Raw genomic sequence first — 72,089 nt, forward strand, 5'->3', positions numbered from 1 at the left:
TTCTGCAGGAAATATGCTGGTAACGCCCCATCCAGCCCATAGAGATACATAGGGCTCTTAAAGGTGACCCAAGGGTCTTTGAATGTCCCAAGATTCTATATTTCATTTTGCATTTATGCTGACTTCCCCTCAGTCACTACATTGCTTGTCTCATCTTGTCCTGATGGGTAACAATACAGGATGAGAGTGGAAATTGAGTCATACCTATTTTTTCTATAAAAAATAAGTTAGATGGTTCAATAAGACCATAATATCTGTCACAACAACTTCTCCAGAATATATAGTACCTAATGCATGTAAAAACTGCTGGGTCTTATCCTAGTGTAAATCAGCATAGCCCTAATGTTGTGAAAGGAGCTACAGCAATTCACATCCACTAACGACCTGACTCTACTCTAGTTAAGATAAGCATAAACAGATCCCATGAAATAATATATATTAACCATAGAAATAACTAGCTCATTCAATGCACAAGCAGGCACCCCACGTCTCACTAGAACAATATCAAATGCTCAATATAATATAAGGTTTTCAGATAAATCACCTTACCAGGCACTGATTGCCCCCATATGTCCAATGGAGCCCCTTGACATAACACAGGATACAAATATATTACCATTCATACACCAGTGACCAGCATGGTGTAAGAATATAGATAGATGCTATGGCATTTAACTTGGGATTATTATTGTTCATTGATGTATTCTTTCATTGTATTCATTCTTTCATTGTATTCTTGATTATTATTTATTGCTCCTTTATCTTTGATTTCTAAATGATATCATTATTCTTTCCTTTATTGTTTCTTCTCCTTGTTTCTTTCATTTACTCAGTGAAATTGCCATTATTCTCTGACTGCCACTACCTATTAATTGACATTAACTTCAAATGATCCCAATGTTTGTCATACTAAAAATGTTCAGATGTTCAGGGATACCAAGGTGGAACGAGGCAAGTAGAGGCTACATTAATTTTCTTGGACTGATAGATGTAAGAAATCTTTATCTTGCATTGAAGGCATCCCCTGAATCTGTACATAGCATTATAGTGTCTGAAAACCACTATGGATGTGGGTATCAGATTAATTCAGTATCCACTTGTAATTATTTCTAAGTACTATATATAATAAAGTGATAGGAAATAATAAAAACGTGCAAATTACTCAAGATAGAAGCAGATAAAAAGGCAGGTATAGAATGGGAGAAACAGATGAATATGAGACAAAGATAAGCTTGTTTAGAGCAGAAAGAAGAGAGCATTAGGCCCCAATGAGGAAAGCACTTAAACATATATGTAAGTTTATCTATATTTAGGAGACCACTTAATCACTTGACTTGAATGAGACCTAAACACATGCTTCACTTTAAGCATGTGCTTTAGTGCCACTGTCAATAAGGAGGGAATTTAGGATAGAAAACAATCTCCATAAAATGTATCAATCTCAAACATCTTCACTAAATCCTTCCCAAGCAATAGACATGTAGAAATATATAATTAACTCCAGGGGCATATAATTAACTCCAGGGGTGCTGGAACAATTTGTATCGTGGGGGCACTGAGAGCCATTAAACCAAACTGTAATCCCTGTATGTGATGGAAACCACTTCAAGCCAGGGGGTGTGGCAGCACCCCCAGCTCCTATAGTTCCAGAATCTATGATTAACTACATAGGTTTAACTCTGTTGATTAGAATGAAGTCACAATGTGGATATAACCCACACACCTCCTGGGTGCGGTGCTTTGTCCCTTCTGATAGCTCTGAGACCACTTGGAGCGATATTAATGAGTCTGCTCTATAGCCTTAACTAACAGCCATATGACTTTTAGCTCATGCACTAAGCTCCAGAGGCCCCAGGTTCAATCCCACCCACTGACTACCGGGGTCTGTCAGCGTTACAGATGCATTTGGCCTATGTATCTTTAATTCTTACTATGTCTCATAGTTAGATAGAAGCCAGACATGAGAGCCACAATGTTTCAGATGGTGGGAAAACCCATGCAGTATAATCTTAAATGGAGGAAGGGAAGGCTAAAAGCCACACATTCTATGAGGGAAAAGAAGTACCCAATAAGAATAGAGAGCTTGGTTACCAAAGGAAGCCTGATGAACTCAGCTATGGTCCTTGAGAGACTGGGAGGCTATGCATCAAGGGCCAGATTGTAATCTGCTGTATTTGCCCACACACAAAGGAGTACGGGGCTGTAAACTTGAGGGCTCCTTGTAATGCATGTCAAAGGGTGTAGGACTAGTAGTCCCCATCCCATTCAGGATGGCAACAAGATGCAAGTGCAGCTGACTTGACACAGCGGGGGAAGTAATCTGCACCAGATATAGAGGTGGCACAGACTACTTTCCCCTATAGAGCACCCAAAATGGCAGCTGAATATAGTAGATGCTCTGGATGTGCAGCACTTCTGAAAATAACTCCAAAGGTGTTCCAAATGGCCACCGAAAACATGAAGCAATCAAAATTATTGGACATGTGAGCATATAGGCCCAAATGTACAGACCAGTATAATCAATGCATTGGTTTATGGACTTGAAGTCTTCCAAAGTGTGTCACACATCCATATGATGTGCAGGAATTTGTAATCTGAATCTCTGGTGCATCTGAAGACATGAAAGTGCATGTACCATACCATAACAAAGAATGCGACCCTTTTTCTAATTCTGTCAAGATTGTACCAAATCAGCATGCTGTTGGGTATCCATTATCACAGTTATAGATAGCATGCAGATATATATACCTTTGTTGTTTGGTGTATATCATGTTGCGATGTGTTGGGTCACAGAAACCCCATTGGGAGCTGCCAACTGATGTGCCAAGACTACTTCTATCCCTGTTTTCCCTGCCAGCTCAAGGTTCCAGCACCCTGTCTTGCTGAGCCAGACACTCCTGTCTGCTCCAACACAGACACAGGGTCTGAATTACTTGCCCCAAAGCTGCAGGTTTACCTGAAAATAGCTCACAGAAGTGTTCCTGTCTTTAGCACTCAGATGCCCAACTCCCAGTGGGGTCTAAACCCAAATAAATCTGTTTTACCCTGTATAAACCTTATGCAGGGTAAACTCATAAATTGTTCGCCCTCTTTAACACTGATAGAGAGATATGCACAGTTGTTTGCTCCCCCAGGTATTAATACATACTCTGAGTTAATTAATAAGTAAAACGTGATTTTATTAAATACAGAAAGTAGGATTTAAGTGGTTCCAAGTAGTAACAGACAGAACAAAGTAAGTCACCAAACAAAATAATATAAAATAAAATGTGCAAATCTATGTCTAATCAAACACTAAATACAGATAAGATCCTCGCCAGTTTCAGAATGCTCCCTTTTACAGACTAATCTCCTTTTAGCCTGGGTCCAGCAATCACTCACACCCCTTTGTTCCAGTTTCTTCCAAGTATTCTGGGCGGTGGATAGGCGCCTTCTTTAGCCAGTTGAAGACAAAATGAACGGGTCTCCCAGGGGTTTAAATAGACTTTCTCTTGTGGGTGGAGACCCCCTCCTCACCCTCTGTAGAATCCAGTCACAAAATGGAGATTTGGAATCACATGGGCAAGTCACATGCCCAGGCATGACTCAGGACTTGCAGGTAGCAGCCGTCATCCACATGCTACCTTGAACATCCTCAGGTAGAGTTCTTATGTGGATTGGAGTCTTCCAAGCTCTTTTGTCTGTTAAGTGCTTCCTGACTGAGCACTTAATTTGCACATTCCTTTCCCAAGAAGTGACCAAATGTTCTAACTAAGGCTACACAGAAATCAAGCAATTATACAGCCAAAGTTCATAACATTGAACACATAAATGGTGCCTGCATACAACTAGGATGAACATAACCAGTAGATCATAACCTTTACATAGGTATGTTACATGGCATATGTAGCAAAACCCTATTCCAGTTATATCATACATACATTTATGAGCACCCCCCCATAAAGCCTTATGGGGTACACTGTCACACACATTACTACTACTATTAGATAAATATTGAGATGGATCTCTAACATCTAGTTACCCTATGCTAGGAAAGAACATTCCAAAGACTTCCCTCCAACCAGGCTATGATATTGTAAGGAACATCACTTTGTTTCAGTAAAAACAATGATATTCATCAGTTTCATTAGCCAATGCTTTAATAACATTTGTACAAGACTCATGACACACTGGTCTCCATTCTGAACGTTTTTTTGTTGATTCTTTAGAAATTGTGAATGTTCTTCTCTCCTTAGATGTAGATAAACTGTTTTATTGTTGTAATCCAGCAATATTTGAAGAATTGCAATAATGATATTTATTAACATTTGAAATTATTTTGATTCTTAAATACTGTGTGATTAAAATGTCTGTGATATAGTCTTTCTTTTCACCTTTCACACATTGCCTGAGTTGCAAATTACATTTAAATGACTTTCCCCTTACTTTTTCCAATGCGTGAAAGAGGTTTTTTTTAACTACAATACTTAAAAATGCCGCAAGTTTCAACATACTTTTCACTGGCCTTGTGAAGATACTGAAGTAAGATCCATCAATCAGTTTCCAGTTGCTCACTTGCTAATCAGGTTTGAAAAAGCAGCATTCTAATAAACCAGGCAGCAGCGGTTAACTATTCTAGCAGTCACTGCCGTCTGTTGTTGAATGGAATGAAGATGCTATTAATCATGAGCTTGGCTCCACTTTCTAGGGGTACAGAAGATCACAACAACTTCAGTGATTTAAATGTATGTACTGTAAAGACATCAGGACCTTTGAGAAGTAAGATTATACTACTTCTGCGAACATAACCGTTTTCATAGCACTAGATTGCCCTTTTAATGTGCAGTCTTTATTAAGGAGCAGTGTGTAGATACCACCACCTCCTATGCCACCCCTTGCAAGACATTAACCAGGTTGCATTGTGCTTCAAAAGAGAGGACGGTAAGACATGACAGTATCTAATACTCTCTTTGAAAAGCCTTAGGAGATCTATAACTTTCACCTTGCCAGCCACCAGACACAGGAAGAAATGACCTTGGTTTGAATATGCTGTCCAAAGATCATGACTGGTAACAGTGTATCACCCCTCTCATTCCGTACAACTGTGCCAACACTAAACATAAGTCACAATCATGAAGGGAAACTCAAGACCAGAGCATCCTTGTCATATAAGCCAATTAAGCAATACAGACTATAAATATAAATCGGGAGGACAGGAAATGGCAATATTCAGAAACATCCTTGAAACATTTAGTTGACAGACAGTCAGGGAACTATACATACATCTTGTGGTCAGTAGTTAAATGATAACGTATAACATAAAGAATTTTAATTTTACTGGAATTACAGTTGTCAAAATAACTACACATGCTAATTTAAAATTCTTCAGTAGAGAACAGCTCGCACTATATCTCTGTTGCTGAAAGTGATGTATTGCGTAATCACTGCCTTTTTTGATGAGTAATTTCTGGCAATGTTATTCTCAAATGATATACATTCCATAACTGGGAATGATTTTTGGTTTTGTACTGTACTGTCTATGCACATAACGTGCATGATGGTGTCTCTCTCAGAGAGAGAAATAGAGATATAGAAGAGAACTGAGAGCCAGTATTGCTGAGTGTTATTGACTTGCTGTATGACCATGGTCAAGTCACTTAACTTTTCTGTGTCTCCGCTTACCTACCTATAAAGGAAATGTTTTACTACTTGCCTAGCAGGTAATTAGAGTTTGTAAATCACTTTGAGAACCTCAGCCGAAAGATGTTGGATAAGATTGCTGTGGTACATAGGAACCTCAACCATAGCACCTTTCCTTGAGCTATGCCCCTTTCCCCGGCTACACCGGCAGCAGGGAGGATAAGCAGCTACTAGAGGATTACCCTTGCACTGTAGTGGTCATTCCTGGGCTGTTAAGTTTACTTAATGGCACCAGTGCAACAGAAAGTGTCCATACTACACTGGAAGATCAGACTCATAATGTTTTAACAGAAAAGTAAGCTGGGGGTATTTCCTTGATTCTGGTACTATTGTATTATGGCTATCTGGGCAAATGTTTAAGTTTAAGGGGGGGAAACGACATCAAATAGCGCGTATGCTTTCAAAGAACTTCCTCTGAAGAGATATTCTTAGCCAACCTCTCCTCTGTAAGATGATACATTCAAACACTGGCATGGCCAAAATTGGGATTTCTGGCAGGTGATTCCAATGGGTCTGTCTCACAGTCAAGCATAAAGAAGCAGAGAAAAAAGCTGATTTGCCATTGGAAGGTGGTAATGGTGTACCACATAGTTGTCCATCTAAGGCACACACAGAGCTAGTACCAGCTCTGGGATGGTATAAAAGGTGATTGAGGTTTGCAGGAGTAAGGGAAGGTTCTATTTGGGTTCAGTTCAGAAAATGAGCCAAAATTTAGGATGAATATTTCCCCTTCCTCAAATACCAGGGCATCAGTGCCTATATATGGATTCATGCTGCATATATAGGGTAGACAGTATACACTACAATAAGAATGCAGTATGTAGAAGGTCAACAAAAGAAAAATATATAGAGTGGAGGAAAACAACAGAGCAAGAACATGCACTGAAATGACTTAAGTAATGGGCCGGATGCCGGAGTGAGTTCATTGGTGTTATGCTCATGTACACCAGCTCAGGATCTTGACCAATATCTATAAACTATGCAAGCTAAAATAACAATGTTAAAATTATACCTTTTGCAGTGCATGAAGAGTTACAAAATAAGCATTAACAAGCTAGTTCACTGAAGCACATAAAAGCAAGGTAGCAAAGCACTTCATTGCAGCACACAAAGTATAGTCTGAATATGACTGAAATGGTTAATTGATAAATAAAACTACTAAATATTTACTATGTACTTAGACAATGTGATGAAGGGTTTCTCATAGAGCAGACCACCCTGATTCACTCTTGGACATTTCATGACTATTTCTTATCACCCAGTTGAGCATAAATTCATAGATTTTACGGTTAAGGGAGCTTGAGATGGGATGCTGTATTTTCAGCACTTAGACCTGCCACTTCTTATTGGACCATCTGCTGTCACCTTAAAGAGACAAAGTGTATAGTATCAAGGTAAACATACAAAATCACTCCTGCATTTGTTTTTATTTTAAAAAACAACCCTCACCCCTGCAACAACTTTAAATGTATTGATTCGAAAGTGTCAGTAATGCTATGGAGGAGTATCCTTGAGACAGAAAATAGCATGGATGCTGTTCTTGTAGATTCATAGTAGATACTTTCTTCATGAAAATAGTTGCTGTTTATAGAGTTTACTGTTTAATTTCTTTCAATAAGAATAAAAATTAAATCTATGTCAAGTAAAGTCCCTTTTAGAAAGAAAGAAAAAATGACTCCATTATCCAGATCATTAGTAAAAATTGAATGACATTATATAACATTATATTTAAAAAAAAAATTTAGAGCTTGGGCAACATTTTTGGAAAGTGAATGCAGAGGTTGGTGTAAAAACTTCATGTGTATAAATGCATTCACATTTGTGCATGAAAAAGATATTTAGGACACACCTATAGGCATGCTTTCAGGTACACAAGCTGGCCTCAGCTCTCAAAAAGTATATGTATTTCATGTTTCATTACAGAGGGGGGATCATGTTTTGAGGGAAAGCTACATTTTCAGAATATACATGTTTTAAATCGAAATGGACAAAATAGAGTTAAAATATAATATCAGACAACTATAATTTTATTTAATACATATGACATGAATCATTATTTTTGATTAGCCCATTGAAAGCTGCAGAGAAATATATCTTTGTTTCCACTTATTCATTCGGCTGACTGCCTGGAAAATGCCAGCAATCAAAGGGTGAATACTGAGAGTGTCTTTCCTTTGCATAAACAATACACTCCAGAAGACATACAATACATAAAAATGGATTAAATTTACCCCATCTGATTCTGATTTTAGAAAATGCTGGCTAACCTGAACTGTGTGATGAATAAATGGTCATACAGCTACAGAAAATAAATGTAAATAACATATATTTGAAATATTTCTCCTTTGTAACTTAAACCAAAACTCACTCTTTTAGAATACAGCAGCAATTAAACTGAAAATTCTTAAAAATAAAAGGCACTAAAATTTCTCAAGTTAATTTCCCCATCTTCTAAATGTAACAAAAAAGTCTCAAAAGAGTTCAAGCATCTTGCTTCTTTTGACTCAGTATAATCATACATATTTTCATTTAGATCTGATACTACAAAAAATACAGAAAGATTCTATTGTTAGTATGTGCCACATTATTGATATCAACATAATCTAAATATGTGGAAATCTCATTCCAGGGGGGTTTTCTGTTTAATTTGTTCCCCTGTGATAATTACAGTTTTGGTCTGAGATGAGAGTTTTTATAGTTGTTGTTGTTGTTAAGCTCCAATGCTTCTGTGTAGTCCAACTGTTACACAGAGAAATATATGAAACAGCCTGCCCTCAAAAGCCGCCAGAAGTAGGCCTCAGTACTTTCTTTTTCAGGTCTCAACTCAATATAATTTTCAAACTTGGCATCCCATAAATATATCATTGGATAACAGTCAGAAATTATGGGAGATTAATATGTAAAGTTGGGGAGAGGGTTTTCAAGTAGTCAACTTTTAATTTTATGAATGTCTTTAACTGGATCTTACCTTAATTAATTCCTTTTTAAAATTATTTACATGTTGAACAAGTTCTGGAACTAATAGATATATATTGTTCTTTATCCTGCATTCCTGTCAGAATACCCAGTTGTCTTAAAGTGAGGTGTCAGAGGCAGTTGAGGCCAGCAGTACAGTCCAATTGGATCCAGGAATGTCTCCTCATTTATACGGTATTATAGCTACAGAAGACAATGGCGCAAAGCACCATTATCTTTCAGTCCTGGGACAGCTTTCTGTCATTTGTCTCCCATCTCTGAACACACACCCATTTTCAGATAGGGTGCACTCTTTCCAACCCCGCTCTTCCTTTCCGTTCACACACACACACTTTTTCTCACTCCTTCTGTTACAAAATCTCTGCATCGCCTTTCTCCCCATCTTTCTTAATTTACACCCTCTTTTCTCCTATCACATACATGACTCCTTTCACACACAGTCCCTGTCTTTATTTCCCTTTCTTTTCCTTCTTCTGATCTTTCACACTGTCTTCCTTTCTCTTTCATAATTCATCTGTTTCCCTTTGGGCTCTCTCAGTATCCACTTTCACACATCTTTCCTCTGTCTCCCTTCTGTTCCAGGCTCTCTATTCCTCTCTCTCTCTCTCTCTCTCTCTCTCTCTCTGTGCCTTCAGGGGAAAAAGGAAAGGCCAGAGATGGAGATTATAAAAGGTCAAAACTCCTTCATCGGGACTCAAGATTCTTCTCTCTCTGGATAAGAAAGGAGAGAAGATGGAGTCTGAAAGTTCTGCCTGGCACCTGTCCCCCTCATACTGGCTGGCAAGAGAGGGGAGTAGAGCTGAGGGGCAGCAGGACCTCTGGAGATGAGTCTAGAAGAGGAAAAATGCTCACAGAGTGCCAGCTGGTGCCCTGCATGCAGGCAGCAGTTTAATTATGGATTATTTATTTACTGGAGTACCCACAGTGTGCTTTCTCTCACTCTTACTGGGAGTCCTTGGCCCCCCATTGCCTTAGGCCTGGACTGGTATTCCTGGCTATGCCTTGCCACTGCCACTGGTGCTGTAAGAGATATCTTCATCTATGTTTAAGGACATTATTTTGAAAACTGGTGTTTTTTTCTTTGTGGTCTTTTCTTCTCTCCTTTTGCTTATTGATTGCTCTCTCCTTTGGCTTTTATTAATTTACAGTGACTCTGTGTGTAGATCTATAAACTCTGTAAAATATTTTGGGATATATTTTGTTCAAAAGATGTTTTATGCTGTAGAATACAGTTCTTTGTGTGGTTTAGGCAACAACATGTGGAGATTATACATGGCCCTTTCCTCAACTCAATACCTTCCTCAATACCTTTCCTCAACTCAACTCCCTTGTGTATAGTACACAGAGCCTGGGACAACTGCAGTTCCTGCATTCAGGAAAGAACAGGAACTTTTCCAACAATGTAAAAATCAGTGCAAAGGGGACTGTGAGGAAGCAGGGCCATGCCGGCAGGCACCATTCCGGAAGATAGTTCAGTCTATACCCTTTCCCCCAGTACCTCCACACCCTGGTGCTTCCCCTAGGACAAGGCGTGTGCCACAGCATAGAATACGGCCCCACATTAGCATGTTTTTAATTCTTTTTATCTTGTGACTGACATTAGTACTGCAATATTTTTTATTGAACCATCCAGATGTCTCTCACACACCTTTGTGCATGCAGAAGGCCACAGAATATGGTTCCAAATCCACAGTCTCTTCTTCATTATGTAGACAACCCTTAACTGGGGTAAGGAATCTTGTTCGGAATCATCTTTCCACTGGAACCCCACTAGAACCCCATGTCTTCACTCCATCCTCAACCCTTTTCACAGGGCTTCAAACTTGCCAAATGGCTATAGGAGTAGGTTTAGTTATTCCTGAGGGTTAATGCGCTCCAGAACTACATTAGCAATAGAACACTCCCTTTACCATAGGGTTACAAACTCAGCAAAGTAATTTGGACATTCTCAGTTGGGAATCCTGCCACCAGTAAAATCAGACACCATGCACATACATAGTCTCTTGGCTGCCTACCGTTTGGATGGTATGGTGCCCATTCACCAATTAGTCAGGCCCATTCAGTAGGGTATAGCTGCCAAGCAGTGAAGGATTTAGAAAGCTAGCTTACTAAACACTACAGCAAACACCAGCTCTTCTGTGGGAACGCCCTTCTCCATGTCTGTGCTGTCACGTCAGTGCCAGAGCTCTCAGTCCAAGCTGTGCCAAAGCAGTGCACAAAACAATTATGATGGCTGCATCAGACTTCACTTGTGCAGCAGAGAAACTAAGGAAAAAGCCCAGGGAAACTCTATGGCCAAATACATAGAAATTAGACTTGTAAGAACAAGTGAATAAAGACCGAACCAAGAAAAAAGTCCCAAGGGAATAAAAAGGGAGAATACTGAAGAGTTTAATAAGTATATTTTTTTAAAAAATAGTGCTATAACAGATTTCCCCCATCCCTCCTTGGATCAGAGTTTTAATGTAATAAAGATTTTATTCAGACTCTGATTATCTAAATTATTTTGTGGGTCCCCATAGAAAAAGCTACAGTTCTGAAGGAGCTGATCTCAGACTGGATATTGGCTTTAAGCCACATCTCCTGCAGTAAGGGAAATGTAGAGATGCACAACCTTGGCAGCAGCTCCCAGAGCCGCAGGCACTCACAGTTGATTTTATTTATTCATAGGATTTTCCATGGCACTCATCACCATAGTATCTGAGGATCTCACATGCATTAATGGACTTATCCTCACATCACCTCTTTGAGGTAGGAAGTGTTTTAATCCCCACTTTATAGATGGGGAACTGAGGCCCAGAGAAATTAAGGGAAAGCCCAAAGATATGGGAAGACTTTAGCAGAGGTAAGAAATGAATACAACCCTCCCCGCCCCCCTGCATTCCAGGATGCCAAACTAATGAAAGGCGCAGGCTACCAATCCAGGATCCTGGAATGGCATTGTTTGCTGGTTTTAACTCTACTGATTACCCTTGTTAAACAGTTATTTATAATAAGGCTAATCAGTAGATTTATTTAAACAAAGCCATTCCAAGACTTCTGGATATCTAGGTAGCCTCTGCCTAAACATTAGTTTGGCATCCCACTAACTCTAAATTTATTACTCTATATTTATTTTGCACATTACTGTGCAGTAAAATATTTTAATTTGAGGAGGACAGGCTGGCTCTGTTTTGAAATAAGGTACTTCTTTTTTCCGAGCCCTCTCAGTGAGCTACTTCAGTAATTAAACTGTCGGTCACGCAGTTATATCAGCATTCAAATCAGCGCTGGCTATAAAGATTTGTGCCTCCTATTCTGCAGCGATGCATAGCTACTGTATAGAAGTGTATGTCAAGCAACTGGGAGGGCTCCATGTTTCTGCAAATGAGCTATGCATTTCCAGGGTTCAAAGGACAATGAGAAAGACACAACTAGTCATGTGATTTTGGTTTTCACCCTGATAAATGGCAGGTCAAGGGGGGTTGTATTTAATAGTATATTCCTCAATGAAATGTCACTTTTTCCTCAATGTGTCCTCTGTGTGAGCTAATTAAAATCGTGTTTTACTGCAATGTCAGCACACTAAGTTGCTGACTTTCTTGTTGTCTTCTACATAGTACAAAATGAATGTTGTCATTTGATAAATTCAGGATCTTAGAGGTTCTGTCTGATGGGGTCTAATGTATGCTGCTTTATGTATCCTTTACTGCCTACATACTGCTGCTTTTCCCTTTTTTGAGATGTTCAGATTTATGCCCTGGACATATTATTCTCTTCTGCCCTTCTCAAGTCTTACCGCCCCAGAAATCAAAAGAAATTAAAACAAGCTGGAGCAAATGTTAGTGTTGTTTTGTTTCTAAAATGCTTACTCTTAATAAAGACATCTGAAAGCCCCAGTCACATGCATCCAATGAAAATTGTCTGTGTGGATGTTGTACAATTTTCTCACAGAATATTTCTATACTGGTGTCAGAGTATGTTTGTTATGTTCACTTTAAAAGAAACACTATCACTTTATATCTCTGCATAATAGGATGGAGATTACATTGGAAATATAGAAAGCACCTATATCATTTCACTAACCCATTTTGTAGCCGGAATTTGTCCAGGGAATTTTATTTATCAAAGTATTGGAAATTACCATTAATGATGCATTCTCCTCACATAAATGGTAAGGTCTATCAGAAAAATAAACTAACTGCTTCCTCATATTTACCCCATTTCTCTTTTCCGCCATCATTCATTCTGTATAAATCTATATCCCTTTTTTCCTGTAAGAAAATGCAGGCATGAGTGTTTACAGCAAATGACAAAGAACAAGGAGTTTTCGAGGTTCAGAGGGCCTGCAACCATATCACCTCATGCTGTGATCCAGCCAGATCTTACAAACTAAACAGGTTTGGTCTGGATCAGTTCTTCAGTGGGAAGTCTCTAATGAACAAATTATTGGGTGGTGCTGCAGAAATTAATACTGGTGTTTTAAAAAGTGGCAACATTTGTAGTAAATCTAGTGTAACAGGGTTCTGCTGGAAGTGCTGACTTTTAGATAAGATATAAAGCATGATCCTTGAAGAACTTACTATACTTTCTATGGGCCTGATCCAAAGCCCATTGAAGTCACTCAAATTGACTTCAATGGGCTTAGGATCAAGTTCTTTTAGAAAAGAGTGTTAATACTGGTGTGGGGCGTGCTAAATAAATTCTGAGGTAAGATTTAAAAGGTGACAAATCCATTTTACTGAAAAAGTAACATGGTTACAAGACAAAAGAAAAAAAAATGGGGGAAGGGAACCAGGCTTGCATTAAGACACCCTTATTCACAATGAACAGTTGGATCTAATCAGTGACCACAACATCTAGAAAGATTTATATTTAGTCATTCAATGGTTGCACTGACTCTGCCATTCTTTACAATCAGCCTGACTTTACACTGTATGTCCTACAATGAAGAGAATTATTTCCCAACTTCATTAAGTTCTTAATGCTGTAAAGTACTTAAGCACATGACTAATTTTAAGCAAGTTGGCAGTCTAATTGATTTCAGTGGGATTACTCACATGTTTTAAGCTAGTCACATGCTTAAGTACCTTGCTGGATCTGAGCCTAAAACTCCAGTTGCCACCAGTTATACAACTGTCTTTAAACACAGAGTTAAAGAGTCATTGGACCAGAGAGCAAGACTGACTCTGTAGCATGGTGTTTTGGTCACCCATCTGGGAGGTGCAAGACCCATAGTCCAGTCTCTCTACTCCATTGGCTCTTTAGTTATTTATATACAGTGGGATATCTTCAGCAAGAAGGATTGAGGGGCCCTTACATCAGAATATCTCCTATTTGGATATCCCAGTGAAGAAAGCACTCTTCTGAAAGGTGTGGGAGAGCCCTGTTCAAATTTTTTCTCCTCCTCAGGTAGAGGGAAGAATTGAATGTGGGTGTCCCACATGTCAAGGGAGTGCTCTAACCACTGGGCTAAAAGTTATAAGGTGGGTACCACCGACTCCTCCTCCTGCAGCCAGATTTAAAATGGGAACCAATCCGGTAGAGTGCCACTGAACATACCTATGAGATTGGACTCCACAGCGAGTTGGAAAAATGCATATCTGACCTTGTTTCATGGATTGTTCTGGGGCATAGGAGTCCATATGCCTAGAGAGAGGAAGCAACTGAGTGGGAGTTTTATGGATCACAGTGGAGCATAAAACTGGGATGTAAGCATTTAAGAATCTTTGTGAATCTGGGCCAAACTTTCTAACCTCTTAATCAATAATTAAATTATAGCAGTTAGAAAAAAACAGCAAAGGTTAGTCTGTTGGTGAAGCATCGCACAGTATGTAAAAGTATGTATTAAACCAATTATAATACTAAAATGCTGTGTACATTTTCAGTATTCCACCCACACTTTGTGTAAATACAGTGTCTTCCTCAAATTTAAAATTGCCACAGACATGGACTGCAGACTTCTCAAAAATATATATTCCCATAACACATCCTACAATGCAGGTATGAAAGAACAAAAGACGGGAGATTGATGTTGCTGCAGGGACAGAGTTAAGATTGTTTTGGTTTCTTAACTGTCCATTTTAATACTTTTAAATGTTTGGGTTACTTTTAAGTTTAACCTTTAACTCTGGATTTCCTGTATTTCTAATGGTTGTTTAATCACCATCAGATATAGGCTGAGCAACTCTCTTGCTGTGTGACCTGAGGCTAGTCTCTTGACCTGCTTTTTTACTCTTCTTTCCCAGCTGTAAAATCAAGTATAAAAGGGAGCTCACTAAATTCTAGAAGCTGTGTATGCGGTGAGCAGTTCTGTATAATTACACTTCTGGAAAACACATTAATTGTCTTTATAGAAAACTAAGCTTGATGAAACAAAGGGAAAGGATACAAATAATCATAAAACAACAGAAAATACGTGTCTATAATTAGAAACCTTGCATAGTTCTAGCATCATTAAAGAAGTTAAAACAAGTATATACTGCGTGTGTTTTAAGTATGTTTATTAAGATTTACTATAATAAGATTGCATACAATTATTACCAATGCTTTGTGTTGTGCTGTGTACATAATAGGAGCTGTTACTGTTAGATGGAAAGGAAGAACACATATTTAAGTTATCACAACATTGCCTTCCGTGGTTGCAGGATACAGAAAAGACAAGTACGAGTATGCAGAATGGTTCCCTCGTAGGAAAGGACAGGATGGTGATAACTACAAACTAGAAACTGCAGCACTCCACCATGTCTTCCTGGAGTGATGGCTCCTCTTGGGGGGTGGGATAAAAGAAGAGGGGTGTGTTGAAGGATTATTTTAGAATGCGTGTGCTTGTCTTGGGACTTTAGTTCCCACTGAAGTCAATGGAAAGACTACTATTGACTTCAACAGGAGTTGGACTGACCCTTTCAAAATAACTTTCAGTTATAGAAATGATTCTGCCTGTGGTAACTAGAAATTCTATGTAGATATTTTCATGTCTCCAGAAAATCCAGCATGCCAGATATGCCTTTTTATCTGACATACAAAAGAATGCAGTGTAGTTGTAGCCATGTCAGTCCCAGGAGATTAGAGAGACAAGGTGGGTGGGGTAATATCTTTTATTGGACCAACTTCTTTTGGTGAGAGAGAGAAGATTGGGTAGGCAGTTGGTGTGCAGTGACCAACGTTTATCATGCTGACCAGTATTGTCTCATTGTTTCCTGGTCCTCTCCCCATCTATCTGTTGTATCCACCTGCTGTCAATAGTTTTATATTTTGATTTTAAGCTCTTCATACAGGGGGCTGTCTCTTTGTTATTTGTTTGTACAATGCCTAGCACAAGGAGGCCCTAACTTCTAAGCACTGCCATAATACCAATAAATAACAGATAATTCTTTTCATCTAGCATAGTTCTCTACCAATATCCCTTAATGGTCTAAGGCAAAGCTGTCCCAGTGATTTCCTCTTCTCCTGTTTTCCATGGCAGCAGTGATCCACGAGGACATTGCATCTGATAGTCTCCTGGATGAAATTTGCAGGAGCTAAAGGTTGAAAAGTCTCTATGATTGGTGAAAGCTGTGGAGCTCTTTATCATCAGAGATCAAGATGAGCCTAAGGCCAGGTCTACACTACCACGGAAAATAAATGTTAAGCTATGCTACTCCAGTTATGTGAATAACGTAACTGAAGTCAATGTAGCTAGATCCACTTATTACGGTGTCTACACCATGCTGTGTTGATGTGAGATGCTCTCCCACTGACTTCCCTTATGCTTCTCAGGGAGATGGAGTACAAAAATCTACAGGAGAGTGCTCTCCCATCAATTTAGCATGTCTTCACCAGACCAGCTAAATTGATGCCGCTGCATCAATTGCAGCAGTGCCGATTTAGCTCCATAGTGAAGACGTGCCTGTCGCAGAGCTGATACACTCCATCACTCTGTGGGGGCCGGGGAGAAGAGTGTCACAGCCCTGCGGTCGAATCTGAAGGGCTGCCCCGCATCTCTGGGCTGCGTAGTTTAATGGCCTTAGTCCTTAATGCGACCCTTGCTAGCAGGGTGGTGTGGACCAATGGCCAGAGTCAATATTACAGCCTTTGCTATCAGGGCAGTGTTGCCTGATGGTCAGAGTCTGTAAGTACTACAGCCCTTACTACAGCCCTTACTGTCAGGGCAGTGCGGCCCACCGGCCAGGGTGAATAATGTTGGTGAGTTGGAACCCATACCCCGGGGTCCATGGTGGCCAGGATAGGGGGACTTGGGCCCACCCTCTCCACTGGGTCCAAACCCAGGGCCCCGTCTGTGGCAGGGTTACCTGCCACCTGCTCGGCGGAGGTCCTGCCGAAACACTCCGAGCATTTGTCTGGTTGTTAACCATATCTCCATAAAGCCTCCATGGGTAACTTCCTACCTGAGTCTCTGTAGTTGAATGTCTCTGGGACTCTCTGGTCTCTCCACCCTCCGCGACATACCGAGCCTGGCTGTTGGGGTCCGTCTCCATCTGGTTGGCCTCCGCGTCTCAGAGTGCAGGCGGTCCTCTCCCAGGAGCTATCGACACACCTCCTTCCCTGCTGGCGGTCAGTCCAGACTAAGCTGCTCTGATGCTTTTTTGTATCCTGGCTCCAGCTGGAGCATGCTCTGCAGAGCTGGGTGGGGGTGGGGGTGGGGGAGAAATGGCCTCCTCAACTGAGAGAGAAGGGTTAATCCCTGCTGTACCAGTGTGGGGCTGATACACCCTGTCACAGTGCCATTCACTGTTAGTACACAATGCAAGAGAACCACCTCTCTGAGTAACCTTCCAGAAAAGTGCTGCAGAATAATTAGTATTGACTTCTTGGAAGCAAATTAAGTTTTTTTCATGATAAAATATACAACAGGAAGCTGAGAAACCTTTGGTCTTTTTGATTGTATAACTGATGTGATTCTCATGGTTGTATATGATAACTATATTCTAGGGGTGTATTAGACGCATTATGCTATAGCCATCTTTGAAAGGTGTAAAATTAAAATGCATTGAAATGTGCACATATTTACAATATTTCCTTTTCCAAAGTTGCCTCTTTTTTAGAACTGTTTTTTCTCCACTTGTCTAATTAATTTGGGGATGTCAGTATCACATGTATGTGACTTTACCATTTGAAGCAATCATTGCACTGCTACCAACGCTGTAGCGTATCACTAACTCAAATGGTAAGAAGAGCAAACTGCTCATCAAAAACAGTGCTTAAACTTACATGCACTTTGGTAGTCAAGTCAGCCAGGATATGAAAAGAAACAAGGAAAAGACCCCCATAGATGACAGTTGTTTCAAATACTCATTTGCTAAATTATTCTGCCTAAATGTGAACTGGAGATTCTAGCTGTGTTCATCAGCTAGATAGTCTGAAAAGTTATTAGACGTGTGCAAAGAAGATTTTAATGACAACAATAGCTTGAAAAAAGTGTTTCTAAACAGTCTTTCCACAATGATAAGAAAACCAGATATTCGGCCTGTTATTTCATCAGTCAGACAATATGCAAGCACGCTTTGTAAACTGTCAAACAGGAAGAAAAAACCTGCTGTCTTGGTGTTTTTTAAAAGGGAAAAGTGCTTTGCTTGATTCCACAAGCAACATGCTGTTTTGTTGTCAGCCTTTTGCATTTCCTATATTATGGGGCTTGACAACATCATAGGCCAATGTCCCTTCTGATTGAAGTAAAGTATTAAATTTTAGTATCGAGAACAAGGTGATATTTCAAAGGGCAGACCATTATTGAGCTCTTGTGTGATAAGTCTCAAATTCTGAAATTCTGCATTTTATAGAGAAGCACAACTGCTGACTTCAAAAATAAGATTCCGAAAAACTGCAAAGTACAAATAAAGAAAGTTCTAAGTATTATGGGCTTGATTTACACTCTGGGCTCAGGGGGAGAGTGCAGTTTTCATTCCTCTATATCTGAAGTGCAACTACACCTGAAAGGGAGGATTCATACCCAGGGGAGACAGCTGTCACCCTCATCAATGGTGGTCCTAGGGAAGGGTAGCTTTAAACTCAGGCTGGGGCTCTTTGAAACCTATGAATGGAAAGAACTATATTAGATCTTGGTATAATTATTAGAACTCTGCTGGGAGATACCAGCAGATCTTCTGGGTTCTCTAGCACCACCCCATCTCTTGATAGACTTGCTGAATTTGCAGGCTGGGCCAGACAGCTCTGGGATTCCCAGCAGACTGAGGCATTTTGGTAATTGCAACTCAATGACCCAATTCTATGGGAACTATTTAACACCGGGGTCTGAGTTCAATTGGGCCCTACATTAAATAAGGATTCTTATTTCACTATTGCTCTCTGAGGAAACTGCACCTTGCTATCTTCTTTCTGAAGGATTTTGTGCCTCCGGGTATAGATGAGGTATCATTGTAAGACATGAAGTTGAATCCTCTCTCTTTCATTTTTTCATCATCATCCAGTCTGAAATGGTTTGTAAAATATAAACCTAATAACACTTCTGTTGGACTTCTCCAACATTGTTGATACTATTGACCTTTCCTCTTCTAGTCTCATCGTTTCTTGGAGACATTGATATCCATGTTGTGTCTTCTCCTTTGGTCACATTGCCTATAATTTTTCTCCTGAACAGGGCACTCTTGGGGCCTGATTCTTATCTTACACTGGTGTAGATCAGAAGTAACACTATTGAAGTTGATGGAATTATACTTGGGTAAATATAGTGTAAATGGAATCAAAATCAGACCCTTGTCTTCTCTTGGGTCATGTCTACACTTGGAGCCCTTTGCAGTATAGCTCTACCTATATACTGAACTAGCAACATGCTCTGAGTTTATACCAGCAAAACTGCACTTTTGCCGAACTAGCTTATTTCAGCCCTGCCTTCACTCAAGAGAAATAAACTATATTGATAAAAGTGCAGTTTTGCTGGCATAACTGCATTTACACTAGGGGCTTTTGTCAGCACAGCTGTCAGTCACAAACCATACCTCATCATATCTCTGACTGACAATAGATATGCTGCCAGAAGAAGGGAGGAGGGATAGCTCAGTGGTTTGAGCATTGGTTTGCTAAACCCAGGGTTGTGAGTTCAGCCCTTGAAGGGGCTACTTAGGGGTCTGGGGCAAAATCAGTACTTGGTCCTGCTAGTGAAGGCAGTCGGCTGGACTCAATAACCTTTCAGGGTCCCTTCCAGTTCTATGAGATAGGTATATTCCCCATATATTTTAAGTTTGTAGATCTGGCCATCCAGTTTATGAACTACATAATCCATTCAACTAATCATTTCAACTTATTTTTTTCATCATCTTCACTCTATCTTTACCATCATCAGTTCAGCTTTGCTTTCCCTAAATCAATACTCCTTTTTGTTTTAGGTCTTGTCTACAATAGAAAGGGTTTGTTAGTATATCTATACTGGTAGAACTAACTCAGGAAACACTCCTAGTGGAGAGGAGGAGCATCAAAAGAGTGCCAGTATAACTTATATCAGTTCCCCAAATGAAATATATTGGCAAAATGACTTTTTTGCTGGCATAACAACCTGGACACCAGGGTGTTTGCCAGCATAGCTAAGTTAACCAGTGTAGACCAGGTCTATCAGCCATTAAACACCTGGACTACTTTGACCTTCAGTCCTCTCCCAATGGTACAAATTCAGAGATTTTGTAAATGGCTGCATAAGTGTTATTTGTGGGTTAGTCTGTGTAAGTGAATGTAAACAAGTATAACTTACAAGTTAAGATGGCTGCTGGTGGAGCTGTCGCAGGAAAGCCCCCAACACAAATTTGTTTGAAGGTAGACAGTAAGCTAAACCAGGCTCCACTGTAGTTAGTTTACAGTCCCTTGTTAATTGCTTTTCTGAGTAGAACACTGATTTTCTGCTCCCTTTACCTGGAAGTTCCATGAGCTTAAACTCATTTCGATTTTCATTCACATACATACCATTACATCAACACCTAGTTTGGACCAGTGAATAATCTCTGTATTTTGAAACAGAAGGTCCTATGGCACCTTTAAGACTAACAGAAGTATTGGGAGCATAAGCTTTCGTGGGTAAGAACCTCACATCTTCAGATGAAGAAGTGAGGTTCTTACCCACGAAAGCTTATGCTCCCAATACTTCTGTTAGTCTTAAAGGTGCCACAGGACCCTCTGTTGCTTTTTACAGATTCAGACTAACACAGCTATCCCTCTGATACTCGGTATTTTGGTTTGCTGTGGGTTCCCCCATTCATCTCTGTACAGCTCAAGTCCTCTTTCTACGTGATCAGTCCCTGTGTTCACATTATTTACTTCCAAATTAATTTTCAGACATTGGAATATGCAAGCTGCCAACCAGAATTTAAGGATGTGCATGGTAAACCTCAATGAAAAAAAAAAACTATTATCATCATTTTAATTCTGGTTTCTAATCAATGTTTCTTCACTTCCTAAAACAAAAAACAAAAAAATGGATTCTGAGGTATTCATGACATGTGAGGTGTTAAAGTTTTAGCACACAAAATTAGACTTATAGTTTGACTTGTAGATATTGCCGGCAGCCCAGGTAGCATGGTGAGAAGAGGGGGAACCTCTCTGGTTTTAGATCAGTAAAGAAAATGAGCTGGGATTCTCTGGCACCATTGACCAATTGGGGAAGTGCGGTGCTGATTGGCCAGCATGCCACAGGTCCCAGGACTTAGCCCAGAGAAGGTATGGTGTGGACTCTCTTTTGGCTCCATTCATTTCAGATCCTAGATGACTGCTTTGGGGTCCCCCTTGCTACAGAAAAAACAGAAGGCTCTGCCCAAAGTTTAACATACTTGGGCATTGAACTGGCCTCAGTTTGTGGTTTCTAAATTATCTGCAGAGATATTAGAATTGGTCAGGGAATTGATATGAGCTCTCAGGGGCAAATAAATTTACTCTGAGGGAACTACAAATGGCTATAGGGCACCTAAAATTTGCATGCCAGGTGGTGGCTCCTGGTTAGGCATTTTGTGGTCATCTGGAATCTGCTCCTCTGGAATGCAAAACTCCTACCACTTTATCAGATTGACACAAGGGAAATGAAGGAAGACTTAGAAGTGTAAAAACATACTTGGATGAGTTAAATGGGGGCTTCAAAATGGATCCAAACTGGTTACTCATGACTGAGCTGCAGGTACAATCTGACCCTTGGGAAGGTATAGATTTGGGGGGTTACTTTCAAGGGTAGTGGTATGCACAGAAGGTGGCCAGAAAACTGGGTGGCTCAGCTTACTACAGGGGACATCAGTTTTCTTGAATTTTTTCCTATATTGGTGGCAGTCACTAGTTGGGGAGAAAACTTTCAGAACAAGAAAGTCCGTTTTTGGTGTGGCAACCAACCCATGGTCCATATTGTAAATAAGCAGTTGGCTTAGACAGCTCTGGTAACAAGGCTGGTAAGGACTTTGTTTTACACTGCCTGTGGTTTAACATCCTCTCATGCAGTGCATGTCCTGGTAGTGGATAACGGTATTGAAGATTCTCTTTCGATATCAGGACAACAGATTCTGGGTACTTGTCCTGCTGGCTAGCAAAGATCCACAGGTGATGTCCCAACAGCTCTGGGACCTTAGCTCATGACAGTGGTGGGACTAGTTGAGGACTTGGTTGCTCTGCAGACTCTGAGGACCTTTAAGGCCAGCCTTTCAGAATTCACAGAATTTAGGGCACAGGAAGGGCTTCTTTGGGGTTGCCCATACCTACACACCAGGTAGCGAAATATGTGGTGTCTTTGATCCACTGCAAATGGGCTCTCTTCACTATCTCTGGCCGGCTAGCGGGCCTGTCCTCCTGGAGTCACTTTGACTGGTTTCCCACACCCATGTGAGCCTTTCATAATAAGGAAATTCTGAGAAGGGTGGTGTAGGCAGGGTGGGCACCGAGGAATGACAGGTTACCCATAACATTGGAAATCCTGTTGGAGTTATCAAAGTCTATGCCTGGGGATCCACCTGTGGGAGGGAGACCATTTATTTAAGGCAGCATCTATTGTTCCCTTTGTTGGCTCTTTCAGACTGAATGAGCTATGGCAGCTGCGGACAGGTCCCACCATGCATTAAACATTGTAGATGTGCAATTATCTGCAGGAGTAGGGTACCTGTACTTATGATTCTCAAAACAGACCAGAAGGGAAGGGGGGGAGGAGATTTTGTGGTATTGAAGGAATGTGCAGATGAGTGCTTGTGCCCTGTAAAGGTGATAAGAGCCTCACTAAAAATCCAGGGCCTGCAGCCAAGCCTTCTGTTCACATATGGTGATGGGAGTTTCCTGACAAGGTACCAATTCAGTGCAGTACTGAGAAAAACCTTGCGCTACTGTGGTTGTGACCTGGGTAAATCTGATACTCATTCTTTCAGGAACAGGGCAGTGACATAAACAGCTGCAGAGGGTTTTGGCCAGAGGCAGGAGCAGGCAATAGGGCACTGGAAATCAAGTTGTTACAGGACTTATATCCTCACCAAGGAAAAGATGGCAAGGAATGGCAAAACATATCTAACCCAATGTGCTTGTTTGTTTCAGAAACTACCCAGATTGTACACAATGTTTGGATTTGTGTGCCCACAAGAGGGCAGCGAGGATGGCGGCGGGATCTCAGCTGGGCTTCAGGGCTGAAGCTGTTTTCATCCGGAAAAGAGGGACCAGCTCATGCCAGGTCTGCATTCACTGACAGGCAAGGCCTGGGAGCAGACCCAGCCCATGTGGACAAGACTAGAAAGAAAGTAAATAAGGGGGTTGCCAAGATAGTCTGGAGAAAGGGGGTTCAGTGATACAGCATAGGGACATCCATGACAATCAGCCAGAGGTTTTCAGGGATGATGGTATATATCTGTCAGATGGAGGTGCTGACATAAGCTACAGCATGTGCAGGCATGGATTGGGCAGCTGTTGTGATAACAGGGTGCGTGGTTGGGGCAGGAGTGACCAAGCTAGCAACTGGCACTCACTGTGGCCAGTTTCCAATGTGATTAAGAGAATAAAATCAACAGTTCCCAGAGGTAAAAGACCTGGAATTTTGTTGTTAGGCATTGGGCTTATGTGATAGGGTGAGACCTTGTGTCCTTCATGGGCCGATGTCAGACCTTGTAGCCCTTAGGGGTCGAGGTCCCCACCCTGGGACTCAGAGAGAGTTGAGTCCTGGAGGGTAGGCTGAGGAGACCCTACCCCGTGTTATGCATTATATGGTAAGGAGCCCTGTAACTCTGGCACTAGTTACAGGTCATATGGTAAGGAGCCCTGTAATCCACACACTGGAACCAATTAAGTGCAAGACATAGGAGAGTATGGCTGAAGGGTGCGTAGCACGCCTCCTCTGTGTTAAAGTTTAATAAAAGTTGCGGCCCCCACTTAATTCCATGCATGTGTCTGTCCTCATTTTGGGCTGTGTCCCCATCGAAGAACAGGGAGCAATCTCCCTGTCATGAACCTTTATATTTGCCAAGGTCATTCTCCCTTCCGTTCCAACTACCTCCATTGAAATCTCTGCTTATGTCAAGAGGGTTTTAAAGGGTTTAAAAAAAATTAACAAAGAAGAAGTTGGAAAAAAACTTTATATTTGAATCTAAGAATGGAAATAATTAAATAATGGATTAAAAAAAAAAAAAACTAGCAAAAGTCAGTAAACCACAGAGCAAAGCCAACCATTCTGTCTGATCTTGCTGCAACTAATGAAACATTAACAATAATACATAACCATTGGTGATCATATTTCATCTGATAATCCATTAGGGCCTCACATAGTTTCTGCTTTTTCATATAAAACATAACACTTTGGGGGAAAGAGGGAGGCAGAAAAAGAGAAAAGAATTTGTACTCACACTGTGTGCTGGCACAATAATGTTCTTCCCGCTGAACTAATGGCTGTTCATAGGGGTTTAGGTCAAAGAGTTTAATGGAGCTTAGCTCTGGATGTCTCAGTAACTTCTTAGATTCTCAAACTAAACTACTTAAGTTTTAAAATACAAATGATGATGGTCCTGATGAGGAGACACATTCCCAATGAGACTTGAGGGTGAAATATACCGTTAGAATGCTAAAATAGCCTATATCACTTTCCCAACTAGTTCTATGAGAGCAGCTCCATTTCTTACTACAGCTGGATTCTCTGTTTGCAGCAGTTCACCAAGGAAGAAAAGGAGGAAGAGAGACATGTTCAAAGTGCTTTTCACATTTGAGTTAGCCTCTGTTTTGTAAAAATGTAATTTTTAAAAAAGAAAAGAAAATTTGAACATGTGTAAAAGAGGAAGTGGGGGGGAACCCAACCCATATCTGCTCTCTTAGTATTGTGTGCTGAATCTCCCTTGATTAGGAGAATACAAAGTGGAAGTTCCCTCATTCTCATGTTTTGCATTGCAGGATGTGATATAAAACACCTTGCTCTTACGTGAGTAACATATGTCACTTGGGGAAAAAAGAGATCTCTATTAATTGGTGTTTTTTTTTCCAGACTCTCCACTGATGGTGTTAACTGTTTCTCTAAAAAGTTCCTCTCTTAACTTAGAATTGACATTACAGACCAATCTATTCAATTATCCTGATTTCTTCTGCCAACATAAATCTGTCACTTCTGGCTGTTTTTACTGAATATTGAAGTTCCTTTTTACATGTATTACAACTGCTCTTAGGTTTCCCAATATATATAGACTCACAATTAAATTAACTAGACATCTTTAGCTTTCTTTCAGAGGAAGGACTCTATACCTTTTACCTGGTTTGATATTCAAAAAATATCTTTCCGCTCACTTTCATAAAATTGTTTCCCTGGGCTGGGAACCTGTATCTTAACAGAGCAGCAGTAAATGTTCTCATCCGAGTTACAGAAGCATAGAAACTATAGATGTAGAGAACAAGAGTGTTTGTTTCAGAGTAAGGAAAAGCCTGTATAATACATCCAACCAATTTTGGGATGCAAGTTTGTTTGACAACACTGTGCAAGGGGAAGAAAACAAACAAAAAACCCATCTCAGATTATTCTAGATTCTTTTAATGTTTTCAGATATAGGGGGCTCTGTTTTCCACTGTGCTGCACTTGGTGTAGGCGGCTAAGCCTGGGTAACGTTGGTGTAAAGTAGGTGCCAAAGCTTTTTACACCCCTGCAGCCAGTATTCACTTTGCCTCTTTGTAAGAGTAGCTGCACTTATGTTATCTGGCTATGTTAACGGAAGTGCAAACTCCAAATGGCGGTGGCTGAGCCAAAACAATGCACAGTTAGCAAATACCTACACAGCACTTATTCTCCAGCTGGGTGACTCAGTACACCTGGTATAAAATGGAAGCAGGCATGAAGCTGCTCCAATCTGAAGAAGAAAGTTGTTGTGCAGACTTCACTCAGTAAGAAACTTTAACAATTCCATGTTCCATATCTGTAACTCTGTTGATATCCTGGGTGAAGTGTGGTGTCTCTTCCTGCTCACCTCTCTCTATTGCCTCTTATGTACAGAGTTGCTGTGTTGTCTGGCCTGTAGACAATGTCCTTCTGCATTGCATTCTGCAAGGGCACAGCATATGAAAGTCACTTAGGACTTGTGCAGGCAGGTGATGTGAGAAAGAGGAAATAGTGACACCTGAGACAACTATTAGCCAGGGCCCCTCAACATCCAGCTACTGTTTGCCGGGTCTGGTCTGTGTAGGCTAATACATGTGTGCGGCACTAGAATTGTTAAGAGGTAATTTTACAGTGCCTGTGGCATGGGAGTGAGAGATTGCTCCAGGGAGGCAGTTTTCCTCTGTGGATATATTCAACATTTGCTTTAGAAACTGCTTGTGCCTGTTTTCATATACAGGCACCTGAGCTCCTTTCTACCCTTGTGCTACTCTCTAAATTCCCCAAGCAGCAGTGAGAAAACCAGGGATTACAACCTCCCTGTGGACTGCTGCTGAGAAGACAAAGAGCTTGACTTTCCTCTCATTTACATTGGTGTAAAGCGGGATTATCATCATTCAAGTGAATGGAGTTGCTCTGGTATAAACCTAATGTAAATGATAGGAGAATCAGGCACAAAGGAATGAACAGAGGGAAATGGGGATGTGGTTGTAAGGCTCACACCTTTAGCTTCTCTCAGGACTCTAGGATTCCTGTCTGCAGTTGTGAATTTTTGATGTAAAAGCCACCGGAGGATCAGTATTTTGTAACTTGGAATTACCTACAGAATTGCAGCTGCAGGGCTCGCTTAATACACATACAACTGAGACTCAGGATTGTGCTTCAGCGTAAGGTGCACACAAACAGCCTTATGCTATATGTTATTACTGTCAGATAACAAGGTATTAGAGGAGCAGAATGTAACTCCTACAGTGGGAAATTTCTATCTCTACTATATTATTTGTTATTCTTTTGAAGGTGTGCTAGGTGCTATACAAGCAACTAAGATTACCCCAAAACTGCTTAAATCTAAATAGATAACAAAATTTTAAAAAAGGACTAAAGGATTTGGAGTGGAAAAGAGACCTATAAACAAGCAATGGGAATTAGATGTTCAGCATCTATTTTGTTTGTCCACATTTATTTTCTTTTCTACCCCCATTTCCTCTTCACCCCTACAGATCTCCCCACTTATTCCACCTATCCTCTGAAGATACCTGGGCCTGATCCTCAGCTGGTTTAAAGATAACTCAGTCAGGTCATCTGGGTGCAGGGATGTGGGATGCCCTTGCCTGCCCATAAAGTTATTGGTCCTATGTGATTTTTGTTTGTTCATTATATTGTACAAATAATAGAAACACCTGCTCTTCCTACCGATACATAGATCACCCAGGACTTGTTCTCATCTTGGCATTTTTGTACAGAAAAGTAAATTTCAGTGTACAAAATTTTGCATTGGGTCTGCACTGGGCATCATGCTTGAGATTTCAGTAAGAAAGCTGCATGCTGTGCAGGATGTTGCACTGGAAATTTCCTCAGTCCTTGTAAACAGATGATAAAAGCTTTGACTATCTCAGTGGTTATCAGCTTGTTCATGTGTGTAATTACTTCATACAATGCTCTAACCCTCTATGGCATAACAAAATTGGGAGGAATGTTGCACTTTAAAGTAAAAAAAAAAAAAATCTGTCTCATAGGTCCATCAGCAGTGTTCTCTCTCCCAAAGGCTAGAAGGAAATAAAGAGCAAATAATTACTGAAAGCAAATGGGGAAGCTAGAGGACGGCAAAACAACCCCTAGAAACAAGAAATGCTGCCTTTAACACAAAGGACGCATTCTGTGAGAAAGTAGTAAGCAATGTGAAGCACCTACAGCATACACAAACCAACTGGTATGAAAATGTGGGAGGTCAGGAAACTCACCCTAGATGCAGAAAGCCATTATAAAGTGAAAAGAATCAATTTAATTTACCACTTTAAACAAATGAAACAAAGCCAGTGCCAGATTTAATGCAGCTATTTTACAGTACAATGGGAAAATGAAGACATTTTTAAGCAGAGAGCTTACAAGTAGTAGTCTAGGAGTGCTTAGATCAGGTGGTACTGTCTGTTAGAAAGGCAGGCTCTGTAATGATATTGATCGGCTCCAAGGCCATATTAGAGATGAAGAGAAGTCTCAGGAGAGAGGTTGTTGTCACCTTGACCTTGGGTCAGAGCTAGACCACTGACCCCTGACACCCAGAACTTCTGCACCAAATCGTGATATCTTTCATGCCTACGGAGTAAGTCAGCAGGGGACATGTGTCGATGTGGCTCTTGCCAAATCGGAATTGACTGGCCTGTAGGAAGCTGGAGAGCAGCGGGAAATGTGGGTTAAAGTATGTCAATAATGTTTCACAAGAACAATTTCTCCCAAGAATTGTAGCTGTTGGAATGTTTTGACATTTATTCGGTAGAGAAATGTAGCATGTTTTGTGAAGCACTTCAAGAGGCTGCTGCTAACTGCTGTGGTGTATTGATCTTTCTGTTAAATTGCCTGGGCACACTTGGGAGATCATTGAGATTCAGGCAACAGGACAGAAAGGATCGGCTGCACCCGATGGTCACTAATGGTAATTGGTTTCGATCCTTGCACTTGAAGAAGCCATGATTTACTCGGTTCACAGATGAATTGTAGACACTAAATATTTTGAAAAGAAAAAATACTGTGATTTCTTTCTTCTTGTCATTTACAAATTATTGCCTCCACTTCTGCATGTTTCATATAAAATGTACATATAAATCCACATTGCTGGACATAAAAACATGCTAAGCAGAATTTTAAGGAACTCTCCCTCTAATCTTTCTGGCTAGTAGTAACATAAAACAAATATATTATTTGATGCTAATATAAATGAGTTAATTAAATAATAATAATTTAAACAGGATTAAAAAATCTGTCGACCTCATGCTTCACCACCACCAAGACACATCATTCTTACATCATTATGTTCATTCATTCATCTCTCATTGCTTAACTGTATGCTGATTAAAGATGCATCTTCTGGAGTCTTTATGTTATGAATGTTAGAAAGTAGAGTTATACTGGGGGTAATTATAAGAGAGGATTAATGTAGTCAGGTGTGCACAGTAGCCTTAAATCCTAGAATAAATGATGTTTGAACTGAGGCTCATTTACGAAAAGGGATGTGCACTTCCTAAAAAAAGAATGCAACGGTAGGTATACACTAATAATAACAATCCAAAATCCAGGCAATGCAAGGCTTTTCAATAAAATTTTGTAGGATTGTGTGGTCTTGTACTCTATACAGGATACTTTTCTGAATATATGTAAATGACCATTGATTTGATAAAAGGAAATATATATATTAAGGTTCTGGGGAAACATAATACTCTATTTATTTTAGTCTAATTCACATTCATGTGACCTTTATCATTTATAATATTTTCCTACAATTTTTAAAAGCATAAGAGGCTGTTCTGTAGCGGAGGCTCCTGTAGTTTATAGAAACAGGAGAGGAAATATTTTCATGCACAAACTTGTAAAATATCAATAAAATCCATACCATTCTCTGACAAAGTAGAAAATAACACAATTTAAAATATTGTCACATATTGCTTATTTACTGGGACCAAATAATAAATATCCAGGGTTTTTTTGTTTGTTTGTTTTTTTGTTAAAATGACAAAATAAAATAGTAATTTCAATTACAGTAAATCATGCATTATAGAATTTGACTTATCAAGAACAGTAAAAGAGCAAACAACAGTGTCGAAACACCACTGCACCTTGGGCATAATAGTTACGTGGCATTTGCAATTGATTATACATGGCCCAAATTTCTGAAATATTTACAAATGTTAGATAATGACAACCTCAAGAGAAAATCTAGAAAACAGACGGTATACAGGAGATAGCCCAAGGCAATCAGTGATGAGGTCAGATCTATACAGTATGTGTGCTTTACATGAAAAAGCCTCTACTAAAATGTCTTTACGCATAGTTTAGGGCTTTGGGATATAGCAGGTATTCACTAGGGGAAGGTAAGGATTATTTACTAGGATCAGTAACAGGGAATTCAATATTAAAACCGACAAAGGTTATCATCTATTACACATTAAATTTACCACAGTTGTCTGACAACTCTCATAGCAACAGATTTCATTCTTAACAATTCAAAGCAATCTTTCAGATTAAAGTTCATGTGATCACTTTAAAGAACAGTTCACTGTTAATCAAGCAATATTGCTTGAGGCATCATGTTTGTCTTTCACTTCAGGCTATTTTGTAGATTGCAGAAAATGCCGAGTCCCTCTGTGTGCATGTGCAGGGTTGTATGTGTGCTGTGTGGAAAATGATAGGGGGGATAATAGGGAGATGGAGGGCGATTGGATAGATCCTGCACTAGAAATAAATTCCCAGTAGCTGGATATTAGAGAAGGAGACGTCCCAGAGAAAGGAAGGAGGGAGAGAACGAGGGGGGAAGGATGAATTCCACATTAATATTAGTTTTAAATTCCACTGTAGTCTAACTCTGTGTACAGGGCAATAACTGAGGGTGATAGGACCAAACAGGTAAATAATAAGTCTTTAGAATACCTGAATACATATGCACCAAATCTTAGCTCTGTCCCTATGTGATGATAAATTATTAATGCATTATACACATTCTCTAGTCAGTGGGATTACTCACAGAGTAAGGTTATACGCAGTGTGAATAAGGGAATCTGGAACCAACTGGGGGCCATATCATGCCATTGATTCCTAATTAGAATTCCTTATTGACTTCAAAGGTAAGTTGTGCTTAAAAACCATTGACAAGGCTGCCTGGTATTAACAAAAGACAATGGCCCATATCAACCCCATCAGCAATTCTGGGAGAGAACATCTCTGCAAGGATCCCCTTATAGGTATCTCCCTATATTACCCCATCATGATTACCATGTACAGTGGGATAGATCCTAGGGGTCGGCAATGTTCGGCATGCGGCTCGCCAGGGTAAGCACTCTGGTGGGCCGGGCCAGTTTATTTACCTGCTGACGCGGCAGGTTCAGCCGATCGCGGCCCCCATTGGCTGCGGTTCACCATCCCGGGCCAATGGGGGCAGCGAGAAGCAGCGGCCAGCACATTGCTCACCCGCGCCTCTTCTTGCTGCCCCCATTGGCCTGGGACGGTGAACCTCGGCCAGTGGGGGCCGCGATCGGCCGAACCTGCCACGTCAGCAGGTAAATACACTGGCCCAGCCTGCCAGGGTGCTTACCCTGGTGAGCCGCGTGCCGAACGTTGCCGATCCCTGACCTAGAGGATCTCCAGCAACATCTTCTCCTTGGGTTTATGGCAGCTTCAGTAGAATTCTGTGTGCCATTAGAGCTGGTCAGAAATTTTCCAATGCCACTTTTTTCATCCGAAAATGCCCATTTGTCTAAACCAAAACTGTTGGAGGGAAAGGGTCAGTTTCAACAAAACACTCACTTTGAAACATATTTGAAAAAAAAATGTTTCAAAATGAAAAGTTTTATTTCAGTTTGAAATGACTTTTTTTTTATAAATTTTATTTAACATATACTAAAAATAAGGGGAGGAAGAGGAAAATATTTTTGAAAACTGTTGTGGGCCTGGAAAACCATTTCCCATCCATCTCTACCTGCCATGGCTTACCCAAGACCCTTGAGGAAGACTTCATTAAAATATAATGTATACTGTATTTTAAGGGGATTCTCCGGGGGGCGGGGGGTGGGAGGAAGGGAGCAGATTCCCCTAACTCCTCCCTCTGGCCCAGCCTAGCTCCACTATAGACACCCAAGCAGATGCTGAATTTGTGGGAAAATCTATATGGGGGTCTGTTAGTCAAGAGGGAAACAAATTCTCTGAAGACAAATCTTTATGAAGTCTCCAGCTGATTTGCAACATCCATTTAAAATTTGGAAAATATTTTATGTGCTTTTTAATGTTCTATATTGTCTTCTTACTGGTTAAGCTTGTTCTTCTTCCGTTAAGTAAGTATAACTGTTCTGTTAGGCATACAGCAGGAGATATGTGAACATTTAATGGTAGTGCACAATTAATAACGACTATTTCTATTTTTCCTGATTTTTCTAGATCCACTAAAAATAAGCAAATAAGCTATTGACCTTATATTCAAAATTTATTTCCTATATTCAGTACTAATTCTGAAATTAAGGTTAACCTATTAACAAAATTCATAGGTTTTCTTTTATTTTAATGATGCCTAAATGTTCTCCTGAGAACTAAAGGAAATCAAGTTAGCCATAGAAGATTCAGATCCTGATGATAGTACTCTGGACAGTTCTCTTCTTCCTGAGTGTGGATTAGATTCATATTTTTTTAATTTAATAAAGAGATAAAGAAATTTTTAATGGGTTCATTTTTTATATGCTCCCCCCCATCCTATATATTGCATTTTTCTGTCTTGTAATTATTGTCCTTGCTAAGGAACATTCTCTTTTAATTTATTACTTCAATTGTCATCTTAGTGGTCTTTTTCCTTGAAAGAATGGGTTTTGCATGGAATTCTACATATAGTTTCTTGTCAACTAGTTTTGAATAATTGCATGATTTTAATTGGGTTAAAGGATTCATATATTTTATAGATATAGATATAAAACAGTACACCTCAGTGGAGTTGAAAGCAAAAATGCAATTGATTTATATCAAAGAGCTCTGCAGTAAAGGGGAGTGCTGGTGACTTTATTAAATAATATAGCAATGAAACAAAATGATGCCACTAGATAACAAAAATATTGCACTCAAATATAATTCTTCATAAAATAACACAAATACACTATCATCCTCTGATGGGATGAACTGTGATTCTGCTCCCTCTGGATGAGGTCCCCACTCCTATAACAATAGCCCTGGCTGAGCAGCCAGTGGTCTGAGGTAGTAGTAGTAGTAGTAGGGGTTTTCAGAGTCAGCTCAGGAAATAATTCCCAAGTGGGAGGTAATTAGGTGCAGCTGAGTTTACACAGACTCAGGACCCTAAATAGAAGCTGAGTTAAGTCTCATTGGGAGAAAGATGTGGAATTCTTGGGACAAAGGTATTCCCATGTTTCTAGTGTTTTATATTTATAGAGGAGTTTGGGTATTTAGAGGAGTTAGCCTTATGCAGTGTGTCTACACCAAAGGTTTCCTCTAAATTTTCCCACCCATGGTAGTGCTGGGGGATAAGAGCGTGAGAGGGGGAGGAACAAGGAGATCCACCCCAGATCTCCTTAGTTTGGGTAGGTAGTGGCCCTCCTACTGGGCTGGTGTGGTGAGAGCTCACTCTCCTATTTTAATGTACTTTAATCAGTAGGGTAGTGCTAGCCTAAACAAGATGTTGACGTTTTACAGCATTATGACCTCCAGACATGAAAGGGATATTTCCAGAGACTATGATCATTGCTGTGTTTTTATTGTTGTTGAAAAATGGCCCTGTAGAAAAAACCAACCAACCAAACAAACTCTGCAAACCCCAGAGAAGGGTTTTTTCCCCATCCTGTCTAACCTGGACCTCCAATGATGGTTTGCATGTTTTCCTACTACATATCCCCCTCCAGCAAAATGAAATCAGCCACTAAATATGTTATGTTCCTAATGCTCGTAGCACTAAATGGTGATGGTGTTGTCAACTCTCCCCATGTGTTCCCGATGATAACTTTACATTTTATTCCTGTTAGTAGGTTGTTTTTTGTTAAATGTTTGCATTAGAATAATGTCCTAATAGACTTTCACATAAAGGCTGCAAGACAAGACCCTTGGATAGCTCAATAGAGACATGTCCAGAATATTGCATTCAAATGGTTGGTTACAAGAGTTAGATGTCCTAAACTTGATGAGAACAAGGAGAAGGTGGCTTTATACCAGAGGTTCTCAAACTGGTGGTCTTGACCCCTGGGGAGAAGCGAGGCTATTACGTGGGGGTTGCGAGCTGTCAGCCTCCACCCCCAAACCCCGCTTTGCCTCCAGCATTTATAATAATGTTTAATATTAAAAAAATGTGCTTTTAATTTATAAGGGGGGGTTGCACTCAGAGGCTTGCTGTGTGAAAGGTTCTCAATACAAAAATTTGAGAACCACTGCTTTATACCAACTTTGCACTCTAATTCCCAACACTTTCAGAAGCTAGTTCATCCCACAGTTAGGTAGGAATGCGCGGCAAACACAGATCACCATCTAGTGGTTGCCCATATGGTGTTGATGCTCCAACGAGCAGGTAATCCCTCTGCGATGATGAAGAAGTTTGATATCAATGCACTCCATGTGCCAGGTTTAGCCAACAGGTTTTGTACTGACGTCAACAACAGATTCTCAGCTTTAACTAATCTGCCAGATAACGTGGAGATTGCCTGGTCCCTGTTCACGTCTACCCTCAGCCAATTTGCTGAGCAGACGATTGGCTATAGGCATCTAGCACGCTGACCATGGCTATCACAGGAGGCCTTCCAGATAATTAAATTGAACGCTGAAGCCCACCAGTGTGGTGATAAGCGCACTTGTAATCAGCTGAAGTGGAAATTTAACACCTTGGCACTCCACGATCACCAAGTGGTAGATGATGTTGAATTTGGCTTAGCCAGGGGTGACTTGAAGCCAGCATTCTGCGCCATTCGCAACCTCAGCAGTCAAGAGGTAGTCACTACAAACAGCATCCTGAATGACAGCCAAGGCCATCCATGTAAATCAGATGATGACATTCTCTCACGCTGGGTGGAACATTATCACAGTGTCCTGAACCATCCTCCAGCTGCTGCTTGTTCAGAGCTGGATGATCTGGCAGGCCCTGCGGTTCCAGATCTAGACATTTGTACTGATGCACCAACATTGAATGAAGTGCAATGTACTGTCTCTAAGCTGAAAAACGGACGCGCAGCCGGTACTGATAGCATCCACTCAGAGCTGCTAAAATGTGCTATTGATCCTGTAGCAGAATCACTTCTGGCCATCTTTCGTCTGGTGTGGAGAACTGGAATGCTGCCAACCGCCTGGAAGGAGGGTATTGTGATCTCACTCTATAAGGGCAAGGTACCATGCAAGCTCACAGACCTTGCCTATGCTGATGACATTGTTCTTTTAGTACAGAGCCCCGACAGGTTTCCTGAGGCATTCCAACATATGGAGGAGAAGGCAGCTAAGATTGGTCTCCATGTTTCATGGTCAAAGACAAAACCGCAAAATCTAGGACCAGGTCCACCTGTGACTCCAATCTCTTTGAACAATGAAACCATCGAATCAATTTCCAGCTTTTGCTATCTGGGTTCCATACTGACCAGCTCCTCCAATTGTCACACGGATGTTCTCCATCAGATTGGCATCGCAGCATCTGCCATGGGCCGTTTACAATGGATATGGAATCAACATAATCTTAGTATGACACCCAAGTTCAAGATTTATTTGAGCTTTATCCTTCCCATACGGTTGTATGGCTGCGAAACATGGACACTACTCCACGAAGACTAGACAAAGCTGGCTTTCCACACAAAATGTCAATGTCATATACTGGGCATAAAGTGTAATGCAGATGTTTATGGTCATTTGGGTCTACAGACTACTAGGGCCATTGTCTGCAGGCGGAAGTTAGGTAGAGAAGCTTCATGGCTGTTCTCATTTATAGCTACCTACAACAGCCTCCTAATAGCATGGGCTGTGATGGGTTGGGGGCAGTGTAGATCTCTTTCTGTGTACAAAATTCATAGATTAGCATGGTTAGTATTATTGCCATTAGCTCCCTGGTATTATTGATCCTGTAGGTTGGATTCATTTAATTTAAGTCTGGCAATTGTTGAATTGTTGAATTTAATGTTTTAATATCTTACTTATTTGTTCAATTTGCATACACTGAATTTTGTTCTTAGGAAGAGAAACCAAATGAACTTGATAATGATTCTTTTCACAACAATGGCTACACTTAATTATATATAACTGCCATCATGTGATGAGCTGGGCTTCAGGCTGATGCAAATTTACCCCAGTCAAATTCCCAGTAGAGCATCAATTTAACAATGGGGAATATTGACAAAGAAATGTTGGATACTGGACATAAGCTTAGTATAATTAAATGAAAGTCAATATTTGAATTTCTTGGCATCACTGTACTGACTAGATTGTGAAAATGTGTCCTTTAGTTTTGTGTACATTCACAGCAATGATGCCACTTGCATGTATACAACATCTAAATATAACACTAAAATTTGTGAGCAATCCATAGAAGAAACCTTACGAAATTGTCATAGCTGGCTAAAATAGAATAACAAATACCTGTGAGCAAGTCTCAATCTGCACATTGTTTTAAATTAAGTGCCAGTGTTGACACCACAAAAACAAATGGATATAAACTCGTCATCAGCAAGTTTAGGCCTGAAATTAGACAAAGATTTCTAACCATCAGATGAATGAAATTCTGGAATAGCTTTCCAAGGGGAGCACGAGGGGCAAAAATCCTAACTTGTTTCAAGACTGAGCTTGATAAATCTACTGAGAAGAGGCATGAAGAGATTGCCTAAAATGGCATGTGGCCCATCTGCGACTGCTAGTAGCAAAAATCCCCGATGCCTGGAGATGGGGTACTAGATGGGGAGGAGTCAAGTTACTAGAGAATTCTTTACCAGGTGTTTGGCTGGTGGGTCTTGTCAACATGCTTAGCGTTCCACTAATTGCCATATTTGGGTTTAGGGAAGGAATTTTCTCCAGGTCAGATTGGCAGAGACACTGGCAGTTGTTTGCCTTCCTTTGCAGCATGGGGCATGGGTGACTTGCTGGTGTAAACTAGAGTAAATGGTGGATTCTCTGTAACTTTAAATCATGATTTGAGGACTTCAGTAACTCAGCAGAGGTTATAGGTCTATTAGAGGAGGGGGTGAATGAGGTTCCGTGCCTGCAATGTGCAGGTGGTCAGACTAGATGATCTCGATGGTCCCTTCTGGCCTTAAAGTCTATAATTCTATGAGTTTCTCAAGCAGAAAAAGAAACAAAATGTTCCTTTTTTTTTAGTGTGAACTAATTACCCAGCTCTAGTGATGCGTGAGATCATGCTCTACTGTCAGCACTGCAGATGTTCAGTGGGATTTTCAAAAGTGGTCATAGAATCATAGCAATGTAGGGCTGAAAGGTCAAGAGACCATTTAGTTCCCTGTGCTGAGATAGAACTGAATACACCGAGACCAGTGGCTCTCAAACTTTTTTACTGGTGACTCCTTTCACATAGCAAGCCTCTGAGTGTGACACCCCTCCCCCTTATACATTAAAAACACTTTTTTTATATTTAACACCACTATAAATGTTTGGGGTTGAGGTTGACACCATGTAATAACCTCATGACCCGCTGAGGGGTCCCGACCCCCAGTTTGAGAACCCCTGACCTAGACCATCCCTAACAGGCGTTTGTCTAGCCTAGTCTTAAAATCCTCCCATGACAGGGATTACACAACCTCCCTTGGTAACCTATTCCAGTGGTCTATCTCTGTTGAAGCCAATGGTTAAACTCCTATTAATTTAAATGAGAGCAGAGTTTGTCAACTATTGAGCTCTTTTGAAAATCTCACTGTAGCTCTTTTGGAACAGAACAAATTAGTACATTAGTACATTTATCCTGTGGTAACAAATATTAAGCATTTTAATACAGCTAAAAGTAAGGGTATGTCTACACCACACGCTGCTTCCGGCGATGTGTAGAGTAAATACACGGCTAGCCCGACTCCTAGCCTGGGTATAATACCAGTGTAGACAGTGAGGCACAGTTTAGGTGAGTAGAGTAAAGACACTCCTGAACCCTATGGGTATGTACTGAGGTACATGCCCTACAGGGCACTGTATTTGCCAAGAAGTGACTCCCTCATCTACTGCTATTTTTGGCAGTGTAATGCCACCAGATACAAGACAACTGGTGGGAGAGCAAAGCCAAAGAAATTGAGCACTATGCTGAGACCCACAACTTAAAGATGTTCTTTAGCCAGAAGATCATCGCCCACATCATCTTGAACTGCCTAATAACCAGTATTTCCAAGGCAAATCTATCTAAAAGTCAATATGGTTTTTGACCTGGCCAGAGCACAGTCGACATGGTGTTTGCTGTCAGACAAATACAAGAGAAGTGCATTGAACAGAACATGCACCTGTATGCTGTCTTAATAGATCTGACAAAGGCGTTTGATACCGTCAAAAGGGAAGCCCTTTGGACCATTCTAACACGACTTGGCTGCCCAAGAAAATTTGTCCAGATTATACACCTTTTTCATGACAGCATGACAGGCGAAGTATTGTCTGATGGAGCCACATCAGCCCCCTTTAACATCACCAGTGGCGTGAAACAAGGATGTGTTCTCGCTCCTGTCCTATTTAACCTGTTCTTTGCATGTGTCCTTAACCATGCACTGAAAGATCTGGACTGAGGTATATACTTGAAATACTGGCATGATGGTTCACTTTTTGACCTCCGTCACCTGAATGCAAAGACTAAGACAGTGCAGAAACTCCTTCTTGAGGCACTCTTTGCTGACGACTGTGCCCTCATGGCTCACACTGAAAATGATCTTCAGCACATTGTCAACAAGTTTGCTGAGGCCTCGCAACTTTTTGGACTAACTATCAGCCTCGGAAAGACAGAAGTTCTCCATCAACCTGCACATGGATCAAATGCTTCTGTCCTGAGTATCTCCATCGATGGCACTCAGCTGAAAATAGTGGAGAACTTTAAATATCTGGATAGTGTCATATCCAGTGATGGATCACTGGATAATGAGATCAATGCATGAATATCCAAAGCAAGCCAGGCACTTGGCTGTCTGCGTGTCAAAGTTTTAAATCACCACATCATCCAGATGTCAACAAAACTGCTTGTGTACAGAGCTGTTGTTCTTTCATCTCTTTTGTTACGAGTTCGAAACATGGACACTATATAGGCATCACATCAAGCTGCCCGAAGCATTTCACATGTGCTGCCTCCGCAACAACATGAAGATCTGCGGGCAAGACAAAGTGCCCAATCTCGAGGTCCTCGAGAGAACCCAGATGACAAGCATCGAAATGATGATCATGAAGTCACAGCTACGTTGGACCGGTCATGTCAGCCACATGAATCCCCCGCCAGCTTCTATATGGTGAGCTCTCCCAGGGCATCCGGCATATAGGTTGTCCACGGAAATGTTACAAGGACACCATCAAAGCCAATCTGCAGTACAGCAGTATCAAACCTAGGGACCTTGAGGATGCCGCCAGCGACAGAACACAGTGGCGTGCAACAGTCAGAAATACCTGCATCGCCTTTGAGGAAGACTGCTGCCGGCGTCTACAAGAGGCACACAAACGACGTCACAGACCATCAGCAGTGCACAATCCACTGACCGCAAACTTCCCATGCACCATCTGCAGCAAAATGTGCACCTCTAGAATTGGCTTGTACAGTCACCAGAGGGCACACCATAAGACCAACAACTGATGATCTGCACAGATTTGTCATCATTGGATTCGATGGACTACCAAGAAGAAGAATGCCACCACACTGCTGGAGTCTTTCCCCACTGCAGAGAAAGACTCCAGCAGCTGCCACTGCTGGAGACTTTCCCTTCCACAGGGAGATGCAAAAGCCTTTTCCCACCAGAGGGAAAGACTCCTGCAACAGGCTGGCTCCAGCAGCTTCCCATTGCAGGAGTCTTTCCCTGCACAAAGGAGAGGCTCCAGAAGCTCTCTATTGCTGGCTGGCAGCTCCCTGTTGCAGGTAAAGGCTCCAGCAGTGGGGAATTCCCAAAGCTTTTCTCCCAGCCCAGCAAAAGACACACTGCTGAGTCTTTCCCTGCTTCTTCTCTCCCGCCACATTGTGGATGCAGCTTGCTTTTCACTGCCACGTGCAACTCCACATACCCTAAATGCTGCCACGAGAGGTGTACAATGTAGACATAACCTATATGTATTCACCTAGGAACAAAAATGTATGCCATATTTATAGGATGGGGTACTTTGCTATGGGAAGCAGTGACTCTGAAAATATTTGGGCGTTGTGGTATATAATCACTTGAACATGAGCTCCCAGTGTGACTCTGTGGCCCAAATAGCTAATGTGATTCTGTATAAACAGGAGAATCTTGAATAAGAGTGAAGAGGTTATTTTACCTCTATATTTAGCACTGGTGTGACTGCTTCTGCAATACTCTGTCTAGTTCTGATGCCCACAATTCAAGAAGGAGTTGATAAATTGTAGAGGTTTAAGAGAAGAGCCCCAAGAATGATTAAAGGAATATAAAACATGCCTTATAGTAACTGAGCTTTTTGAATCAACTTAGATTAACAAAAGAAGGTTAAGGAGTGGCTTGATTACAGTCTATATCTACATGGGGAACATGAGAAAGGTATAACATGATCTAATGGCGAAGTCAAAGACAGACAAATTCAGACTGGGAATAAGGCATAAATTTTAACAGTGAGAGTAATTGCCCATTGGAACAATTTACCAATGGTCGTGATGAATTTTCTATCACTGAAAATTTTAAAATCAAGATTTGATGTTTTTTTCTAAAATATCTGCTTTAGGAATTATTTTGAGGAAGTTCTTTGACCTGTGTTATACAGAAGATCAGACTGGATGATCACAGTGATCCCTTCTGGCCCCGGAATCTGTGGATCTATAAATATTCTCACAGCATATAGCCTCACAGGCTACAGCTCTAACTTGGGCTAAAGGCAGATATTGGTAGGAAGGCACCAGAAAGTTAATAGTATGGAATTTTTTTAAAAGAAAATCTGAGGATAAAAGAGAATACAGTTCAAAGAGGAGGACATGTTGTCTTTGATGTTTCCCACAGGTGCAGATCCATTCATGACAGTGGGCCTTTTCTGAATGATTTTTGTAATATTTAGACTCTCTTCACTGTTCTTCAACTGAAACTGTTCAGGTTTGAATATAGCATCTTGAGCCCACTTTTTATTTAGAGTTTAGAACGAGAAGGCTTCTTAGACAAATCAGTTTGGCTAATTATTCCCCTTTTTCATAATCTTTGAGGCTAATTCAGAGAGTGTGTAAAGTGGCATAGGTTATACACTGGTAATGGATATAAAGATGGCTAAATGAGGAAGTCTCAGCTGATGTAACTTACACACCAGAGAGCCAGAAAAGAGAGGTATTGAGGAAAAGTATTTGTCAGTAAGGTATAAGAAAATTTAAAGCAAAACCAGCATTCTCTCTCTCTCTCTCTCTCTCACACACACACACACTAACTTGAGACCCTTATAATACACTTTATTTTGGCCTCTTTCTCTGTAAATTATATTAACTTAGACTCATGACTCAACTTAGATGCTCTCTCAGGGTATGTCTACACTACAAAATTAGGTCGATTTTATAGAAGTTGATCCTTAGAAAGTGATTTTATACAGTCGATTGAGTATGTCCCCACTAAGCGCAGTAAGTCGGCAGAATGTGTCCTCAGTACTGTGGGTAGCATCGACTCACGGAGCAGTGCACTGTGGGCAGCTATCCCACAGTTCCCGCAGTCTCTGCTGCCCGTTGGAATTCTGAGTTAAGCTCCCAATGTCTGATCGGGCAAAAACATTGTCGCGGGTGACATGTTTTGGGTACATGTCGTCAGTCTCCACTCCCTCCTTCCCTTCTTCCCTCCCTCCCTCCCTCTGTGAAAGCAACTGCAGACAATCATTTTGCACCTTTTTTTCCTGGGTTACCCATGCAGACTCCATAGCACAGCAAGCATGGAGCCTGCTCAGCTCACCGCTGCTGTTGTGAGCATTGTAAACACCTCGTGCATTATACTGCAGTATGTGCAGAACCTGGCTAAGAGACGGCAGCACGGGGATAATTGTGAAGAGGGCATGGACACAGACATTCCTGAAAACATGGGATGTGGCAATTGGGACCTCATGGCAGCAGTGGGGCTGGTTGGTACAGTGGAACGCTGATTCTGGGCCCAGCAAACAAGCACAGACTGGTGGGACTGCATAGTGTTGCAGGTATGGGATGATTCCCAGTGGCTGCGAAACTTTCACATGCATAAGGACACTTTCCTGGAACTCTGTGAGTTGCTTTCCCCCGCCCTGAAGCACAGGAATACCAAGATGAGAGCTGCCCTGACAGTTGAGAAGCGTGTGGCGATAGCCCTGTGGAAGCTTGCAATGTCTGACTGTTACCGGTCAGTCAGGAATCAATTTGAAGTGGGCAAATCTACTGAGGGGACTGCTGTGATTCAAGTAGCTAAAGCAATCACTGATGTTCTGCTATCAAGGGAAGTGACTCTGGGAAATGTGCAGGTCATAGTGGATGGCTTTGCTGCAATGGGGTTCCCTAACTGTGGTGGGGCAATAGACGGGACGCATATCCCTATCTTGGGACCGGACCATCTTGCCAACCAGTATGTAAACCACAAGGGGTACTTCTCAATGGTGCTGCAAGTACTGGTGGATCACAAGGGATGTTTCACCAATATCAACATGGCATGGCCGGGAAAGGTGCATGATGCTCGCATCTTTAGGAACTCCGGGCTGTTTGAGTAGCTGCAAGAAGGGACTTACTTCCCAGACTAGAAAATTACCATTGGGGATGTTGAAATGCCAATAGTTATCCTTGGAGACCCAGCCTACCCCTTGCTCCCATGGCTCATGAAGCCATACACAGGCAGCCTGGACAGTAGTAAGGAGCAGTTTAACTATAGGCTGAGCAAGTGCAGAACAGTGTAGAATGTGCCTTTGGAGGTTCAAAAGCTCGCTGGCACTGTTTACTGACTAGGTTAGACCTCAGTGCAACCAATATTCCCATTGTTATTGCTGCTTGCTGTGTGCTCCATAATATCTGTGAGAGTAAGGGGGAGACGTTTATGGCAGGGTGGGAGGTTGAGGCAAATTGCCTGGTGGCCGATTTTGAGCAGCCAGACACCAGGGCAATTAGAAGAGCACAGCTAGGCACACTGCACATCAGAGAGGCTTTGAAAACCAGTTTCATGACTGGCCAGGTTACCATGTGAGAGTTGTGTGTGTTTCTCCTTGATTCAATCCCTCCTTTGTTGATTTTAATTCCCTGTAAACCAACCATCCTCCCTCCTTCGATCACAGCTGGCAAAGGAAATACAGTCACTATTGTTTGAAACCATGCATTCTTTCTTTATTAATTAAAAAAAAGTGAGATAACTGATAAGGTAGCCCGGGTTGGGTAGGAGAGGAGTGGAGGAGGAAAGGACAAGGCCACATTGCTTATTGTAGCCACACTACAAATCAAAACTGTATGAATGACAGCCTTCTGTTGCTTGGGCCATCCTCTGGAGTAGAGTGGCTGGTTGCCTGGAGCCTCCCCCCGTGTTCTTGGGTGTCTGGATGAGGAGGATATGGAACTTGGGGAGGAGGGCAGGCAGTTATACAGTAGATGCAGCTGCGGTCTGTGCTCTTGTTGGCTTTCCTGCAGCTCCACCAGATGCCTGAGCATGTCTGTTTGCTCCCCATTAGCCTCAGGGTTGTGAGTTCAATCCTTGAGAGGGCCACTTAGGGATCTGGGGCAAAATCAATACTTGGTCCTGCTAGTGAAGGCAGGGGGCTGGACTCGATGACCTTTCAAGGTCCCTTCCAGTTCTAGGAGATAGGATATCTCCATTAATTTATTTATTTAACATTGCATCCTGCCTCTTCTCATCATGCTCACTTAATGCTTTCCTGGACTCTGCCACTGAATGTCTCCACGCATTCAGCTGTGCCCTATCAGTGCGGGAGGATTGCATGAGCTCAGGAAACATGTCATCGCGAGTGTGGTTTCTTTGGCCTTCTAATCTGCAATAACCTCAGGGACAGAGATGATGGGGGAAGCATAGAAACATTTGCACCTGTGGGGGGATAAAAATGGAGAGTAAAATTTAAAATGATACATTTCTGAGAACAAAAGGGAGACTCTTTCACAGTGAATCAAGCAATTCACAGCAGACAGCACATGTTCTTTAGGTACAAGGTTGCATTTTGCCTTTTATATTGGGTGCCTGCTGGTATGGTGACACATCACACACCGCTGGGCAACAGAATTCGGTTTCCAGGGAGCCAGGGTAAGCCAAAGGGTACGCGGGGTTGGCTTCTTCCGCCTTCATAACATTTGGGAATGGTTTCAAACTGCAGCGCCCTCCTATCCCAGAGCAAGCAATGCCGGTTGGGTTTGCCATTTAAAAGGAGGGGCTGTGGTTTTCAGGTGGATGTGCAGCACATACCTCCCCCCACCCCACCGCATGGCTATTCTCTGGGATGATCCCTTCACCCCTCCTCCTGCAACATGGCTATTCTCAGGGATGATCCCTTTTAGCCAAGCGCAAACAGCCCAGCATGAATGGGGTCCTTTTACTGTTCCCTTACAAAAAATCCCCTATTTCAACCAGGTGACCATGAATGAAATCACTCTCCTGAGTCTAACACAGAAAGATATAGACTGAACGTTGCTTGACCATGACCAAAATCCAGGACCATTCACGGCCATGAATCATAGAATATCAGGGTTGGAAGGGACCTCAGGAGGTCATCTAGTCCAACCCCCCTGCTCAAAGCAGGACTGATTCCCAGACAGATTTTTGCCCCTGATCCCTAAATGGCCCCCTCAAGGATTGAATTCACAACCCAGGATTTAGCAGGCCAAAGCTCAAACCACTGAGCTATCCCTCCCCTCAATATTTTGTGCTGCAATGATTCCAGATTACTTGCTACTGGCTTGTCATGGTAAAGTGTCCTATCATGGAGGATGAAAGAAGGCAGCCCTCCCCAGAAACCTTCTGCAAAAGCTTTCAGAGTACCTCCAGGAGAGCTTCATGGAGATGTCCCCTGAGGATTCCCGCTCCATCCCCAGACACATTAACAGATTTTCCAGTAGCTGTACTGACCGCGAATGCATCCCAAGTCTTCAGGGCAAATCAAACATTAAACACTATTGCTCTTAAACCCTGTATTGTAGTTACAAATGTGCACTCACCAGAGGTTCCTTTTCCGCCTTCAGGGTTGGGGATCCCGCCTTGGGAGGGTATTGGCTCCAGGGTGATGAAAAGTTCCTGGCTGCCGGGGAGAAAGGATTCACTGCTTGCCTGCTGCTCATTCTCTTCCTCCTCCTCCTCTTCCGCATGCACAAAATCCTCCTCCCTGTTGCGTGAGTCTCCTCCCTTGTAGGTGTCCACGGACAGTGGTGGGGTAGTGGTAGGGTCCCCCCCTAGAATGCCATGCAGCTGATCATAGAAGCGACATGTATGGGGCTCTGACCCGGAGCGACCGTTTGCCTCCTGTGTCTTTTGGTAAGCTTGCCTGAGCTCCTTAACTTTCACATGGCACTGCTGTGTGCCCTGTTGTAGCCTCAGTCCATCAGGCCCTGTGCAATTTTGGCAGATATATTAGCATTTCTTCTTTTTGATCTGAGTTCTGCCTGCACAGATTCTTCTCCCCATATAGCAATCAGATCCAGTGTCTCCCGTTTGGTCCATGCTGGAGCTCGTTTGCGATTCTGGGGGGACTGCATGGTCACCTGTGCTGCTGAGCTCGCCATGCTGACCAAACAGGAAATGAAATTCAAAATTTCCTGGGGCTTTTCCTGTGTACCTGGCTAGTGCATCGGAGTTGAAAATGCTGTCCAGAGCAGTCACATTGGAGCATTCTGGGATAGCTCCTGGAGGCCAGTAACATCAAATTGCATCTGCACTACCCCAAATTTGACCCAGCAAGGTCGATTTTATCACTACTCCCCTCTCCGGGAAGGAATACAGAAGTCTATTTTAAGAGCCCTTTAGGTCGACAGAACTGGGTTGGTTGTGTAGACGCATTCATTATAAAATTGACCTAACGTGGCTAAATTTGACCTAACCTCTTAGTGTAGACCAGGGCTTAGACTCATATACCCCATAGACACACTCACTGATTTGTTATTTATGCAACCTCATACAATCAAATTGGTCAAACATTTTCTGTCAGAGTTATTTTATGACAGAAAATTTGGGATTTTGACTAAACCAATTCCCCCCCCTTGCTCCCCCCCCCCATAAGTATCTACTTTCCACAGAAATTTTTCTCTTTTGGTGTTTGACTGAAGTCAGTTTTCAAGTTTTCTGCTGAAAACTCCAAGATTTTTGTGGAAAATGTTAAACAAAACCTAAAGTATTTTTGTCAAAAATGCTGTCAGGAAAAAAAGTACCAGACCAGCTATATTCTTCGTCTCTGAATTTGGCCCTGTGGCTGTTGACTTCGTTAGAGTTGCTCCTACTTACACCACTGCTAAGTCTGGTCCTTCAGTCTTTATGTAAAACTGGGATAATGTAAAACAAAAGCAGAACTCCAAGTAATTTTATACACACATGCAATAGCAACAAATTCAGAAGAATAATGAGCAGTATATAAAATCCCAGAGTAAAAATATAAAACATAAAACAAATTAAATTCTGGCTATGCCAAAGCTCAAACTTAACTGCTTTATGCCACACTGCAGCAGAGCTGAATTTCCTTCCACACTTAAACAGTCTCGCAGGCTCTTTGTTCCACACTGCTGGAACGCTTTTTAGAGTTTCCCACTAGATTTTTCTCTTTGGTCACCTTGCTGTGCCACTGCAGGATTTATGGACTGCAAATGTTCAGTCCTCCTGTAACTGCAGGTACCAATGCAACAATAAGCAAAACCTTGATTTGCAAAACAATGTGGTAAAAACAGAATAAAATATCTGGTTACCTTCTCAAACACAATCATATAAATACAAAGGAAGAGACTCTGTTCCTGTTCCTTTCTTTCCCTTTTTAAATTGAATGTGGGGGTAGGTAACTGAGACCAAGGAATACAGTGCCTTCCTTCCAACCAACACTCTCTACCGAGAAACAGTTTTAATTTAGTCATGGATTTTTGAAATGGCTATCTTATGGCTAACACAATGTTTCAAAAGTAATAGATGTGTTAATTAATATTGAATTACATTTTAGTTTTATTCATTGAGGTATACCTGAAAATACATTTAATCAAATCAGCAAATACGTAGTTTTATGAACTGTAGGAAGGGAGGGTTTTAAAAGCATGGGACAACTAAAACATCTTCTTGAAACTGTGACTAACAGGAGGCAGGATATTATTACACAAAGGACATCATGTTGCTTTGGACAGTCTCTAGGCCTTTGGGAGAGGAACTAGCTCAGAACCACTTGCAAGGCTCCTTTCATGAGACTTTAGATAACCTTCTGGAAGCAAATGTTGGTCTTGATATGCACTGAATTTAGAAAGGAAGGACAGTTAAGGATCACTTTGGATATGAAGTATGGTTTCTACACTCCCGACCCCCAAACATGCTTTTCAAGCAGACAAAAGTTGTCCAGAGCCCTTGCTGGTGGATCTCGCAAGCTGATGGTCTCAAAACTGAAATTCTAAACAATATCTATAGGAGGCTTTAGCACGCTCTGGGCACCAAACTCCTGATCATTCCTGATGGGGGGGCCTTGCAGACCTTCATGATCCTCTTCCCTCCCAAAATCTACGTATGTTTATGGATTCTAAGATAGGCCGGCCAGTGAGAGAGAAATTCAGTTTCCTTGGCAACGGGCAGCTATCACAGGACCAGAGTTTGATAATCTTACTCATACAGAACCGCACTTTGCTGCACAGTAGTCTCATTGGCTTTGAGGAGAAAGGCATTACTCAGTGTGAATGAGGATATTGGAATATGGCCCATAATATTTGGAGGTGATTGTAATGATTATGACTTTAATTCCAAAGGAATATAACAAGCTACTCACCTGTAGCTCAAAAAGGAAAGTAAAAGTATTGCTCTGACTGTTCTCCTGGCCAATTACAGTCTGAAACCTGAAAAAAGCTGAAAAAATAGTTCAGCTATGTGGTATCAGGAAACGGATGGCACTTGCTCTCTGAATTACTTTGCACTCGATTAAAAATTGGAAAGTTTCATTTCAAAAGGTTTTCTTGCCAAAACATACAGAAAATTTAACTTATGGGAAAGCCACTAGTCTGAGATAGTTCAAGTATCTAAATTCCCAGAGTTAGTGGATCAATAAGTTAGCTGTAGAAGACCAAAGAGTATCACAAGAGCATTATAAGATTAGGCGTGGTTACAAGACATGGTTTAACCAGTGTTGTAGAGCATTCAGTTCTCAGTTGTATGTATTGTTAACTTATGTCAGTTAGTCATATGATCTATTGCCACATTTTTCAAACAATAATAGATTCTCATAAAACAAACATGAAATGTCATTTCAAACAATTAGTCACTCCTAATAAGATTGTTATACTATCTACTGCTACAAAACTGAAATAGAAAATCTTATCTCCTAACTTCATTAGAATCATAGAATATTAGGGTTGGAAGAGACCTTAGGAGGTCATCTAGTCCAATCCCATGCTAAAAGCTGGACCAACAGCCCAATATGCAGTTGGCCTTCTTGTCAACAAGGGAATACTGTTGACTCATATCCAGCTTCTCGTCCACTGTAATCCCCAGGTCCTTTTCTGCAGAACTGCTGCTTAGCCAGTCAGTCCCCAGCCTTTAGCAGTGCATGGGATTCTTCTTTCCTAAGTGCAAGACTTTGCACTTGTCCTTGTTGAACCTCATCAGATTTCTTTTGGCCCAATCCTCCAATTTGTCTAGGTCACTCTGGACCCTATCCCTACTTTCCAGTGTATCTACCTCTCCCCACAGCTTAGTGTCATCTGAGAACTTGCAATTCATCCCATCATCCATATCATAAATAAAGATGTTGAACAAAACTGGCCCCAGGACCAACCCCTGGGGAACTCCGCTTGATACCGGCTGCCAACTAGACATTGAGCTGTTGATCACTACCCGTTGAGCCCGACAATTTAGCCAGCTTTCTATCCACCTTATAGTCCATTCATCCAATCCATACTACTTTAACTTGCTGGCAAGAATACTGTGGGAGACCATATCAAAAGCTTTGCTAAAGTCAAGATATATTACATTTTAGATACATATTAGATACAAATATAATCATCTTTGTTTACTATACACCACTCTATAATGTTCAAACACTTGACTTTGGATGACAATATTGAAGTGAGCATAATATGTATAGTTGAAGGCCTTCCAGTGCTGACTGTCAAAATGAGAAGGTGTTCGGTATGCCATCCTGTGTAGCTTAAGCCTATTGATTACATTAATTCCTTCTGTAGACGTTTATAAAGCTTTTTGTGAAAAAAATAGGCTTTTTTCTACTTTCAGAATTAGAACTGTATTGAAATATTTGCAGAGTAGGAAACAAAATAAGAACAGTTTTTTCTGGATTCGATTCAAGTCTTTATAATCCTGTTAAAAACATTTTTCTCCCCTGCGTTCATAAAGGGCTGCAAGTTGATAAACATCACTTACTTGGCACAGTTCATCCATTTTCTAGGCCATATCCCTGAGAAAAGTACAATTTACAAGCGAACTGCAGCAGGTATTTTAGTTCATAAAATGGAATATGTGTCTCCAACCTCCCCTAATTAAAAATGAACAACTCCCCTTGCTTGCTATACGAACAAGGTTTATTACCATGTGGCAGCTGATCATAAAGTGGCAAAGTCATATAACTTCAGCAGAATGGCCCCTAAATGGAAGAGGTTCTGGTCAGTTTCATGAGGAAGGAAGGTGTCTGATATACTGTAGTACTCCCAACCCTTCACTGATCCTTCAATTTAAAACTTTGAATGTTCATGCTGGGATAGCAGAAAGTGTATAAAGAATATTCTTCTATCTATCTATCTATCTATCTATCTATCTATCTATCTATCTATCTATCTATCTATCTATCTATCTAATGCTTTTTTTGCACAGAACAATATTTCCAAGCTGCTATAACCATGTCTTTTTTTGCTTGTTGACAAAAACTAATAGACAAAGCAGACAGAGGTATTTCCATTTCTGGTATCCTCAGCACAACCCCAATGAAAAGATGTTTAAGGCACCGCTGGCTCAGACAGTTATTTTTAACAACCAAATGACTGTTGGGCATTTCTGTGCCTGTCGTGTTATGTAGGGCTTTAAACTAACTTGAAAATATCAATTTCCATGTCCTGAAGTGAAACAGCAGATGTCCAAGAGGCCGGATTGCAGAAAACTTGGCATTTTAAAATGAAAATATATTATAATGCTATCATCTCTCTTCTCACTCCTCCTACAAATTATTCATTCAGACATATAGTGAATTAGATTGCAGCTACTGTTACATCCAACATACTATAAAGAACAGGTTGTCTGGAGGGCTTTATCAGTTAATTGTATAATGTGTGATGTCAGATTTCAGATAATGTTCCACTGGCTGAAATTTCTGTTGCTAAGCACTTATGTGTCTTACTGTGTCCTTTTCTGCTATACACTTAGAGAAATAGAGTGGCAAAGATTTATTAGATATCTAGTTTCTGTGTACACAGTGGGAGGTGCTTTTCCATCCCCAGCTACAAGCCTCCAAATTAATCTTTGAATATAAATAAGTTCTTATCTATTGTTTCTCAGATTCCTGATGGTGCAAATAACCAGGTTCATAGTTCCTATCTACACCTCTAAACTCTACATACCAAACTTTTCCTCATTAACTTTATATTCCACACTGCTCACGTTGGTATTTAAAGAGAGATGATATAAAAACTGGGAATCTGTTCATAGTATAAATCAACATATCTTCTGTACCGTACACCTTCATTGATATCTAGCATCCCATGTTTAAAGACAGATGCACTGTTATTGTTCTTTTCAGGACTGATTCCAGATGAATAGTCAAACCGACATTTAAAGAACTAAAATGATTAGTCTTAATCTAAATTGTAACCAGTTGAAGTTCCACTTTTGTCCCTTGTTTGTCTTTTCTTTGGGTTTCAGCTCTCAAGGTCATTTTCAACTATTTCCAAAGGCTTTGCTATTCATACCTAGGTTTTTCTGCGGTAAGTTAGATGAAGGGCTAAATGATTATTTTGCAGTAAGAAGATGAAAGTTAGATGAACCTTGACATATCTCTCAGTACTGAATTCATATCATCAGGATTTATCTACTTTAGAAACTAAACAGTTAACCTAATCATCTCTTTTTATTGCTAATTTAGAAAAGCTTTTTTTCCTAAGTACACTCTCACTTTTCTGAATTCACTGCATGTGACCTGCACCTTTTGTCCACTACACCATTACCAACAGCTAATCCCTCTTATTTATTGATAATTGGACAAAACTGAACAACTTGCCAACTCCTGAAAACTGAACACCACTAAGGGTTCTATTCAGGTTTCCCCTAAAAACCACATTGGTTTCCCAGTTTAGTTCCTTTGTGGAATATCAATGGGAAAAGAGTTTGTGATTTTCTCATTGCTTAGGAATTCCACTAATTCTAACCTGCACATTGCATAACTGTGTGGAATATATGACTACAATGTCCTGGGACTCAAAATGAACATTTCTTTTAAAATGCTAAACTCACTTAATGGTTTATAAATCAATTTGAAACATACAATGTTCATTTAAAAAAAAACCTTTGTCTTTTTAACACACATCTGTGGGTAAGCAAGAGTTAAGCACCAAGAATTTATGAAATCTCTGTTCTGGCCCCTAACATTTTAATCAAGTTTTTAATCCCTATAATTTTAATCAAATAGAATAACTTGCTAAGAAGATACATTACTGATAATGCCAGTGACCACTGAAACACATTCAAGAAAATGCCATACTCCATAGAGTTAAGCAGAAGTGGTAGTCATACTTCTTTATAGATCATCAAAGGTCAGCCGATGCTTGGCCCTTATATGGGTGCACAGTGGGTAGAAGGGAACTCCCTGTGTGAGGGACTGGCATAATTACAGCTCCTCTGCTCCATTCCTACTTTGCCCCGAGTACATAGTGTCCTAAAGGGGGTGGAGAGGGTCCTTAGTGGAACAAACTGGTGTGTAGCCTGGCCCCGCAAAGAGCAGCACTGAAATCTTACTACAGCAGCAGAATGACTTTTCATCTGGCACTTCCTTGTACTGCCCCTCTGACTTTGGGCTATGCCATCAAAAACATGATCTAATCCAAAGAAATATAGGGGTTAAGCCATGGGCCTTCCATCTCAGAGATGGGGGACTGGAATAAAATTCCTATGTAGCCTTCCACAAGTCATTTAAACTCTCTTCTCAATCAGTTAGTCAATTTGGATACTGTGTACCTGTGTACCTTTGCCCTAGGTGAGGTGGGCTTTTGGCTAGGAAATTCAGGAGGCACAGTCATTTTACCAGGACCTGGAGTTTCCTTTTACTTCTTAAAAATATCCCAGGCCCATTCAGAAGCAAATTAAAGGAATATTCTCCATCATCATATTTTTTCTGTCAGATTGACAGAGAATCATGGCTAGTTTTTAACTAATGGCAATTTCTTGAACGTGTTACTTTACCTTATGCAGTACAGTTGTATCCATGATGGTTATTAGAGAGACAAGGTGGGTGCATTAATATCTTTTATTGGAGCAACTTCTATTGGTGAGAGAGACAAGCTTTCAAGAGCTTTGTGTGGTTCGAAAGCCTATCCCTCTCACCACTAGAAGTTGCTCCAATAAAAGATATTATCTCACTCACCTTGTTACTTTACTTTAAACATTCTTTCTTGCATGAATAAATGACAAAATCTTCCCATGTGTCAAATTTTGTTGTGTTGATGTGATTTTTTTGCTGGGCAGTTAAAAATGGCAACATTAAAGCCACAGAAAATGTTAAACTCAGTGCTCTGAGGAATTTAGAATAATCATGAAAGCTGACTGTAAGCTAAATTGTGAAGAGGCTCTCCACAGTAAATTAACAATAACAACAAAAATACATGTGAAGCCAAAGTGTCTTGTTAAAAATAGGGCTGGTGGAAATGTGTGTGCTTAACATACACATGGGAGTATTTTTTCAAACACTGAAAAAATACAAATGTTAAAGTAGCTGTTATTGTTGTCCACAGAGAGGTGCTCCCTCATATAGCATTAGCCTGGACTCTGTAACACATGTTCAGTGGCTAATGTTAGTACGTGTACCTCAATTATCCAAGATTTTTGCATTCAGCTCATGAAAAGGTGCACAAACTTTGGACAGGGTTAATTTGCATACTAATTGTTCATTTGGGGGAAAAAAGTGTACTTTTCAAATTGAGCATTATGGGATTTCTTCTGAATCTGACTCCACATGCTATTGAATATTGGAACACTTCCTATGCATCATGGAGATGACCAGCTGTGTTAGGATGACAATACCTTAAGACATATTCAAAAGCAGAGACAGATCTATGTGAAGAAGTTCAAATCCAAAGCTAAACATCCTCATCTTCTAAACTCTGATGGGGGAGAGATTAGATATTCTGATTTGGGCTCATCTCTACCATAAGGATGCAGGTCAGAATTTTCAAACTCAAGTTCCTAAATCATAGAATCATAGAATCATAGAATATCAGAGTTGGAAGGGACCTCAAGAGGTCATCTAGTCCAACCCCCTGCTCAAAGCAGGACCAATTCCCAGCTAAATCATCCCAGCCAGGGCTTTGTCAAGCCGGGCCTTAAAAACCTCCAAGGAAGGAGACTCTACCACCTCCCTAGGTAACGCATTCCAGTGTTTCACCACCCTCCTAGTGAAATAGTTTTTCCTGATATCCAACCTGGACCTCCCCCACTGCAACTTGAGACCATTGCTCCTTGTTCTGTCATCTGCCACCACTGAGAACAGCCGAGCTCCATCCTCTTTGGAACCCCCCTTCAGGTAGTTGAAGGCTGCTATCAAATCCCCCCTCATTCTTCTCTTCTGGAGACTAAACAATCCCAGTTCTCTCAGCCTCTCCTCATAAGTCATGTGCTCCAGACCCCTAATCATTTTTGTTGCCCTCCGCTGGACTCTTTCCAATTTTTCCACATCCTTCTTGTAGTGTGGGGACCAAAACTGGACACAGTATTCCAGATGAGGCCTCACCAATGTCGAATAAAGGGGAACAATCACGTTCCTCGATCTGCTGGCAATGCCCCTACTTATACAGCCCAAAATGCCGTTAGCCTTCTTGGCAACAAGAGCACACTGTTGACTCATATCCAGCTTCTCGTCCACTGTGACCCCTAGGTCCTTTTCAGCAGAACTGCTACCTAGCCATTCGGTCCCTAGTCTGTAGCAGTGCATGGGATTCTTCCGTCCTAAGTGCAAGACTCTGCACTTGTCCTTGTTGAACCTCATCAGGTTTTTTTCTGCCCAATCCTCTAATTTGTCTAGGTCCCTCTGTATCCGATCCCTACCCTCTAGTGTATCTACCACGCCTCCTAGTTTAGTGTCATCTGCAAACTTGCTGAGAGTGCAGTCCACACCATCCTCCAGATCATTAATAAAGATATTAAACAAAACCGGCCCCAGGACCGACCCTTGGGGCACTCCACTTGAAACCGGCTGCCAACTAGACATGGAGCCATTGATCACTACCCGTTGAGCCCGACGATCTAGCCAGCTTTCTATCCACCTTACAGTCCATTCATCCAGCCCATACTTCTTTAACTTGGTGGCAAGAATACTGTGGGAGACCGTATCAAAAGCTTTGCTAAAGTCAAGAAATAACACATCCACTGCTTTCCCCTCATCCACAGAGCCAGTTATCTCATCATAGAAGGCAATTAGGTTAGTCAGGCACGACTTCCCCTTCGTGAATCCATGCTGACTGTTCCTGATCACTTTCCTCTCCTCTAAATGTTTCATAATTGATTCCTTGAGGACCTGCTCCATGATTTTTCCAGGGACTGAGGTGAGGCTGACTGGCCTGTAGTTCCCCGGATCCTCCTTCTTCCCTTTTTTAAAGATGGGCACTACATTAGCCTTTTTCCAGTCATCTGGGACCTCCCCCGATCGCCATGAGTTTTCAAAAATAATGGCTAATGGCTCTGCAATCTCACCCGCCAACTCTTTTAGCACCCTCGGATGCAGCGCATCCGGCCCCATGGACTTGTGCACGTCCAGTTTTTCTAAATAGTCCCGAACCACTTCTTTCTCCACAGAGGGTTGGTCACCTTCTCCCCATGCTGTACTGCCCAGTGCAGCAATCTGGGAGCTGACCTTGTGCGTGAAGACAGAGGCAAAAAAATCATTGAGTACATTAGCTTTTTCCACATCCTCTGTCACTAGGTTGCCTCCCTCATTCAGTAAGGGGCCCACACTTTCCTTGATTTTCTTCTTGTTGCTAACATACCTGAAGAAACCCTTCTTGTTACTCTTAACATCTCTTGCTAACTGCAACTCCAAGTGTGATTTGGCCTTCCTGATTTCACTCCTGCACGCCTGAGCAATATTTTTATACTCCTCCCTGGTCATTTGTCCAATCTTCCACTTCTTATAAGCCTCTTTTTTGCATTTAAGATCAGCAAGGATTTCACTGTTTAGCCAAGCTGGTCGCCTGCCATATTTACTATTCTTTCTACACATCGGGATGGTTTGTTCCTGCAACCTCAATAAGGATTCTTTAAAATACAGCCAGCTCTCCTGGACCCCTTTGCCCTTCATGTTGTTTTCCCAGGGGATCCTGCCCATCTGTTCCCTGAGGGAGTCAAAGTCTGCTTTTCTGAAGTCCAGGGTCCGTATTCTGCTGCTCTCCTTTCTTCCTTGTGTCAGGATCCTGAACTCGACCATCTCATGGTCACTGCCTCCCAGGTTCCCATCCACTTTTGCTTCCCCTACTAGTTCTTCCCTGTTTGTGAGCAGCAGGTCAAGAAAAGCTTTGCCCCTAGTTGGTTCCTAGGGAATCATACTTAGGGACCTAGATAAGTGGCTTGTGTTTAAGAAGTGCCAAACATTCACATTCATTTTGATGGAAGCCATAGGTGCTCAGCTCTTCAGAAAAACAAACCACTTATTTGGGTGCCCAGGTATGGATTTATGTGACTGACTTTAGGTACCCATGTTTGGAAATTCTGCTAATACTTTTTGCAGGATTGGCAAGAGCCATCTCTACTTCTGTGTTTGTATATTGCCTAGCACAATGGAGACCCATACTTGATCAGGGAAGGACACTACTACGATATCAATAAATACATAAATAACAACCATCAAAATAAATGTAGGAATTAATACAAAATGTGTCTTGGAGACAGCAACAAAGTCCTTTTTCAAACTCACTAAAGCTTCTTTCACAGCAGTAAAATCACAGTAATGGGAAAATATTGTAGTGCAACTGCCAAATACTTTGTTCTCCTGGCTGTAAGGGAAAACAAAAGAGAAGACAAAGGGTTCAGTAATCACACAACATTTATCGCCAATTCAATCAATTTCTGACGGAGAGTGAAGGTTTGATATTTAAAGGGAGTAAGTGCCCAGGGCATATTGTACTGTACAATGTTCCATGCTCATACTTTCTAAGAGAAAACAGAAGGGAACACAATATAAATGGAGTGTAAATGTTTCATGAATTAGGTCCCACGTTGCAACTTGTTATTTTTAACCTTGTATTTATCTGGTGTACTTTTCCTGTGGCTGTGCTGCTAGGAAACACCAAAGAGCCAAAACAGCAGCACTCCAACTAACAGACAGCAAAAGCAAAATGACTTCAAATACAGAATTTAAAGAGTTAAAGAAGTAATACTGTTTAAACAGGGTTGCAGAACTCCTATTAAAAATGGCAGTACTATAAATGTTCTAGTATTGTCAGGAATGTTCTGTTGGATGACACTATACTGTGATTTGTACACACAGCGGACCAGAGCTGATGGGTGAATGAAATGATCCATAACCCTCGCTGACACATTTAGAGCAGTTCAGCTGCACACAGAGAACAGTCCATCATTTGCACCCTTCTGTGAAAGCTGGCTTTACCAAGTGTTTCAATGAAATATGTGCAACTTCCCATTTAAATTAGTACCACATGAACCATGAAGAGCACCACAGGTATCTGTTGTAGTACCAGCCTAATGCAAAAGTGGCCTGTCTTGTAATGCTCTAACAGGAAAGACATACAACCATTCATCTGTAACATATTAAAACCAGAAGAAATAAATTACTCTATAGATGAAGAATTATTGCTTGTGGAGAGAATGTGCAAAGGTAGTTCTAAAAAGCAGCTTTTACTAAAAAATTATTGCAACAGTATTTGAATTCTTAATGCATATTAAACCTAGTTCGCATAATCATAAATCATAATTTTTAAATCAAGAAAATCTGGTAGAAACTTTTTAGAGGTTTATTTTACTTGTTGAAAACTATTTTAGCACTAGCAGTGAGGGAAGCACAGTATGAGTGAATGTAAGAGCTACACATAAAACTTAACAGTTTGCCAAGAAAAAGTGCCCAGTGCTGAATTTTTCAGTCTTATCATAGAGCTTGGTGAGTCTCTTAAAGAAGTTCCTGTGACAATCCAGTTGAATAAAAAGTAGTACATTCACTTTGGTTGTTTCTCTATTTGTATTGCATTGGCTTTCCATAAGTTGTACTGAATGGAGTTTACTGGAAGGAATGTTCACAGAAACAATGAAATTTAAACAAATATTAGACAAACATAGTAAGGCAATTTTCAATTTGCAAATGATAATATTAACTTAAGAAATCTGATTCTAGGCATTTCACACAATACCAGATGACCTTGCGTTCTATGAAAGTCAAGCAACACAGTACAAATTTTGTAGCATGAGTACACTCAGTGCAACAAACTACTCATATACAACCTTCAGACCAATCATCATTTGCAGAAATTATTTGGTGAATTATTTTTAATATCAAATTTAATTAAAAAAATCATAAGCTGCCCACAGAAAATTTACAAGCAGAAATTCTAAATTTGTCAGATAAATTACACTCTGTAAACTGTTCATTAGCTCTACTTATATTAATGTGATGTTAGTCCACATGAATGAAACACGCTCACATTTACTAAGCAAAAACAATTTCTGCTGAAGTATTGTGCTATTAAGAATCTTTAGAAAATAATACATATCTTTGCAAGTAGGAGACTCCTCCACTCATAAGTCCTCCTGGGCAGACTCCTCCACTCATAAGGAGATCCAGTGACTTCAACAGAAGTGGAGTCAAAAGAGTTTGTAAGCACAGACCAGCTTGCTGGATCAGGGCCATAGTCAGAGGGACATAAGAAACCATTAGGTGTTCATTAGTCATCCCACACTTAGAAGCACACATCGTGTTTAATGCCTGTTTGAGCAAAATATCAATTCCTCTGACTGAATTCAGTGCATTACTTAGATCCTAACAGGTTTTAATTTATTTGAAATATAACTGTGTATCAAAAGAAACCTAAGAAGAAACTCAGGCCTGGCAGAAAGATGTTTGCACATGTGTCCATTTATTCTATGCCCTTGGGACAAATAAAAGCAATTGATCAATTTTTCAGCATCTTTGCTCAAGGAACAGCACAGGCCTCAAGGTATCTCGGGTGGGGCACCAAAACTGAAATACCAAAAGTTGATAGTCACGTCTGAAAATTTGGGCATCTGTCTTTATTCCTAATGTCTGCCTGGCAAGCTGGAAACTTGAAATTAATAATCAATTCCAGCCTTTCATAAAATAGATTCTTTTGCACATGCATCTGGACTATTGTGTATTATGGATAAAAATTACATTTGTTGCAGAAATATTCTGGGTGGGTTTTTAATTGAAAATATGCAGTGTATAGATATAAAGCATTTCATTCATAGTATAAAGTATGAAATCTGTTATTCAAACTCAGACTTTATCTGGCATGCACCACACCCAGCTGTCTGCAAGTTTAAGTTAGCACTTGCAGCCTCAGTCCCTTATTGCATGGCTGAGAGGCACATCTGAGAGGTGAAAAATTCATGGCCACATCATTGAGATGTCTTACACATACAGACAGGGGTACTGGAACAGTTTGTATAGTGGGGGTGCTGAGAGACATAGAACCAAACTGCAAACCCTGTATGTGATGGAAACCACTTCAAGCCAGGGCATACAGCAGCACCCCAGCATCCCTGGTTCCAGCCTATGCATACAGAAAGTCTTTAGCAGTAGCATGTACTTCTTAGGAATCAGAAGTCAGGTGCTGCTCCATTACAGAGGTGGACAATAACAGAATCTGCATGATAGGAAATTTTTAGAAATAAAAATAAAAAAATCCTGCCAAAATAACAGCCAATGGTAAGTAACAAAGAAGGCTCCTGCCCTATTTAATAAGGGTGACCGCTTCGTGGTGTGTTCAGCACTAGTGACTAAGTTTAGGTGCCAGTGTAAGCAGAATTGTCTACCTTCCATCCCTTTCCTCAATCCATGCTCACTATGACTGTATTCGTGACTCCATGGTCTCTAGGAGCTGAACAAAAAGTAATTTGAACAGCAATTTTTCAAAACTGCCACTTTTAGGTTATGTGTACTGTTGTAGGACCTCCAAATAATATGACTCAGAAGCTGCAGCATTTCTGTGAACAATATCCAAATAATCTAGATAATGGAAGGCCTTTTGTATCACTAATTTTATCTCAGCAGCTGTAAAATTAAGGGTTCCATATATTTAAGCATGAAACCCCTATGGTATTTCTTTCTCTGCTTAATATAACATTGTTTCAAATGATAACAAATGCTTACATTAGTCATATTTAGCCTTGTGACGCCCAAGTACCTATTTTATTACCAAGTGTAGGTTAGATTTGTATGTGGTCTAAATCAGTGTTTCTCACACTGGGTCGCCGCTTGGGTAGGGAAAGCCCCTGGTGGGCCAGGCTGGTTTGTTTACCTGCCCCGTCCACAGGTCAGACCGATCATGGCTCCCACTGGCAGCGGTTCACTGCTCCAGGCCAATGGGAGCTGCTGGAAGCGGCACGGGCAGAGGCACTTACTGGCTGCCACTTCCAGCAGCCCCCCATTGGCCTGCAGCGGCGAACCGCGGCCAGTGGGAGCCGCGATCAGCCGGACCTGCAGACGGGGCAGGTAAACAATCTGGCCCAGCCCGCCAGGGGCTTTCCCTACACAAGTGGCGACCCCAGTTTGAGAAACACCGGTCTAAATGATATAGGGCTCAATCCCGCAGTCCTTACTTAGGCAAAATTTCCAGGCTAAACTCCCATCAGAATCAATGGGAGTTTTGCCAGTGTAAGAGTTACAGGACTGAGTCTTTTGCTTTAACATTAATAAATACATTGCTGTCAGTTTTTCAGGCTGGATTGTGATGGGATATAGCCCCACCTCGCTGATAGAAAGGTACAGAATTCCTGCACCAGTTAGCTGCACCTCCAGAATATGGTCCACCTGGAGAAGAGGAGCTACTGCGAGGGGAGTGGAGCTTGCCCAGGAGAGGACTGACTGTGAGTCCCAGTAGCAAAGGGAGCCCAGCCCAGCATCGTGGTTGGTTTTTCCTTCCCATCCCCCGTCTGAGGGCAGACTGACACTGCAAGCCTGATATAGGCAAAGGGGCCTGGAAGGCTGCTCTCAGCCAACAACTAATGGCAAGACCTGGGGAACACTCTCTGGGACTAGAGGCAATTTGACTTAGAAGGGACCACAAGAATGAACTGAACTCCTGCAGAGAACAGTGAGTGAGGTGGGCTCCTGAAGGGGATCCAGGGGCAAGAGACTGACAGAGACTATGGCCAAGACCAGGCTGAGGGTCAGCCAACTACCAGGATAGCCTCCTTTTTTCTTTGTGGGAAGTGGAGAATTTTATTAATAACCTGCATTTACTGTGTCAGGGTGAATAATAAAAGATATTTGTAAAAATACTCTGTATATCACTATTAAATGTCACTAGCTATGTCTAATCCTGCCAAGTAAAAAGACTCACATGCTATGTGGCTATCAGTACAACCTCCTTCTAAATCTTGCAACCAACTTGAAAGTTCAACACACTTAATATTTGCCAGCATGTTCATGAGATACATGGCATTTCATGGCGTCGTGGTTGTCACTAGCTAAACATTTTATAGAAACATTGAGAATGCCATACTGGATCAGAGCCATAGTCCATCTGGTCCAGTATTCAGCCCTCTGAAAGTAGCCAACATCACATACTTCAGATGAAATCACAAGAAACCACTCATTATATAGTCGTGGGCTAATCTACCCTCCTTCCTCCCCTCCCTGCCCCCAAAGGTTTGTTCTAACTCTTGATAGTTAGAGATTGACTTAAACCCAGAAGCATAAGATTTTATATTTCTTCTACATTTTTCATTAGCTATTATAACTGGATCATCTTGCCATCCATTTAAATATCCAGTTCCTCTCTGAATCAATACTGCCTGATCCAAGTCCCATTGAAGTCAATATGAGTCTCTCCACTGACTTCAGTGGGCTTTGAATCAATATATAGTCAGTTCTAAAGCATTGTTTTTATCCTTAGCTTCCAGTAGTCTGTTTAGGGCATCACCATAGCTTAACAGAAACCTAAAGGATGGTTAGATTGTTCTATTTTTAAAAGGGATTAAATTATTAGTCACATCCATACATTTGTGTATTGTGGAATAAAATAATGTACCATTGTAAATTACAAGTTATATTTGAATCAAACCAGAGCTGCTTTTTTTAAATTATTGAAGTCCCCCCCGTACATTACAGATGGGTACAGAGCAATTAATGATGGAGCTCAGCACTAACCCTAAACAATTTTACATTGTTCTTTTTTAGATTATTTTCCTTGAACTCCTATTGTTACACACAAATTCTGTGACATATGATTTGCTAAGACCATTAACAAAGCTACTCATTAGATAAGTTGGGGCTTGCCACAAGAGACCTATGGTCTTTTTTGGTCCAGTATGCAAACCATAAGTCACGTTTCACATTTGGATTGCTTGCACCTCTCTACAAATCTCTTCCCAGAACCTGATTGATATTCTGGTTTTCATCCTTATTAACTTTTAAGCTATTTTGCACTGAAAACAACTAAAATATTGCATAGGCATTGGTTTGAGAGTTATGAGCATCTCATTATTTTAATCAAGAATCTTTACAGAACTCTCCCTGGAACCATTGTTACACATTTTTTACTTGGCCAGATCAGAGAACATTTTTATATCAGTGTAGTCTGTTTCAAAGGCACTTTGCCATAATGATAATTTACCACAAACAAAATGAACAAGATGTAAGATTAGAGATCAAATATTGGCAGCAAAGTGGCAAGTTTGAGGAGGATGAGTGAGCTTTCCCCAGGCTCTTCTGATCTTCTGAGTGCCAAAACAAACAACAAAACACACACACACATATATATAATATACAAAAAAAGAATCACACTTTAAAATAAAATATTATAATACTATTCATGTGGGTACAAAGAGAATGTTGTACTAAATCAAGGGTAGGAGTTCTGTGTATAAAAGTAAACTACTACTGGACATATTATTGGTTGATTAGCATAACATTAGAATAAATTAGAAATATATTGCAAACAGCTTTATAGCATCTAATAAGAGAGGGATATTTCCCTATACTCTGGCATTTTTCAGTACAGTTTCATGCTCACTGAATAATTGTGCAGATTTTCCTACATGATATTCAGTAGTAGCACCCACAACCTCTTTATGAGCATCCAAAATGCCAAATAAATCATGTACAAGAATTGTTCTATTTAAAAAAAAAAATCTTTAGGCCCAAATCACTTGAACAATGTTAGAAACAACAAAGGTGTAGTGGTAATCTACTTCTGTTCACAGCGTACAAACAAAGTGTTTGCACATGGTCAAAGAGAGGTAGTGGTGATAAAATCAAACTAAACTGAAAGAAATGGCTGAGAGAGAAGACAGACCTGATACAATCAAACAGATGAATGAATGGTGGGAAAAAAAGGAAAAATGGCATTGAAGAGATTCACAGAGTGAGGCTAATGACCTCTTAGTGAAGAAATAAATGACATGGGTGGAAAGTGGGAAGGGAGTGAAAATGTTAGGTGGAAGTGAAAGAGAACCAATAGTCCTGGATAAAGACATATGAGGGTGGGAAATAATCCCAATGGGACTAAAAGGTAGCATTTGAGGGGGAGGGGATAGGCTTTTATAAAAAGGGTCAGAGGAAAAGAATGACACTGAATCAGACCAAAGTAGAAAACATGAATTAGACAGCATGAGGAGGGGAAAGACAAGGAGCTGATAGTATGGAAGGAGTAAGGGAGAAACAGACTGGTGTTGCTGAGAAATTTACCTGAAGGCAAGGCAGCAAAGAAATATAGCAGCTAAAGATACAAGCAACTAGATAAATTAAAACAACAAGGAGTCTGGACACAGCTAGATTTATTCTCACAAGATGGAAATCCATTGTGTGGTTAGATATATCCAGGTCCCATAGGTACTGTAGTGAGCTCAGCCTAAATTCTGGAAGGTTTCTGGATTTTATGGCATTTCAGAGTGACAGACAGGCAATTCTTTGGCAACATTGATTACATGAAAAATGGAAGATTTTGATAAATCAAATATGAAAGCAAATAATTATATCAATATAAGCAATAATGTCAATGTAAGTACAAAAGTAAGGACTATGTTTTTTTAATCTTGGTATCAAATTCAATTTATTTTACAGTGTTCCACGTTTTCATATATCTAAGATTTTGGTATTTACAACACATATCAGAATTTGTCGGGGGAACCAAAAGTTTTGGCACCTGGGGACAAGTGGGTGGGATTGTGTGAAAAACACATCAACTACATGTTTCCACTAAAATAATCCTCAATGAGAAAGGTAACAGGATGGACATTTAGGGCATGTCTACACTATAAGTGAAGCTGTGATTGTAGTATGGGTTGGCTAGTTTTAATCTAGCTAGCATGGGTAACAATAGTAGTGAAGACATGGCGGCATGGGCTTCAGCCTGAGCTAGCCACCCGAGTACAAGCCCTCTCTTGGAGCCTGGGTATGTCTTCAGTTTGCTAACCTATGCTGAAAACTGTGCTGTCACATCAATCCTATTATTGTTATCCATGTTAGGTAGATTAAAGCTAGCTTGGGCATGCCACAAGCTACAATGACACCTTCACTTGCAGTGAAGACATTTTCTTAAAGTCATATTGAGGTTTAAAAATTAATACCCTACTTAGATGAATGGGACAGTTAACCCCACTGAGAGCTATTGTTTCAGGCCATCTTGGAACTGGAAACTGCATCAGTTTATATTATGTTCACAATTTCAAGATTTTCTTCACAACCATAAGGACTAGGAAACATTTTACTAAAGAAAATCTTAAATTCTGAAAGACAATTCTGCAGAAAGGGATAGATTCTGAGGCAAATTCCATGGCTGAGGAATCTCAGGCTACATGCTGCCCTGGACACAACAGTCTTATTTAATAATTTAACATTATTTAAAATATTTAATGCATACTATTATAGCGTATGTTTAACTTACAATAGGTTGATTGCGTGCTGGTACACAAACATATACATATGCTTCTATTTGTGCTTAAGTGTTTAATTCAAAGAAAAAATTAAAATCATAGAAATGACAAGGAAACTGATATGCAGCCAAATTAACAGATGTGAATGTGCAGGCGCAGAAAACAGTGATGGCTTGAAGAGATATGTTTGTCCATTTCCATGTGGTAACACAAACATGATGTGAAGCACAGTGAGAAAAAGCAAAAAACATAAAGAGGATGGGTCTCGGGAACAAAGAGGAGGATGTGGATCAATGTATTTACCTATGGGCCACATGGGTCAAGGCCTTGGACAACAATAAATGAGGGGTAACATCCAGAAGGCAAAGAGAGAGATATAATATAAGTTCTTCAGAGCATCTTTTTATTACATATTTGTATAGTGCCTAACACAATGAGGCCTTCACCTCTAGGCACTATCATAAGACAGATAATTAAAGTACAGATAATTTCCATTTCTCTCAGTTGTGAGTAGAGCTGGTTGAGAAATGGTATTCCTGTTCCAGACAAGAGAGCGAGCAACCCATTCCACAACAGTATGGTGGCTAGGCTATTTAGCTAGGATATGAACTACCCTGATTCAGCTTCCTGCTTCAATAAATATTTAATTATTTATACAACTGATACATTCCAACAAAAAACTGTTTCATCAAAAACTTTCCAACCACCTCTATTTATGAGTTTAGGTATTGCCCACTGGATGACTTAGGTCTTTCAGTAGATGAGAAGACTTTTGAGAGGGTTGAATTGTATAACAGCTGTTCTGCAGAACTTTGGCTACAGTGCCATCTTTACTAAGTAGAGTGGAAAAAAGACAGATATCCTGTGGCATCAATAATGGTCGATGCTTCTGACTCTCATTTGTTCAAAGGAAGATAGTAGACAGAGTATTTCCTGTGTCCCTCTGCTGTTCAGTAACTCACTGAGGTTCTTCAGTATGTCTTAGTGTAATTATCTATAAAGAAAAGATATTCCAAAAAAAAACCGCATACACATGGAATAATAACTACTGATAATCTGCTCACATAAGGATGTAAACCAGGAGTAACTCCATTAAATTTAATGGTCTTACACCAGTGCAAAACCAGAGTGAGAGGAGAATCAAGTTTTTAATATATTCAGAAGATACTTGTTTGGACCCTAATTTAGCCTTACACATAAGCATGTGTTTAACTTTAAATATTTGCTTAAATTCCATAGAACTCAGCACTTAAGTGCTTCTTGGAAGAGGGCTGGATTTAAGCATGTTCTTAAGTGCTTAGTTGAATTGGTATCTTAAACATAAAGGTGCTCTTTTTCCTTATCCTGGTACCAGTTCCTACCCTGGTGTATTTAATTGACCCTGCCATTTTCTGAATTACAGCTGATAATAAAAAGAATAATAAACATTAAATAATATATGTATATAATATTCATACAAAATTACACTATAATAAGATAACCCCAGGAATTGTAAAATAGCCTACAGTAATAAAATGTATTTCAGATTTGCTAAGAATTCACAAATTATAAGCCTCTAATTTATTACTAATTTTAAATGACTTTTTCTTAAGTAAATCTCATGTAAATGTTCATCTTCTTTGAAAATATTAACCGGGGGTAATAATTCATATACATTTTGTGATGTTTAATAAATATAAAACAAAACACATAAAACCATTATGTCTTCTTCAAAGTCTTCTCTAATTCAATAATGAAAGCAACATTATAGCAATATTCATTAAACACTTACAGGTTATTGACCTCTATAGCTGAACAGAACTGAAGCAGTCAGCCTTAAAGGACAAATATATCTTAATTTTTGTCATGGGTGGATTAATGGCTTGCCTTTATTGATAACATTTTCTATTCAGCTGTACAGGGGACTCACAAAATGAAGCACAACAAAAGGATTAGAAAACAAAGACCATAATATGCCTAGCTGGACACACCATTTATTCAATTTTGTGATTGCTCAATTATCAACTACAAAACATTCCTGTTAATATATTTACACGATGATATTTAAGATTCAAAGTAAAATATAGTTTAGTGATGCTCTGAAAACCAGCTATGCTGCATTTCCATAAAACTGCAGACAGCAGAGTGGATTTAATACCAGAGCCTTATGGAATATGACATTCTAGGAAGATTTTTCATCTACATCAACTGGATAATGTCGGAAATTTGTTTGCATTTGGGGATTTTCTACTAAATGGGAATAGTAAACAAATGTTACCACTGAGATTACATGTTGTGCCAACATATATTATCTGTAGTTTATAGGAGCATATCACAGAAAAGTAAGGATACTTTTCTAAAGTAAGGATAGTACATTTTAAGGTAGACCAATGTGGATTTGATTTATTTCTATATTGTTTCTTGAGCTAGATTTTTAATATTTAAAACACTCCCTGCCATACTCAGATAAACTAAAAACTTTATAATTGATTTCCCATCATGGCTGATTACTTGGGTGTTTTTGTGAAAATGGATGTTTTTAAATAACCTCCTTGTCTGCTTGACTCGTTCATTAATGTTCCAATTCATTGTTGATGACATCACAATCACTTCCATGACAAGAGGAGAAATCTGATTTAAAAGCTTCTGCTTAATTCACTAATATATACCCCCCACTTACGGTGACCAGTTGTCCCGTTTTTAAAGGGACAGTCCAATTTTTTGGGACTTTTTCTTATATAGGCGCCTATTACCCTCCACCTCCGTCCCGTTTTTTCACAGTTGCTATCTGGTAACCCTACCCCCACTTCACACTGTATCTTAAGAGATGTGTTTATATCTATTTATGTAAATGAAGATATAGATAGATAGCACACAGAAACTATGGGTAACTTTATAACCAATAAAAGCATGGAAATTAAAAATGAAAGTCATTCTATCATTGACTTATGTTCTTATGACTTATATTATGCCTAGGTATAGGATCATGTATAAAGGCATGAGATTTTTAAAGGTATTTAGGTATCTAAAGATATAGATAGGCATGACATTAATGGATGTTAGGAGCCTAGTTACTTTTGAAAATGGCATCTGTAGGTACCAAAATACCTTAAAAATCTGGCCCTCAATGACATTCTATAAGATTTCAAACAACTGTGCAGTCTCTGAACTGCATAGATATGAGAGTATGATTTAACCACTTCACTGCAGGTCCTCTTTATCATCATCTGTGCTAGGGCAGCATCATTTTGATGTTCTGACTTTTTCTTAAAATCACAGTGGAATGTTTTGAGATTTTGCCTGATGGGGAGAAGCAAGGAAGCAATTTCTAAAGATAGAATGACGAATTTAAATGAGAGTATCCCTGATTTGAAATCTAAAGTCAAACGCCTACATATACTTGAACATAGTTTCCTGTGCATTACATTTCCTTATCTTTCTTTGGAAGTTAATGTCTTTTACATTTAAGGCTCCTTTGGAGGATGAGCTTCTAAAAATACATAGCGTTTAGGAATTTTCAAAAATAAGCCAAGATAAGTCAATGTTTTATGTGTATTTAGGAGCATTTTCAAATGTAGTTCTTTGACTTGATAGAATATAAGTTCCAGTGGAGGTTGGGAACATGATAAAAACCTTGGAGCTTTTAGGTTCTGTTAAGTCTATCAACACTATACATACAGGAAGGACACTAAAAAGATAACTATTGGCATGATAACCCTTAATGGCTGTGGAAGTGTCAATGAAAAAAAAGGAGGGGGGGGGCTGATCCTACTCCCATTAAAATCAACATTAAGACTCCAATTTCTTGTAACTGAAATTGAATCAGAATCTTAGTACACTTGCTTTTCTTGAAAATAAATTTAATACAAAAACCTTTGCTTTTAATTTTTGCCAGTTTAGCTAGTTTACGTCTCGGATAATAGCCTGCAAAATTAGGGCTCTCTTATGCTACCCTTATTCACATTGAACGATATCTCAGTCTGCGATTAGTCCCATTAATCAATGGGACTAACTCAAAGGGTAAGATTCTACTCAATGTAAATGTAGCAGAATCTAGGGAAGGAGGGAGAACCATGAATGATCTTGAATCACAAGAGTACAAAAAGCATCTACAACCACTAACTTCTAATTGATTTTGATTCCCTTTGCTAAAAATGGCCAAATTATTTTCAAACATGTACAGCCAAGTTATAAACCCTTGAAAGTAATGTTTTGTAATGGAAATCCTGGCAAACAGTTAACTAGAGCTTCATTACCAGGTGCAGTTGTAATCAATAGCTCTTGAAATACACTGATTTAAAATGTTATTTCAAGGTGTTTCTCATACAGAGGGCATTTATAACCAATGTCAATGAAGTGAGATGATGTCGTACAATAGCCTTGTATGAGAGGTAGCTGTATGGTGGAATTTCTTAATGTGAATGCACTATGCTACTGCTAGAGTTCATTCTTTCAGTTTTTACATTTACTCTTTCTTTTAATGGCAATAGCAATTATGATTTTAATAAAATCATATTTAAATTAAAACCACTTATTGTTTGGGGACTCCTGTGGATTATTAGGCACAAATAAACACTCTGATTGAACTTAATGAAATATATGGAGTCACGTGACATAGAAATCATTACAAATAAGGTGTACACAAATAAAGCAGAGTACAATCATTACATTTATTTTCTAAAATAAAATTAGTCTACCTAAAAGTAATAAACGTGGCTAAACCCTGGTATAACATCTTCTACACCTAATAAACTCTCCTTTGTAAATCAATAAAGGTGTGTTGATATAATTTAGTTAGACATGAGACCAACTTTAAGATTGTCTGTGTGTTTCACACCAAGGCTTTCTTGATCTTTAAATACTCTTTTGCTGATGTTTAAATTTTGCACTCAGTTCCTGAAATCTACTGATATTCAACACACAATTTCTGATATAATCATTTTCACTTCTGCTATCTTTCTGATTAAAAGCAAGATTGTACATCCTGTTCTAATGAGAAACTCTGGATTTTCACTTTGGAAATGCTGATTTCTTCAATTGCATCCCACAGCTAATGCCACGCTTGCCCATGTCACACTTGCTCACACTGAATAATATCTTATTTGGTAAGTAGAGCCATTGGGTATTACATATAAAACAAGGTCCCAGTTCAGGACAACAATTGAGCAGATGCTTAACTTTGAAGGGTGTAATTTAAACATTGACTTCAATGGGACTTAACCAAATGCTTACCTTTAAGCATATGCTTAAATGTTATCTTGAATAGGGATGCTTTCCTGAATTGGGGCCCAAAGCATTAATGAATGTGGGGATGGCAGAATCAGGCCTTTTATTTGTAGATGTGAAAGTGGGATGACCAGTCAATATCATACAGGAAAGAGAGATCCACAGGAAATGGAAGAAAACGTAGACATAGACTAACACCATATTCTGCAATTTAAGATGGGAAAATGTAAAATAACGTGGAGTAGATCAGTGGCCTTATGCTAGAAGTTAGTGATCATGGAAAGAATCTAAGAGTGGTAATAGATAGAAAATTTAAATTCACTGGCTCCATACTTGAGAATTAGAAATGCAAGCAGAATAGTGAACTTTATACTACTACTGTATAATATGCTTTTCACTTTTCATCTGATCATATCACAGTGCATTTCAAACATGGGTTAATCCTCACAATCAACAAAGAGTGAGAGAGAGATCATAGAACAGAAAAGAGCAGTATCACACTCTACAAGGGAGTGGTGAAATCATATCTACAGGTGTTGCCAACATTTTGGATATTATATTAAAAAGAATCAAGGAGAATGAAGATCTTTGAGATACATGGTACGTAGTTTGATATTGACAGTTGGGGAGTCACAATATCAACAGTTCCTTTCAAAATGTAAGACCAAGAGGTACTTCCTGGAGAAGCAAGAATAGCTGAGCATAGAATCTGAGAAACAGAAGAATAGCAAAGTAGAGAAATGACATACTGGCTCTAAGAGAGACAAGGTTGATGAAGTAATATTTTTTTATTGGACCAAATTCTGTTGGTGAGATAGCATGGGTGGCGCATGAACTGCTGGCTGGGGGAGGCTAGCCCACCTGCCCCGCCACTTCTAATCGAGGCCCCTCCCCTTCCACCCTCCGCTGGAGCCCAGAGCCACCCCTACCCCCTGTGGCCACCAGCCCAGTCTAGCCCCTCATCCCCGGAGTGCAGGAGGGCGCAGGGCTCCAGCCCCTGCAGCCCCGGAGCGTGGGAGAGCGGATGGCATGTGACCCCAGTCTCCCCAGCCTTGGAGTGCGGGAGAGTGGGCAGCTCATGGCCCCAGCCACCCCATCCCCGGGGTGCCGGGAAGGCGGGCGGTGTGTGGCCCCAGCCCCGGAGCACAGGAGTGTGCCACAGGTGGTGCATGGCCACAGCCACCCCAGCTTGCACCGGAGTACTGGGGGGCTGGAGCACGACTGGAGCCGCTGCATGCAGGGAGCGGGGGATGGGGCCACACCTGGCTGTTTGGGGGGGGGCACAGCCTCCCCCAGCCTATGCGACCTGCCGCCCATGTGAGAGAGAGAAGCTTTTGAGCCACACAGAGCTCTTCTCTAACATTTATTTGGGGGTAAAAGTGAACTCACTTTTGTTTTGGCAATAAATGGTGTGTGTTGATTTTCCCATGTACAGTTTTTAAAAAGTTGTCAAGGAAGAGAGGAGGGCATTGAAGAAGGAGATGGAAGAGAAAAAAAAGCCTTCCTAACAGCTTGTTGTTGGAACAAAACATTTTTACCCTGTATCTCTAATTTTAAACTTGCTATTAGCTGTAAAATAAGTTATACACCCACTCACTCAAGCTGGAGAAAAAGTTTCTAAGGATCTTTACTATACAGCTTATCAGAATAAGACATAAAGATACAAAAATGGTTGTACGCAGAATGGTTGGAAAAGTTATTTTACACAGACTTTTTACATTATTCCACAGCAGGTTAAGTGTCTGCAGTGCATATTTTAATTCTTCTTAATTACCTACTGTAAACTCCATCCAATGATAATTCCCAAGTTAATTTAACACTGATAAATTTAGCACTTTCTCTGATTTCCACAACTTAGTTATATGTCCCAGACTGCCCACAACATTGCAACTCAGCCCCAGCTGTTGAACAATAATGCAGTTTTTCTGTCAGCCAACTTTTACAATTTGTCTTATTTTTACTTCATGAATATTCTCTCTCTACAGGGTATTTCATGAATATTCTCTCTACAGGGTATATATAGAATATTATTGTGTATGGTATATATAGAATACTGTCTGTGTTCTATCTACATTAAGATTTGAAGTATGTTCAATAGCTGAAATCTTTTACCATATGTAGTTTAAATTTATTTATGCGTACACCTTAGCCTCCCTTTCCACACATATGCCTACTTATACACAGAACCTGCAGCTCAGAGCTGGCTAATACTATAAAAAACAGAGTTGGCAAATATTTATTCAATTTCCAAACAGGCATTTACTTTAACCATGTGCACAGTCCCTATAATGTACCATTCCTCACAGTTCTGAACAATAAATCTTTGGAGAATTTTTCTTTATATGAAGACCTATATTTGTAGGCAAAGATGTTCATTAATATCTGGCATCTATTTATCATTAATTATTCTCCCTTTTAATAAGTGTCATTCATTCAATATAGAATATCAGGGTTGGAAGGGACCTCAGGAGGTCATCTAGTCCAACCACCTGCTCAAAGCAGGACCAATCCCCAGACAGATTTTTGCCCCAGATCCCTAAATAGCCCCCTTAAGGATGGAATTCACAACCCTTGGTTTATCAGGCCAATGCTCAAACCACTGAGCTATCCCTCCCATGACAACATATACATGCATATGGGAGAGTCTTCAGCACCAAAAGCGCAGGCCTCTTCTTCTGGAGCCAAAGGAGAACTTAAGCTGTGCAACAGTACCT

Source organism: Trachemys scripta, chromosome 1 (assembly GCF_013100865.1).
Source record: "Trachemys scripta elegans isolate TJP31775 chromosome 1, CAS_Tse_1.0, whole genome shotgun sequence".
Taxonomy (NCBI): Eukaryota; Metazoa; Chordata; order Testudines; family Emydidae; genus Trachemys; species Trachemys scripta.